Source organism: Pongo abelii, chromosome 1 (genome assembly GCF_028885655.2).
Source record: "Pongo abelii isolate AG06213 chromosome 1, NHGRI_mPonAbe1-v2.0_pri, whole genome shotgun sequence".
NCBI lineage: Eukaryota > Metazoa > Chordata > Mammalia > Primates > Hominidae > Pongo > Pongo abelii.
In genome coordinates, this window is record NC_071985.2 from 81561256 (window position 1) to 81633344 (window position 72089).

A 72089-nucleotide genomic window follows, 5' to 3' on the forward strand; every position below is an offset into this window, starting at 1 on the left:
ATTTGTCCTTCTGTGTCTGGCTTATTTTACTTAGCACAGTGTTCTCTAAGTTCATCTATATTGATGCTTATGTCAAGATTTCGTTCTTTTTTAAGTCTGGATAATATTCTATCGTATGTAAGTGCTACATTTTCTTTATTCATTCATCTGTCAATGGACATTTAGGTTGTTCTCTATCTTGCCTATTGTAAATAATGCTGCAATGAACATGGAAATCCAAGTATCTCTTCAAAATCCTGATTTCAATTCTTTTGGATACATACCCAAATGTGGGATTGCTGAATCATGTGGTATTTCTATTTTTAATTTAAATTTTTAAATTTTTAATTTTTTGAGGAATCTTGTATTGTTTTCCATAACAGCTACACAATTTTACATTTCAACCAACAGTGTACAAGGGTTCCAATTTCTTCACATCCTCGTCAGCACTCATTATCTATTTTTTCTTGGTCATAGACATCCTAACAGGTGTGATAAGATACCTCATTGTGGTTTTTATTTGAATTTCCCCAATGTTAATAATATTGATTGTCTTATTATAGATCTATTAGTAATTTGTATATCTTCCTTTGAGAAATGTCTATCCAAGTCCTTTGCCCACTTCTAATAGCATGAGTTGGGATTTTTGGTTTTTTGAATTTCTTTTAATTTTGCTATTTATGGGACTTCCTCTTCTCTTTATGATCATGATTATTTTTACTTTGGGTCTCGACCAGAGTCTATAGTGATGATGACAGTTGCCACAACTGCATTGACCTCTACTCTCTCAGAGCCCGCCTTTTTTTATGTTCTTGTTCCTTCTCCTTTCTTTTTTGTCTTTTATATTGTTCCTGCTGTAGAAATTTCCTTAATCTTTCTATCCTTATTTCCTATTAGAATCGCCAAGTCCATTAATGTCTGACTTTATTGTAAAAGCCAAAGGTGAAACCATCCTTCAACTGATATAATTAGTTAACAATCCTAACGTTTAACAAAGTCTTTGAATATTTCTCCAGCATCTGTGTTTTTTTCAGAAACAGCCAGCCAAAATAATCTTGTTAAAGGCAACTGCCTTTGTATAACAGACATGAAAGAAGTTTAGTAAATACGTAAACTTTACTGATTTTGTGCTTAAAGTGTTAGTGGGGGAAAATGCTAACTCTTTTAATGAACAGTTCCTAGAAGTAAATGTATCAAAAGCAGTTGGAAAAATTTATAGGTGTACTTAAAGCATTTCTGCAAGAATCCCCACTCCCACCCCCAGAAAAAGTGAACATATAGAAATCAAAGAAAGCAAATAGCAAAATAGAGAAGACCTTAATTCCCTTCCAATGGAAAAAATAAGTTAATTAATCATTAGGCTTTTGTGCCTGTAAAGGAATTAGTTATTGAAAAATATTAATGTAGAGTTTTTTTTTCTCTTTCTACATTAGTGTCTATAGTGGACATTTGCCACAATAGTGACAGTCTGGCTTCCGATGTGTATGGAAGTTCCCATATGATAGCCCTTTTCGTCAAAGTAGAATCCAGAACTCCATTTTCAACTTACCCTTGGCATATGACGTAGACTGAACCAATTAAACCACCTCTACAAGCTTGGATTTGGAAGACATCAAAGAGAAAGAAGACTCCACATGGAATTCATTTTTGGGGAAAGCTATATGGTTGTTGACAAGAGTCATGGAGTTTGTTTGCTTGCTTGGTTTTTAACTAATAGACTTTATCTTTAAGAGCAGTTTAGGTCCACAGCAAAATTGAGCAAAGTACAGAGATTTCCCATATACCCATTCAGCTCATACACACTCATAGCCTTACTCACTATCAGCATCCCTTACCAGAGTGGTGCATTTGTTACAAATGACTAAATGACATTGACACATTATTGTAACTCAATGCCCTAGTTTACATTAGGGCTCACTCTTTGGGCTGTAGATTCTGTGGGTTTTGACAAATGTATAATGACATGTATTACCCTCTTAGTATTGGTACAGAATGGTTTCACTACCCTAAAAATCACCTGCACCTCACCTACTCCTCCTCCCTCTCTCCCACCAAGCCTCCAGTAACCACTGATCTTTTTACTGCCTCCATAGTTTTGCCTATTCTGATTGCTTCTTTCACTTAGTAATATACCTTTAAGGTTCTTCCATGTTTTTTCATGGCTTGTCTCTTTTTGGCATTGAATAATATTCAGTTGTGTGAATATACCACAGTTTATATATTTACCTATTGAAGAACATCTTGGTTGCTTCCAAATTTTGGCAATTATGAACAAAGCTGCTATAAATGTATGTATGTAGGTTTTTGTGTGGAGACAAGTTTTTCTGTGGACATAACTCTTTTGGGTAAATACCAAGGAACACAATTTATGAATCATATGACAAGACCATGTTTAGCTTTATGAGAAACTGCCAGACTGTCTTCCAAAGTGGCTGTGCCATTTTACATCCCCAGCAACAATGAAAGAAAGTTCATGTTGCCCTACATTCTCATCAGCATTTAGTGTTGTCAGTGTTTTAGATGTTATCCATTCTAATAGGTGTGGAGTGGTGGTTATTTTAATTTGCAATTCCCTAATGAGGTATAATGTAGACTATCTTTTCGTATGCTTATTTGTCATGTGTATCTCTTCTTTGGTTAGGTGTCTATTCAGATTTTTTGCCCTGGTTGTTTAATCAGGTTGTTTGTTTTCTTATTGCTGAGCTTTAAGAGTTTCTTCTATATTGGGGGTAACAAGTCCTTTTTCAGATATATCTTTTGAAAATATTTCTCCCACTCTGTAGCTTATTTCTCATTCTCTTGACAGTGTCTTTCACAGAACAAAAATATTTAATTTTAATGAAGCCCAATGTATCAACTTTTTTTCATGTATACAGTGCATTTGGTGTCATATCTAAAGAACCATCTCCAAACCCAAACACATCTAGATTTTTTCCTATGTTATCTTCTAGGTGTTTAATAGTTTTGTATTTTACATTTAGGCCTGTGATGCATTTTGAGTTCATTTTTGTAAGAGGTAAAAAATCTGTTTCTAAATTTATTTTATGTTGATGTCTAGTTGTTTCAGAACCATTTGTTGAAAAGACTATTGAATTGCCTTTACTTCTTTGTCAAAGACCAGTTGACCATATTTGTGTGGGTCAATTTCTGAGCTCTCTGTTTTGTTCGACCAATCTATTTGTCTGTTGTTTCGCCAACACAGCACTGTCTTGATTGCTGTAGTCACTGAGTTTTCAGAAGTCAGGGGTCCTAGTGAGTATGACCCATGCAGTATCTAAAATTCAAGCTTGTGCCTCTGATGAGTGCTGTGAGGATACACCTGTAGACAAAATATGATTTGAGAATTATTCCTGTTTAAAGCCTGTTTCATTGTTTGCAACTAAAAACTCAGACTGAAAGAATGATCTCTATAGACAGCATAGATATGCTTCTGATAGGAAGTTGCCAAATGTATTAAGTTCTTTATTACTCCTCTTGAAGCATTATGGAAATGAGAAAATAAATGGTAACTAAAGTCAAAAGACCTAGGTCTAAGTCTTGGCTTTGCCAATGGCTAACTCTATAATGCTAGCAGTCAACCAGCTTTCCCAAATCTATATTTATTCTTCTGAAAATGGGGATAATTTCTGTCTCATTGGGTTATTTTGTAAAAATAAGTGATATTAATCAAAAGAATTTAACAGATTATAGTGGGTTCTCAATTAATGCTTTTTACATTTGCTATCTGCTAAACATGAGTTGATCTTTTTATTCCAAAGTGCCTAAAAGACAAGGTAAGGCTCTCTATCTAACTGGATGTACCAGCTTAGGAACAATGGTTAACAATAGGGAAAATAATTAAATATTTTCAGGCAACACGGGGGTTTTAAGCATGAGTGAGCCAAATTTTTGAATAGTAGCAGCTCTATGACTTAAAAATAATAATTGTGTATAGTATCATATCCAAACAAAAGAAGAAATCATTATATCTTGTGGCCAAAGTGGATCCATAGAAGCTATATGTTTGAACTACATATTGTTGAATTTCTTTTATCTGTTTCAGTTACTTGCAGATAGTTTCACTGAGGAAGTGGTATTACTAGAAACAAAGACAATTATTGGTCTATTTATTTCTGTGAAAAATAATTTTACTTTTTCCTCATTATATAAGCAATTTAATGATTATTAATTACATAAAAATATTTGAAAAACAGATAATCAAAAATGAAGTTGAAATCATCTATAATTCTACTGTACAGAGATCATTATTGCCAGCATTTTGGTATTTACCTTTCCAGAATACTTCCTACCCATTTAGTTACAGATGGATAGATGTCAAAAATAAGAATGAACTATATACACTGTTACTTAGCCTATTTTCTTTTTACATAAAAACATGAGCATATTCCAGGTCTGAAAATTGAACTATATCATTTTTAATGGCCACAAAGAATTATCTTAAAAGCATGTAACAAAGTTTATTTAACTATACACCTATTGATAAACAGGTAATTTCCACAGTGGAAAGAAGGTATGAAAAAGACTACAAAGAATATCCTTTCCCATACATCTTTTGCACTTCTCCAATCATTTATTTAGACAGATTCCAAGAAGTACAACTTCTGGGTTAAATAAATGGTATCTATTGGTTTTCATGAATGAGTAACATTATATAAACAGAATACATCTCAATAAAAAAGACTGAAAACAAGTCTGGGGTTGCTTTGTATAAAGTACCACAAAATCATGGTCGAAATGACCCTACTAACAGCACTGGTACTATTGCTGAAGACTGGCTTATCCTAAGAGAACAGCAGGGATGCTGTAGACAGAGTATGTGGAAGACAAATTCTACCGCTGCTGTTTTTTTTTTGTTTTTTTTTTTACCAGTTTCCATTCTCTCTCTCTCTCTTTCTCTCTGTCTTTCTCCCTCTCTCTCTCTTTCTTTCTCTCTTTCTCCCTCTCTCTCTTTCTCTCTCTTTCTCTCTGTCATGTATGATCACATAGACATACACACACACACACACACACACACACACACACACTACCCTTAATGCATGGTCTTGCTGGTATGTACTGTGCTGAATGTTAGCTACATCACATTAAGGGAAGCCACAGTGAGTCTACGTGGTTTATTGAAAGTAACCAAAACTGCAGTGAAATTTCATCACCAATGGTGATGAATACTTTCAAAACCATTAGTCTTTACACTCCGACCACCATCAGACATTCCTCAGAGGCTAATCTTAGTCACATGTACCAAACTTTCTCCAGTCACTGCTTGTCCTCGGTAACATCAGTGATCAGGTAAGCCAGGTTCCTTGTCTTAGTTTATCTGCTCCCTCACGTGTTTCCATAAGTTCTGATGCTAGGCTATGCAAGTAGAAGTTCAAAATGTCTGTTCAGTTTAAAGGTTTGCCTTTCAAAGGGGAAATTGGGAAAGACAAACAGGGAAAGAATTTAGGGATACACCCTCATCTGGCATGCAGAAGATAAACATGGGGATTTAATGATTTGCTTTCACTATAGAGCCCTATACTTAAACTCTTTAAAACTGTAGCAGGCTTAAAATATAAAAGAAAATATTTTTACCATTTTTACTGTTCATTGCCAATAATTGCTATGGAAAAGACCATGCACTTAGAATCACCGTGGGAAATTACAAGGACAGAATTTCCTTTCCAAAGGCCCACGAAGAAGGATTTTTTTCGGTATCCCGTAAAAAGCTATATTTTTTATTTGAACATAGACTAAAGTTTTATGATAAGAAAATTTCTACAGACAGGTTTATGCCCAAGGAGATAATATCCATGCACAATCACAGAACTCAAACATGATTGGATTATTCCTGATAGCTCAAAGCAATGGTTGAAAAAGCTGAAAGTGTTTGGACCAAGGCAAAGAGCACCCCAGGAAGGCAGACTGCTCTTCAACTACTGGAAAGTGATTACTTGTCATTTATATGATCTACCAGATCAGTCTAGGATGAATGGGAGAAAACTACAGAGAAGAATGATCTAGCCAACAGACTAATCTCCTTTAGTAACTTCTCACACTAGGTGTTACGTGGAAGCTAATGGCTTGCAGGAGAGGCCATGATGTGCAGCCATTTACCCAAGCAGTTAAAATCAGGAACTCTATGAAAGTTGTAGAACCAGACATGCAGTTTCAGACCCCAGAACACTCAATGTAAACTCTTTTAATTTGATGTGATTTTGTTTATGTGTGGAATATCTATCTCTAAGAGTAATCTGTCGTGGTTTGGAGCCCTGGCTCTGGAACCAAACTGCCATGTTCATTTCCATTTGATCACTTAGTGTGTGACCTCCAGCAAGCCACTTCATGCATTTAACCTGTCTGTGCCTCAGTTTCCTTATATATATAAAATGGAAATAATAATAAACCAGATGAGGCTGCTGCAAAAATCAAATTAGTTAGCACATGCAAAATACTTAGAAGAGTTCCTGGCATGTATTAAGCACTCAATATTTATTGGTTCATGTTATTAATATAGTGTTAATATTATGCAAAATATTATGTATGTGAGAATGAAAGTTCTTAAAAGAATACTTTAGAGTAATGTTACTTGAGGAAAATTAGTAACTTAATTCAGTAAAGGGAGAACAAAACAATTTCTTTTGCTTAAATAACTGGACACCTGAATGGGAGTTTTTCCTGATTTACCAGGAAACTTAAAACTTTTCATCTTTTGCATTTGAGGTTTGGTTTTTGAAAACAAAATCCTAGCCAGGAAGAGTCTGTTCCTATACGATTTGTTTCTATTTGAATAGGGAATGTGCAAGTGGAGTGTGGGACAGGAACCAGATCTGCAAAGCACATTTCTGTATCAAAATTGTATTGAATTCCTTTGAGGTCTCCTCCAACCAGGGTCTCCAGATAAAATACTGGATACCCTGGATTATCAAAAGGAAGTTCATAAATGCCATGGACAGAGATGCACCCAGGTCCAGAGAACAATCTGAATGCAGGGTTGGAGCCTTTCAGAGACCCCAGGGGGCCTCACTCTCCATCTTACGTTCCCTCACGGCAGGATAGCTTTCTTTACCTCACAACAGAACATATGGGGCATCACGGCCACCCTGGTTTCCATGTTCTCTGTTCAAAGTCCCAGCCAGACTGAAACTGGAATCTCTCAAGCCCCACTCAACATTCCTGGGGGACAGAGGTAAACATTTGTATAGGATGGTAGAAGGGGTAGTTTTCAGAAAATTGGAAGGAGGACCAAGCGGACAAACAATAGATGTCCAATAAAAGTAACTTATCAAAGGCCAAACAAACGCACAAGCAAAAACGAAAACAAAACAAGGAGGACCAAGAGGGCACATTCTGAAACTCAAATTGAGATCATCAGATTCAGCAAGTAACAGACAGCCACTGTTAAAGCAAACTCCCCCTTTCCTTCTGTCAATAAAATTGAGGCAATCTGGAGATTTGTTTATTCCAGAAAGAATCAAAAATGACGATATCTTTTCTGTAGTGTTTTGAAGGGTGAGAGCAAGGAAGGGTGCAGGGGCAGAGTGGAGGTGGCCTCAAAAGCTTTAACCCTAAACCCAAGCTCTGATTTGCAGATACTTCACCCTAAAAGTTAATCCATGATTCCATCAAACTAGGTGAATGGAAATAATTACTACATTTCTCACTTTGCTTAGAACTTCTAGTACTACTGGCTAAGTTTTATTGCTTCTTCCTCATTTATTAAGTCACTTCTAAGACACTGCTTTGTCATACTTCAGGGTCTTCTCATACGCTGCTTCCTCTGTCTGAATCACCCTTCCCCCAAGTCAAACCGTGGTTAGGATGGTCTACTCCATCCTGTGAGTGCAGTTGCCCTGCCCGTGGGTAATAAATGAGACTATTACTCAGTACCCAAGCCAGCAGCCCTTGAACAAGTTGCCCCCTAGCCAAGTTAAGTCTTAATCATGACTTAAAATAGCTTGTCCCTAGCGCTAAATGGCATCTACAAAGCAGTTAGACATTGTCTCATGCTGCAAGCTCCTTGTTGTTATTTACAGGAGATAATTGAGCATTCCTGCTTCTTCTTTGACCCCTTAGAAAAAAATACAAAAAGAAAATTATCTCCTCTCTGCTCCCCTGAGCTAACAAGCACCCAGTTACCTTCTGGGGAATAATCCCATCTCCCCTCTTTCCTTTATTCAATGATGTAATCATCATTTTTGAATGACCACTGGATGCCAGGGATTATGCCAGTGGCAGGCTCAGAGGTATAGAAGACAATTCATTCCCATATTCAAAGATCTCCCAAGCTAAGTTTCCAGATGTTCAATGTCTTTTTTCCCCTGCTTACATTCAGACCCACAAGAGACAAGAGGCAATGTGTCTTTTCCAGAGCTCCCTTGTCACCCTCATTGCTTCCTCACTCTGGCCAGCCAAAGATCAAAATGATTTTAGGGGGTGGTGGGACCTGGCCCAGACTGAATCTTCCTCTGCTTGATGCCTGGCATCAGAAAGGTTGGTGATTTCTCTGCTGTCAGTCAGGACAGAATGTCTGTGGTAGACCACCCTGAAGCTGAGGTTGGGAGCAGGCAGTGGAGCAGGTGAGAAATAATTTCTATTTTGAGAGCACTGAGGGGAGGAGAGCTAAAGACAGAGGAGGAAGTCTCTGACCTGCCTCTTGGCCCCCAAGTTTCTCACCCTTTGCTGCTTTCTGACTTAAAATCTTACTCATTAAACTTTCCATGGGTGACTAAGGTTCTGAGCTGGAGATTCCCCTGGGTGTAGGACCACCAGTGCACCCACCTAACCAGCAGCCTGGAGAGGGGCCCATCTGCTTGGGATAGGCCATGCGAGAGAAATCAGTGGTCTGAGTGAGCTACTGTATGAGTGGAAAAGCTGACCTTTGCTCCATTCGCCACCATATACGGCTCACATTTTTACTCTCTCTTCATGAAACTTCCCCATCTGAGGCAGGGTTCCAGTGTTTTAATTCAGTGTGTGCTCTGTGTACTGTATTCTGTGGGGTACATGTGTCAAAAGCAAACTATTCCCTCTGACACCCACGTACTCACAATAGCTGCTGTTTCACATAGCTTTTGTGTGACACTGCTGTGGACACATGTCATAGCTCCATTCTACGAGAGAGGGTTCTTGTCACATTCTTGGTGTCAGGCTAGCTGACTTAAACCCTATCAAGTCCAAAGGTCAGAAGGGACATAAGAGCCAAACTGAGAGTTGAGGTCATGCGTCTGAATATTCATTGTATGCTGAGTTTCATCTTTTATATCATAGGCTGTGTAGGCAATTAAAATTGCTTTGCCACAAAAAAATTAGCCAGGCATGGTGCTGTGTGCCTATAATTCCTGCTACTTGGGAGGCTAAGGCACGAGAATCACTTGAACCTGAAAGGCGGAGGTTGCAGTGAGCCAAAATCGCGCCAATGCACTCCAGCCTGGGTGACAGAGAGAGACTCCATCTCAAAAAATAAGAATGCATAATAAAAAATAAAATAAAATTGCTTTGCCAATCATTGCTTCATATTTGACAACATTTACTCATATTTCATTCATTCATCCAAAAGATGCCTTATTGAGCATCTAACGATTCCATACCCAGTGACAGCACTGGGGATGGAGGGTGAGTCAAGAAAGCAGCTACAACATAAACTAATAATGTGGTATGTGAAAAAAGCAAAGAGTTTTGTGGGACCACAGAGAAGGGGCATCTCTCCCAGTGGGTAAGGGCAGGATGGAAAAGAAGGAATTACAGAGGATTGGTGACTCAGACAAGTCTTAAAGGATGAGTAGAGATCAGCCAGATAAAGGAGGAAGAAAGGGTGCCTCAGTATTCCCGGCAAAGGCAAAGTCTAATGACGTCGAGAGGATGAAGAAATCAAGTGCCTGGATAATAATGGGAAAAGCTGATTTGGTGTGAGCTCTAAGACAGCAAAGGTAGGAAGAAGCCAGACAGCAAAGGACTTCACCTTGTAAACCAACACATGTAGACTTTAACCTCAATGTGTCTGGGGGAGCTGAAGTCTGCTGGGGAGCTTAAGCAGAGTAGTAATGAATTTAAACAGTAGGTAAGAGAATTAGATGAGGCTGTTAGCCATTCAACTAAAATTAGAGCTCCAATCTGGCCTGTCTCCCTTTAGGGTCAGGCACATAACAGACACTTGAAGAGGAATTGTTGATCTGTTATTTTCTATTTCAAGGCTCTGCTTCTTCTTTGGACACTCATAAAGCATGGACATTCTGTCATCCTACCAGGTACCTAAGAGGATGTCAAAAAAGAGCTCAGACTTCTGTGTCGTTTTCTGCATTTCTCCATTGGCCTCAGAGGACCTCTCCAAAATAATGAAGAGGGTGTTTTGGAGGATATGAAGTCTTGAACTCTGGCCAAAAACACCAACATTTCAATGAGTAGATGCCAGTAAAGTGAATTGTAGTTAGACTCTCACCCAGCTGACAGAATTACTAATATAGGAGCATCAGATACTCCAAAGAGGGTTATTCAAGGAATCAGAAATAAAGTCTTAGCTGCACCACTGACCCACTGCATCATCTCAGAAAAGTCACTTAAATGAGGACTCCATTTCCCCTCTAAAAAATGGAAGAGAGCATATAAATCCTGCCTACCAAATATGATTTCAAAATGAAATAAGACATAAGAAAGTGCTTTGTAGGCAGTAAAATATTGTAAAGGGTAAATTATTATTGTTGTTAGTGGCTCTGCAAGTATGTAGAGTCAGTTAAGGCTTCTGCTGCATGTTAAAGTAATATGCCTCTGTTCTAATCGTCCCTTACAAGTACACTCCTTTCTCTACCCACTCAGCAGGCAATAATGGGCAGCAATATCTGTAATGTTTGCAAAAGCATATGTGGTAAAACTTATGTTAATACCAGAAAAATTATTCTTTCTAATGAAGTTGTTTTTCTTTTGGTGAAAGTATGCATAGACTGAAGTTTCATACAGCTTTCAACAACTGGGAGGGGTGTGTGTTTTTGTCTCTATTTAAGAAGGAAAAAACTGAGGCCCAGAGATTTAGTGATTGCACGGGGTCATCACACAGTTGGTAAATAAGAGAGCTGCTTGTTTCCAAATATCTCCATTCCAGTAACAATTCAGCAAATACCCAGTTCTAGGAACAAAATGGGTACTCAATAAGTGACTGATTAAAATACGGTACGGTTAGGTAACGCTAATGCTGTCATTTGTCAATATTTGAAAATTCTGGTGACTAAAGATTACAACAGTGCTGTGGCTAAGAATGATAAAAATTATTCCACTCGAAAGGATGAAAGAATTCTTTTTAAATGTATGTTTAGAAAGAACAATGGTAGGATAGAGTTCTAAGAAATCATTTATCTTTGTCTACATTTAGTTTAATTCATTTATGAAACAAATATTTATTGAGATCTACAACATGTCAGCCATTATTTCTAAGAACCAGGGCTACAAGAGTGAACAAAACAATCTAAATCTTTGAATTCATGGAGCAAACATTCTGATGGAAAGGAAAGTTAATCAACAGGATTATATAAGCAAAATGTATTATACTTACGCAAGTATATTATAAACCAGGATGTCATTACGTATTAAGGAGAAAAAAATAAAGGATGGAGGGGGAGGATGAGATATTGGGGAGGGGTAATTGAGATTTTAGATGGGGTAGCTGGAAAACAGGCATCACTGAGAAGATGACTTTAGAGAAAAGAACTAGAGAGAACGGGGGAGTTAGCCACACAGCTATCTAGAGGAGGAGCACTCCAGGAATGCAAAGGAAACAGCAAGTTCAAAGGCCTTGAGGCAACAATGTGCCAGATGTATTCAAGAAATCGTCAACATGTCCAAAGTAGGTGGTTTGAGAAATCAAAGGAGAGGAATGGTAAAAAATGAAGTCAGAGAGATGATGGGGAGCAAGGCCATTCTAGCTCTTATAGATTGTTGATAAGACTTTGGTTTTACTCTGAGTGAGAAATGAAGACATTGGGAACATGTGTGAGGAGGTGTAATACAATCTGACCTATGCTTCAACGGGTTTACCTGGCTGCTGTGCTAATAGTAGATTGCAGAGGGCTAAGATAGACACAGGAAGACCACTTAGGAGGGCATTACCTCCTATTGAACCAGAGAGCTCAATAGGAAGTCTCAAACGGTGGTTTATTTTGGAGGTAAAACTGACATGATTTGCTGACAATCTGGGTGTAGAATGTTAGAAAATGAGGAGAGACCAAGGCTAGGATGAGATCAAGGCTTGGATGAGACCAAGGCTTTTGATGTGAGCACCTGGAAGAAAGGTGTTGCTATTTTTTTTTTAATTACACTTTTAGTTCTAGGGTACATGTGCATAATGTGCAGGTTTGTTATATATGTATACATGTGCCATGTTGGTGTGCTGCACCATTAACTCATCATTTACATTAGGTATATTTCCTAATGCTATCCCTCCCTCCTACCCCCACCACATGACAGGCCCTAGTGTGTGATGTTCCCCACCCTGTGTCCAAGTGTTCTCATTGTTCAATTCCCACCTATGAGTGAGAACATGCAGTGTTTGGTTTTCTGTCCTCGCGATAGTTTGCTGAGAATGATGGTTTCCACTTTCATCCATGTCCCTACAAAGGACATGAATTCATCATTTTTTATGGCTGCATAGTATTCCATGGTGTATATGTGCCACATTTTCTTAATCCAGTCTATCATTGATGGACATTTGGGTTGGTTCCAAGTCTTTGCTATTGTGAATAATGCCACAATAAACATACGTGTGCATGTGTCTTTATAGCACAATGATTTATAATCCTTTGGGTATATATGCAGTAACGAGATGGCTGGGTCAAATGGTATTTCTAGTTCTAGATCCTTGAGGAATTGCCACACTGTCTTCCACAATGGTTGAACTAGTTTACAGTCCCACCAACGTGTAAAAGTGTTCTTATTTCTCCACATCCTCTCCAACACCTGCTGTTTCCTGACTTCTTAACGATTGCCATTCTAACTGGTGTGAGATGGTATCTCATTGTGGTTTTGATTTGCATTTCTCTGATGGCCAGTGATGATGAGCATTTTTTCATGTGTCTGTTGGCTGCATTAATGTCTTCTTTTGAGAAGTGTCTGTTCATACCCTTTGCCCACTTTTTGATGGGGCTGCTTGATTTTTTCTTGTAAATTTGTTTAAGTTCTTTGTAGATTCTGGATATTAGCCCTTTGTCAGATGGGTAGATTTTAAAAATTTTCTCCCATTCTGTAGGATGCCTGTTCACCCTGATGGTTCTTTTGCTGTGCAGAAGCTCTTTAGATTAGTTACATCCCATTTGTCTATTTTGGCTTTTGTTGCCATTGCTTTTGGTGTTTTAGTCATGAAGTCCTTGCCCATGCCTATGTCCTGAATGGTATTGCCTAGGTTTTCTTCTAGGGTTTTTATGGTTTTAGGTCTAACATTTAAGTCTTTAATCCAACTTGAATTAATTTTTGTATAAGGTGGAAGGAAGGGATCCAGCTTCAGCTTTCTACATATGGCTAGCCAGTTTTCCCAGCACCATTTATTAAATAGGGAATCCTTTCCCCATTTTTTGTTTTTTTCAGGTTTGTCAAAGATCAGATGGTTGTAGATGTGTGGTATTATTTCTGAGGGTTCTGTTCTGTTCCACTGGTCTATATCTCTGTTTTGGTACCAGTGCCATGCTGTTTTGGTTACCGTAGCCTTGTAGTATAGTTTGAAGTCAGGTAGTGTGATGCCTCCAGCTTTGTTCTTTTGGCTTAGGATTGTCTTGGCAATGCGGGCTGTTTTTTGGTTCCATATGAATTTTAAAGTAGTTTTTTCCAATTTTGTGAAGAAAGTCATTGGTAGCTTGATGGGGATGGCATTGAATTTATAAATTACCTTAAGTAGTATGGCCATTTTCATGATATTGATTCTTCCTATCCATGAGCATGGAATGTTCTTCCATTTGTTTGTGTCCTCTTTTATTTCACTGAGCACTGGTTTGTAGTTCTCCTGGAAGAGGTCCTTCACATCCCTTGTAAGTTGGATTCCTAGGTATTTTATTCTCTTTGAAGCAATTATGAATGAGAGTTCACTCATGATTTGGTTTTCTGTTTGTCTGTTATTGGTGTAGAGGAATGCTTGTGATTTTTTGCACATTGATTTTGTATCCTGAGACTTTGCTGAAGTTGCTTATCAGCTTAAGGAGATTTTGGGCTGAGATGATGGGGTTTTCTAGATATACAATCATGTCATCTGCAAACAGGGACCATTTGACTTCCTCTTTTCCTAATTGAATACCCTTTATTTCTTTCTCCAGCCTGATTGCCCTGGCCAGAACTTCCGACACTATGTTGAATAGGAGTGGTGAGAGAGGGCATCCCTGTCTTGTGCCAGTTTTCAAAGGGAATGCTTCCAGTTTTTACCCATTCAGGATGATATCAGCTGTGGGTTTGTCATAAATAGCTCTCATTATTTTGAGATACGTCCCATCAATACCTAGTTTATTGAGAGTTTTCAGCATGAAGGGCTGTTGAATTTTATCGAAGGCCTTTTCTGCATCTATTGAGATAATCATGTGGTTTTTTTCTTTGGTTCTCTTTATATGATGGATTACTTTTATTGATTTGCGTGTGTTGAGCCAGACTTGCATCCCAGGGATGAAACCAATTTGATTGTGGTGGATAAGCTTTTTGATGTGCTGCTAGATTCAGTTTGCCAGTATTTTGTTGAGGATTTTTGCATCGATGTTCATCAGGGATATTGGTCTAAAATTCTCCTTTTTTGTTGTGTCTGTGCCAGACTTTGGTATCAGGATGATGCTGGCCTCATAAAACGAGTTAGGAAGGATTCCCTCTTTTTTCTATTGATTGAAATAGTTTCAGAAGGAATGGTACCAGCTCCTCCTTGTACCTCTGGTAGAATTCGGCTGTGAATCTGTCTGGTCCTGGACTTTTTTTGATTGGTAGGCTATTGATTATTGCCTCAATTTCAGAGCCTATTATTGGTCTATTCAGGGATTCAACTTCTCCTGGTTTAGTCTTGAGAGGGTGTATGTGTCCAAGAATTTATCCATTTCTTCTAGATTTTCTAGTTTATTTGCATAGAGGTGTTTATAGTATTACCTGATGGTAGTTTGTATTTCTGTGGGATCAGTGGTGGTATCCCCTTTATCATTTTTTATTGCATCTATTTGATTCTTCTCTCTTTTCTTCTTTATTGGTCTTGCTAGCAGTCTATCAGTTTTGTTGATCTTTTCAAAAAAACAGCTCCTGGATTCATTGATTTTTGAAGGGTTTTTTATGTCTCTATCTCCTTCAGTTCTGCTCTGATCTTGTTATTTAGCCTTCTGTTAGCATTTGAATGTGTTTTCTCTTGCTTCTCTAGTTCTTTTAATTGTGATGTTAGGGGGTCCATTTAGATCTTTCCTGCTTTCTCTTGTGGGCATTTAGTGCTATCAATTTCCCTCTACGCACTGCTTTAAATGTGTCCCAGAGATTCTGGTATGTTGTGTCTTTGTTCTCATAGGTTTCAAAGAACATCTTTATTTCTGCCTTCATTTCGTTATGTACTCAGTAGTCATTCAGGAGCAGGTTGCTCAGTTTCCATGTAGTTGAGCGGTTTTGAGTGAGTTTCTTAATCCTGAGTTCTAGTTTGATTGCACTGTGGTCTGAGAGAGAGTTTGTTATAATTTCTGTTCTTTTAAATTTGCTGAGGAGTGCTTTACTTCCAACTATGTGGTCAGTTTTGGAATAAGTGCAATGTGGTGCTGAGAGGAATGTATATTCTGTTGATTTGGGGTGGAGGGTTCTGTAGATGTCTATTAGGTCTGCTTGGTGCAGAGCTGAGTTCAATTCCTGGATATCCTTATTAACTTTCTGTCTCGTTGATCTGTCTAATGTTGACAGTGGGGTGTTAAAGTCTCCCATTATTATTGTGTGGGAGCCTGAATCTCCTTGTAGGTCTCTGAGGACTTGTTTTATGAATCTGGGTGCTCCTGGATTGGGTGCATATATATTTAGGGTAGTTAGCTCTTCTTGTTGAATTGATCCCTTTACCATTATGTAATGGCCTTCTTTGTCTCTCTTGATGTTTGTAGGTTTAAAGTCTGTTTTATCAGAGACTAGGATTGCAACCCATGCTTTTTTTTGTTTTCCATTTGCTTGTTAGATCTTCCTCCATCCTTTATTTTGATCCTATGTGTGTCTCTGCATGTGAGATGGGTCTCTTGAATACAGCACACTGATGGGTCTTGACTCTTTGTCCAATTTGCCAGTTGGTGTCTTTTAATTGGAGCATTCTGCCATTTACATTTAAGGTTAATATTGTTATGTGTGAATTTGATCCTGTCATTATGTTAGCTGGTTATTTTGCTTGATAGTTGATGCAGTTTCTTCCTAGCATCAGTGGTCTTTATAACTTGGCATGTTTTTACACTCTTTTGCCCATTTTTAAATTGTGTTGTTTTCTGGCTAATGAGTTCCTTGAGTTCTTTATATATTTTGCATATTAATTCCTTATCAGATATATAGTTTGTAAATATTTTCTCCCATTTTATAAGCGGTCTTCTACCTCTGTTGATTATTTCTTTTGCTGTGCAGGAGCTTTTTAGTTAGATGTAGTTCTATATGTCTGTTTTTGCCTTTTTTTCCTATATTTGCTTAGACCAATGTCATGAAGCATGGCTTTATGTTTTTAGATGGTCATCTTTCACTTAATGCACAATCATTGTAATTTTGGCATTTTAAAAAAAATTCATTTATTTAAAAACTAATTGTTGAGCAATTGTTACATACCAGGCTTTCTGCAAGTGCCAGGGATCCAGAGATAACAAGGGAATCTCCTACTCTCAAAGAGCCTGCCATCTAGTGGGAGACGCAAGAATGTAATTGAGTAAGAGGACACAATGAGATTAGTTGCAGAATAGCCATGAGAACAGAACAAAGTTCTAAGAGAGCATCGAGGGGTGGCACAACTTAATTTTATCAAAAAAAATTCAGGAAAACTTATACAGAGAGGAGGAGTTTACAAGTAACTATGTAGGGAGCTGTCATGGGTATTCCAGTTAAAGGAAACATGTGAGGAGCATAAAAGAGGCTGGCCCATTGGGTTGACTGTACATGTATGTGTTTGTTAAGGTTTGGGAGTGTGTGAGTGAATGGTGGAAGGTGAGTCTGAAAGAAAAGGCAGTACTAGATCTTGAGCATTCTTATATATCACAATGAAAGATTTGAAATACATCCTGTAGGCATTGGAAGTTAGCAAAGAGGTTCTCAGTAGGGAAACGGCATGATTAGATTGAGGCTTTACAGTGATTACCCTGGCAAGCTGCAGAACAGACTGAGAGGAGGCCCTGGTCTGGGAAACCAGTTAGTCCACTGCAATTGGCCTAACATTTGAGCAGTGTGGGAAGAAAGGAGGACACATCTCAAAGAACTACTTAGAAGGTACACTTAGTCCAGTTTGGTTGAGATTGACATGTAGGTGGATAGCAATGAGTCTAAGATGATCACTATATATCAGTATTTGGAAATTAGATGGAAGAGAACACATTGCTCCATGCTAAGGACTAATATGAGGAGAAGCAGTTTGAATAGAAGATGTGTCCAGTGTTCAAGGAGTGATTGTGCAGTAACGTAGAGATCATTAAAGAGCCAATTTGAAGGTTAGAATGAAGTCTGGGTGAAAAATCAAATGCAATTAGTGGGAAGTCTCTTTGAGACGTTAACCTATAATTTTTATGAAAATATAGGAATTTATTTTCATATTCCTAATAGCAAAAGACCTTTAACTACACATATATTTAATAAATATATTTTATAGATACCTATGTAAAATAAAGAACAACTACCACACAACAAACTCAGTAGCAGAAAAGTTCCAGTGCAATCAGTATATTTAAATTCTACTGGGAGCATTGCAAATTAAAATTACATTTTGGGAGACTATATGGCAATATATAATAAGAGCTGTAAAGATGATCATATCGTTTTACCCAGTAATCCTACTCCTGGTTATTAAAGGGAAGTAATTCAGTGTACATTAATGAAATTGACCTTATAGTTCTGATCTTTATAATAAGTTATAAGAAAATGGTTTAGTGTGTATGTGTATATATTTACTTGAAGTAGAAATCTGAAGGCTAAAAAAATGGGAAGATATTTAAATTGGTGTTAAAACGGCATTTAAAATTACCACAGTTATGAGAATACATGTATGCCAATACAGATTCACTGGAAAAATATTGAAAATGAAAGCTGTCAGATGGTAAGATTACAATTTTCTGTCTTTTTTAATTTGAAATAAGTTGGTACAGCACAGCTTTTCAAAAGCTTTTATAAATGTGTATGTTAAGTTGTAATAAAGCAAACATATGCATGTAGACATGCTTAAACAGTTATTTAATTGTTTCTTGGGTACCTGGGGAGATTGGGGTGAAGAAAGGGGGATAACTTGAATAAAGGTGGAGGAGAAAAATGAGAAAAAAGAAAGCAAAGGATCGAGAAGCTCAGTGTGGCAGCAGCCTCTCTTCCCCTCCTGAGAGAGTCAAAGGGTGGCACCAGGGACTCATGATCCTTGCTTGTGGAAGCCTCATGTCACACTGGATGTCACATGAGGGGATGGAACGCAGTGACCACCCCACCTCATTTCCTTTACAGTTTCCATGCTGGGCCATGGCAGTGAACAGCCTTCAGGCATGTCTACAGCGGAAGATCTGAATTCAGGCTGGTGGCAGAAGACAACACAACCATGTTTTCTTTTATGCATGCATTTGGTTTAATTGACACATTAACCACAGACAAAGGGGTAAAGGCCACAAGGTGTTAGGTTAGTATGAACAGGGAAAAGGACTTTTTTTTTTTTTAAGAAAAATAAAAGCATCAGTATTACAAAGACTTTCCATGATCCTACACCCACCTCGAAAGCCCCCTCTCACCACAGGAAGTGCACTGACCATTGGAGGCATAAAAGAGGTCCTCAAAGAGCCTGATCCTCACTCTCCCTGCACAGCTCAGCAGGACCTCAGCCATGAGACTTCTCATCCTGGCCCTCCTTGGCATCTGCTGTCTCACTGCATACATTGTGGAAGGTAAGTCAAGAAGCTGTCTGTGAGATAAAGAACAGGGAGGCAAGGCAGGTGGGCACACATTTTGAGTTTGACTCAGGTTTTGAATGGACTAAACTGCTTTCTCCAGGGGAGCCTTAAACTTCTCATGTGCAAAAAAGGAATGATGATTTTGACTGTAGGGGGCTTCGTAAACTTCCAGAACAGGGAGAATTTGGTTAGTATCTGGGCTCCTACTTTTCCTAATTGGGTAATTTCAGGTAAATTCCTTAACCACTCAGGACCTATGCTTATTTATGTATAAACTGAATAGAATAACAGACATGATCACCAGAGATTAAGATTAAATAAATATTATGGTTTATTTAATAACATCAGATTTCCTTACAAACTAATTTTTTGATTAATGTTAGCTATGGATTAGAGGTGATGATTATAAATGCATTTGTAGGTTTTGCCCATTTAATATAGTTTGATAAATTATCAAAATCTTAGAGAGTTCAGTTACAATGTGGGGATGCACCAGAGGATGTGTGTTCTGGAGCAAATCAATGTTTTCAATACAAAACCTGTGTGAAGGCGACAGTAGTGCTTGCTGTGGACTGGATGTCCCAGTCTTGCCTTCCTTCCCCTTGATAATGCATTAAGGGACCCCCATTTTAGGACACAGGACAGGCAGAAAGATAACCAGCTTGATGGACTCCACACCATGTGCAATCACTACCAGCTGAGACTTCTTGTTTTCCAGCAAGTTGGTGATGGTGTTAAACCCTGCTCAAAGAACAGGTGATTTCCTAGTGGGGACAACCCCTTTGCTAGCAGCTTTCTTCTCAGCCCGAGCCAACAGTCTCTGCTTCTTCTCTTGCTCTGTCTCTGCTTCTTCTCTTGCTTTGTCTCTGGTCAGTACTTGTGGATCAGCTTAAGTGGCTGAGTAGCTGTTTGGGGGTCTAAGGCCTGGGTGAACTGGTTAATGGCAGAAGGCACTTTCAGCTGCTTATAGAGGATAGCTCTTCGCAGCTGGAACCAGATATAGCGGGGCCATTTCACAAAGCAGTGGAGGTCCCTTTTGGGCTGGATGTCCTGTCCAATGCCTGCCTAAGAAAACTCTTAGGCCTTTTCTCACACAGCGGTTTCATCACTTTCTTAGCCTCCTGCTTCCTCATGACTGCAGGGACTGGGCCACCTTCTTTCCTTTGGCCTTCTTTCTTTTCAGCATCTTAGGAAGCTGACAGAGAGAGACATTTGACCATTTAAAAAGGAGAGCACCTTTATTTACTCAGTCAAAAGCATGCTTCCTTCCCTCACTGAATGTTGCCTTGCCTAGAGTACTCTTCACACATTACTCTGTCATCTCACTTATGGTACTGTAACATGTTACACTATTTGAAATGATCTTTTCTGTTTACCTGTCTGTTGCCTGGCTCCCTCATTAGAAGACATGCTCCATGAAAAGAGGGATAACATCTGTCTTAATAAAACATGTGGGACAGAACAGGCACCATTGTATAAATGAATGAATGAGTGTCACTGGAGCATTTACTAGCCGTCCCAAATGTCTAAGTGAAAATGTACACAGAGATGGGATAACATCTTGTTATTTTCTCTCAGCATGAAATTCCTGAAACAATTCTATTGATTGAGTTTTTAAATTAGTCAAATATTTACTAAGAATCTATGATGGGCAAGAGATTCAGAATGCCTATCAGTCATTTCTTCCCCCAAAAAGCAAATGGCCTTATATTCTTACAACATTCTCAGAGTAATTTAACAGATGATTGTTCCTATGATCTTGAGAACTGCTTTATTTTTAATTGTCTGTTTTTTTTCCTCACCAGGTGTAGGGAGTGAAGTCTCAGATAAGAGGACCTGTGTGAGCCTCACTACCCAGCGACTGCCAGTTAGCAGAATCAAGACCTACACCATCACGGAAGGCTCCTTGAGAGCAGTAATGTGAGTTTGCCTCCTCAGAAGTTGGGCTGGGTGGATATCTAGAGGTATAGAAATACAGTCTATAGAAATGCTGCCCTCCTCAGGAACAGTAGGTCAACATGGAGGAACACCTCAACTTAACCGATAACCTCTTTATTTTTCCTTATCAATCATGTCTTTCTGCAGCCCAACCGAATAGCGATTATTGCAAAAATTAGGCTGCCAAAGAAAGAATAGAAGTCCTCCTCTATTTACTTAGTGGAAGAGTCTGTTGAATACTGTGCACAGCTCTGAGGTCTGGGTTTAGAGATGGCTGGCCCATGTCAGGGTTTCCCTGCAAGCCTCACTGGAGTTGGAGGATCTTAGGGTTGAGTTAGGCAGAGTCTCATGCTTTATCAGTTGCCATATTTCAAGAAAATGAGTCAATGCACAACCTATATGGTCCCTTTCTTCTACCAGAATCTCATTTTTAGAAGTAATAACTCTTCCCAACACATAATTGCAAGCTTTGCTCTAAAGAATGAAAATGTAAAAACCACCTTTTCTTTAAAAAATAAGATGAGTATTTTCAAATTTGAAAAGGAAGAGGGTATGTAATAATGGAACTAGATGTTCTAAAATGTCTTTTTGTTACAACATTTGGTGACATGGATGAGAAAAGGAACCTGTGAATTATGGTGAACAAAGAGGCTGGATACTACTTGCAGATATTTCTCCTTTATGTTAAAATAAATGGCAGAAGAAGGGTGCTCATTTATGATCTCATGGCTCTGAAAGACTATTTCTTGCAGTAATTTCTGCACAGGATCTCTTCATGTCTGCTCTGATCTTAACTCCTGACCCTGAGGCTTTGAGAATGTGGCTAACTTCGTCTGTCTTTTCCTTGCATTACAGTTTTATTACCAAACGTGGCCTAAAAGTCTGTGCTGATCCACAAGCCAGGTGGGTGAAAGACGTGGTCAGAAGCATGGACAGCAAATCCAACACCAGAAATAACATGATCCAGACCAAGCCAACAGGAACCCAGCAATCGACCAATACAGCTGTGACCCTGACTGGGTAGTAGCCTCTGGCACCCTGTCCCTCTCCAGCCAGCCAGCTCATTTCACTTTACACGCTCATGGACTGAGTTTATACTCACTTTTTATGAAAGCACTTCATGAATAAAATTATTCCTTTGTATTTTTACTTTTAAATGTCTTCTGTATTCACTTATATGTTCTAATTAATAAATTATTTATTATTAAGAATAGTTCCCTAGTCTATTCATTATATGTAGGGAAAGGTAGTATATCATTGGTGTTTGATTTCTGTCCTTGTACCTCTCTTTGATGGTAACCATAATGGAAGAGATTCTGGCTAGTGTTTACCAGAGGTGAAAGCTATATCGATCACTCTTAGAGTCCAGCTTGCGATGGTTCTTTACACATGAGTCACAAGTTACAGCTGTGACAATGGCAACAATTCGAGATGTATTTCAACTTGTCTCTATAATAGAATTCTATTTATAGAATAAGGGAGAAAATAATCCAGTCTGCATAAATGTCTTCTTTTGAGAAGTACCTGTTCATAACCTTTGCCAAATTTTGATGGGGTTGTTTGATTTTTTCTTGTAAATTTGTTTCAGTTCTTTGTAGATTCTGGATATTAGCCCTTTTTCAGATGAGTAGATTGTAAAAATATTCTCCCATTCTGTAGGTTGCCTGTTCACTCTGATGGTAGTTTCTTTTGCTGTGCAGAAGCTCTTTAGTTTAATTAGATCCCATTTGTCTATTTTGGCTTTTGTTGCCATTGCTTTTGGTGTTTTAGTCATGAAGTCCTTGCCCATGCCTATGTCCTGAATGGTATTGCCTAGGTTTTCTTCTAGGGTTTTTATGGTTTTAGGTCTAACATTTAATTCTTTAATCCACCTTGAATTAATTTTTGTATAAGGTGTAAGAAAGGGATCCAGTTTCAGCTTTCTACATATGGCTAGCCAGTTTTCCCAGCACCATTTATTAAATAGGGAATCCTTTCCCCATTTTTTGTTTTTTTCAGGTTTGTCAAAGATCAGATAGTTGTAGATGTGTGGTATTATTTCTGAGGGCTCTGTTCTGTTCCATTGGTCTATATCTCTGTTTTGGTACCAGTGCCATGCTGTTTTGGTTACTGTAGCCTTGTAGTATAGTTTGAAGTCAGGTAGCTTCAACTACCTGATGCCTCCAGCTTTGTTCTTTTGTCTTAGGATTGTCTTGGCAATGCAGACTCTTTTTTGGCAGATCTGAAGGAGATACAGACACAAAAAAAAATCCTTCAAAAAAAATCAATGAATTCAGGAGCTGGTTTTTTGAAAAGATCAACAAAATTGATAGACTGCTAGCAAGACTAATAAAGAAAAAAAGAGAGAAGAATCAAATAGATGCAATAAAAAATGATAAAATGGATACCATCACTGATCTCACAGAAATACAAACTACCATCAGGTAATACTATAAACACCTCTATGCAAATAAACTAGAAAATCTAGAAGAAATGGATAAATTCCTGGACACATACACCCTCCCAAGACTAAACCAGGAAGAAGTTGAATCTCTGAATAGACCAATAACAGGCTCTGAAATGGAGGCAATAATTAATAGCCTACCAACCAAAAAAAGTCCAGGACCAGACAGATTCACAGCCGAATTCTACCAGAGGTACAAAGAGGAGTTGGTACCACTCCTTCTGAAACTATTCCAATCAATAGAAAAAGAGGGAATCCTCCCCAACTCATTTTATGAGGCCAGCATCATCCTGATACCAAAGCCTGGCACAGACACAACAAAAAAAGAGAATTTTAGACCAATATCCTTGATGAACATCGATGCAAAAATCCTCAATGAAATACTGGCACACCGAATCCAGCAGCACATCAAAAAGCTTATCCACCACGATCAAGTGGGCTTCATGCCTGGGATGCAAGGCTGGTTCAACATATGCAAATCAATAAAAGTAATCCATCATATAAAGAGAACCAAAGAAACAAACGACATGATTATCTCAATAGATAAGGCCTTTGACAAAATTCAACAGCCCTTTGTGCTAAAAACTCTCAATAAACTAGGTATTGATGCGACATATCTCAAAATAATGAGAGCTATTTATGACAAACCCACAGCCAATATAATCCTGAATGGGCAAAAACTGGAAGCATTCCCTTTGAAAACTGGCACAAGATAGGGATGCCCTCTCTCACCACTCCTATTCAACATAGTGTCAGAAGTTCTGGCCAGGGCAATCAGGCCAGAGAAAGAAATAAAGGGTATTCAATTAGGAAAAGAGGAAGTCAAATTGTCCCTGTTTGCAGATGACATGATTGTATATCTAGAAAACCCCATCGTCTCAGCCCAAAATCTCCTCAGTCTGATAAGCAACTTCAGCAAAGTCTCAGGATAGAAAATCAATGGGCAAAAATCACAAGCATTCCTCTACAACAAAAACAGACTAACAGAGAACCAAATCATGAGTGAACTCCCATTCACAATTGCTTCAAAGAGAACAAAATACCTAGGAATCCAACTTACAAGGGATGTGAAGGACCTCTTCAAAGAGAACTACAAACCACTGCTCAACGAAATAAAAGAAGACACAAACAAATGGAAGAACATTCCATGCTCATGGATAGGAAGAATCAATATCATGAAAATGGCCATACTGCCCAAGGTAATTTATAGATTCAATGCCATCCCCATCAAGCTACCAATGACTTTCTTCACAAAATTGGAAAAAACCACTTTAAAGTTCATATGGAACCAAAAAACAGCCCGCATTGCCAAGACAATCCTAAGCCAAAAGAACAAAGCTAAATGCTCCAATTAAAAGACACAGACTGGCAAATTGGATAAAGAGTCAAGACCCATCAGTGTGCTGTATTCAGGAGATCCATCTCACATGCAAAGACACACATAGGATCAAAAGAAAGGGATGGAGGAAGATCTACCAAGCAAATGGAAAACACAAAATACAGGGGTTGCAATCCTAGTCTCTGATAAAATAGACTTTAAACCAACAAAGATCAAAAGAGACAAAGAAGGCCATTACATAATGGTAAACGGATCAATTCAACAAGAAGAGCTAACTATCCTAAATATATATGCACCCAATCCAGGAGCACCCAGATTCATAAAGCAAGTCCTTAGAGACCTACAAAGAGACTTAGACTGCCACACAATAATAATGGGAGACTTTAACACCCCACTATTCAATGCAATTCCAGTTAAAATTTCCATAGAGTCTAATGTCAACATTAGACAGATCAATGAGACAGAAAGTTAACAAGGATATCCAGGAATTGAACTCAGCTCTGCACCAAGCAGACCTAATAGACATCTACAGAACTCTCCACCCCAAATCAACAGAATATACATTCTTCTCAGCACCACATCGCACTTATTCCAAAATTGACCACATGTTGGAAGTAAAGCACTCCTCAGCAAATTTAAAAGAATAGAAATTATAACAAACTGTCCCTCAGACCACAGTGCAATCAAACTAGAACTCAGGATTAAGAAACTCACTCAAAACCGCTTGACTACATGGAAACTGAACAACCTGCCCCGAATGACTACTGGGTACATAACGAAATGAAGGCAGAAATAAAGATGTTCTTTGAAACCAATGAGAATGAAGACACAACATACCAGAATCTCTGGGACACATTTAAAGCAGTGTGTAGATGGAAATTTATAACACTAAATGCCCACAAGAGAAAGCAGGAAAGATCTAAAATTGACCCCCTAACATCACAATTAAAAGAACTAGAGAAGCAAGAGCAAACACATTCAAAAGCTAGCAGAATGTGTTGCTATTAACTGAGGTGGGAAAATGCAGTAGTTGCTGGTTTTAGGGAGAATATTAGGGGCTCTGTTTTGGTCATGTTAAGTTTAGGTGCTTAGTAGACATCTGCTTAGTAGACATCCATATGAAAATGTCAAGTAGTCAGATAGCTAGATCAGGAATCCAGAGGACGTGTCTAAGCTGGAAATAATAATTTTGGAGTCATCAGCTTATATGTGGCACTTAAAGCCTTGATAATGGGCAAAGCATGTAGGTAGAGTTGATCAAAATATAAGATGTTCAAGGACTGAGACTTGGATACAGATTGGGAAGATGAGGAGGAACCAGGAAGGAAAACTGGGAAGAAGTCAGAAAGATATGAGGAAACCCAATCTTGTTTGGTATCCTGGAAATCAAGGCAGGAGGGTGTTTGTAGGAATAGAGTGAGCAACTTTGCCAAATGCTATAAATAAGTCAGAAATTAGGACTTAAAAATAGTTGGATTTCACAGCATGGCTGTCACAGAATGACTGTAAGGGAAAAGGCATCAGTGGATTGGTAAGAGCAGAAACTTTTGAAGAACGGTTGAGAAGGCCTGGGAGAAGAATTAATGACAACTCTTTAAAGAGAATAATTTTAGACTACAGTTGTCTCATAAGCATCACTATAGAGGCTTGGAGAGAAAAAGAAGCTTGGAGAGAAAAAGAACTATAGCTGAAGTGGAAGTGGAGTCAAGAGAGGGTGTTTTGTTTGTTTATTTTGATTTTTACATGAGAGAAAAAATATCAAGTTTGTACACTAACGGGAATGACTCAGTGGAAAGTTTAACACTTAGTATAATATCTAGTGTATCAACTATACATATATTTGCTATTTTCTTAATAATTTGAATTCATAAATGCATGCCCCTAGAAACTGGTTATATACTCCTGATTCTTTACATTTTCAATTTCATTATTTCCACTAGGCACTAATCGTATTAGCAATTTGATCTACAGTTAAACTGTTTTCTGGTATGGATAAGAGAAAGAAATAATAAATAATACCTTGTTAGAGCCCATCATAATTATACAGTTTTGATAAAAATATTATTTCATTAAGAGTTTTATAAACAGCCACTAGACACAAATTAACTGCCCTTACATTGTAACAGTTTTAAAAAATAACTGTTGATTTCAAAATTAAAATGAAACCTCCTCAGGCATAGACTGAGTCTTCCTCTTCTTTCAACTACTACTGATTAGTAATTTATTTAACCCTGGATGTTTATTCAAAGTTCCAGTGGCAGTAAAGTTGATTTATCCTAAAAGTCTGTTATCTCTGGACCCTGATCCCCCCTAATGGGAGTGGTACATCAACTTTTTAGGTAATTCAAGAAGTAGCTCCTGCATTGGCAGTCCCTTTCACTGACTTCAGTATTATCACTTGCTCTTGGTGTTACCTAAACAGTTCCTTCAAGAGAATGTCTTCAACGTTGTGGTTTCCTGCCCAACTGCAGCTTAACTTTATAATAAAACACCCTTCAACCCTTCCTTCCTGTTGCTTCTGCCCTTGCCCCAAGCGAAGAGTAGTGAAAACTCTGCTAAGTAATAACTATAGGATTTCTCTCTTAGCCTCTTGGTCTCTACTTTCATTCTGGATATAATAACTTAGGCCACAAAATCATTCACAATTCCCACTGCAAAGCTTTTTATCTCTTTTCTACTAAAAACTTAATATTGTATAAGCTTCTCTGCTACCGGATGCCTCAATTTTACTCTTTTGTAGTCTGTTTTAGTTTTTTGCTTATTGAGATTAACCTCACACATTTGATTTTTTTTTAATAGTTACACATTTTGAAGAGAACAAGGAATAGCTTTAGACTGCAGTTGCCTCACAAAGCTTATTTAATGTTTGATAGGGCAAATATTTCTTCTCTGTTTTTTTATTGACAGATACAGTCACACGCCCATGTGTTAGAGCATAACAAGTATAGCTTAAAATTGCTTATAATAGTCACTAACATTTGCTGAGCACTTACCCCATCTCCAGCACTCTTCTAAACATTTGGCACACATTATCTTACTTGATTCTGTATTTTGCTACTGACAAAACTAAGAATTTGGGAAGGTTAAAACATTTGTCCAGGGTTACACAGCTAATAAATAGTTGATTAGGGATTTGAATACAACTGATCTGACTCCAGTAGCCACCTACTTAACCACTCAGGAGAGAGTTTGCTTGCAGGATGATGTATAAGGGCAAAACTTGTCCAGCCAAGTCTCAAGGGCAGAGGAGAGAGATCTCTCCTAAAGAAAAGAAAGTCTTTGTAGGAAGGAGTTATAATACACTGGAAGTGTAACAGTCCCTTGAAGTTCCATTATTTATCTTAAAATTTGTGATGATTTTGCATTCTGCTTCATAATATATTTATATTGCTTTAATATAAAAGAAATATTTGGCTCTATTAAAGGACAAAAAAGTTGTAAATATTTACGAACCAGATGACAAACATTGTGAGGATATTAGTTTTCCCCAAATCAATCTACTATTCAATGCAATTCCAGTCAAAATTTCCATAGAGTTTTTGGGCAAAACTTTCTAATACAATTTTTAAATTTATATGACACAAAGACATTCACAGATAGCTAAAACAAGTTAGGAAAAGAAAAACCAAGAGTAAACGTTTCCCCTATCAAATATTAAGACATAGATAAAGCTGTGATAATAAAAAACACAGTAGTGTTAATTTAGAGATTAACAGTGAGAACAATAGAAAGCTCAGAATCGTGTTTATAAATTATGCATCTATATACACACACATACATATGTGTGTATGTGTGTGTATATATAAACTATGATCAGATGAGAATAAGGTATATTATTCACAATATGTTGCTGGAAGCTTTTGCTTATTTTACAGAGAAAAATAAAATAAGTTTCCTGCCTCACATCATGTATAAAAATAGGCTTCTGATACATTAAATGCAAGAAGGAAGAAAAGAAGGGAAGGGGGAAGGGAGAAAGAAGGAAAGAGGAAGGAAAGGAAGGCAGAAGGGGAAAGAAGGAAGGAGGGAAGGAAAGAAGGAAGGAAGGGAAACAAGGAAGACATAAGAGAATATCTTTATTACACATGGGTGAGGGAAAGATTCCATAACTATATTCCCAAAGAATAACTCACAAAGAAAAATAATCTGATATATTTTCTTATTTCAAACTTACAGATAAACACAGAGTTGCTGTCTATCTCATTGCCTTATTCATTTTCTTCATAGTGTTTATCGCTTTATGATACTGACTAGTTTACTCATTTGATTTGGGGTCTTGTGCTCATTTAAAGGTATGCTTCAGGAGGGCAGGTACTTTGCCTATTGTGTTCATCACTGTAGACACAGTGCCAGAACTGTGTCTGGCATAATATGTGGGCAATAAATGGGTCCTTTGTACATTGTCTTAAGGATTTTTTAAATATTCCTGAATTTTGTAGATCCCACTGCTATCTGGGATTCCCTTTCCTTACCATTTTGCAGGTTCTACTGAAACTTCCTCTAACATAACTCATAAAGGATATCTACAAGACTGCTTATTAGAGAAATTTCAGTTTCTACCATGCCTGAAACTCTGATTGAATCCCTATAGGCAACAGTAGGACTATTATGACAATGTCTCTTGAATGCATCATGTAGGGTTGATCCTTTTAGAGAGACAATACCTTTAGGATTTAACTAAAACCAAAAAAATTGAAAATAAAAGAAAGCATATTTCAGCATAACTCTATAAATTATTTTATCCCATTGCAATTGTCCAGAAAGGAAGCGAGTTGACTTGAGAAGCAGTAAATTATGCATCACTGAATGTGTTTGGGCAGAGTCTGGAGGACCACTTACCAGAAGAAGAGAGAAAAGGTGAGAAGAAATGCTCTTCAAGGTTCCTTCCATCCTCGAGCTCTAAAATCCTTAACCAGTTTTTTCTTATATCCACCTCCTCTCCACAGGACTCTTCCCTTCCCCCTATCAGGAATATTGAAGCAGCATGATGCCAAAAGCAGTTATAAACACTATAAATATTACTCTCAACACTTGATGAGTGACACCAAAAATTAAAGGAAGTTTGCATCGTAAAGCAAGCACACTGCAGGATATTTATTTTTTGGCTCTGGAATACAAAGACACATAGTCAGAGACACACATTCATCTTCCATTCTTCGTGTCCCATGCCCGCCCCCACTAAGGGAGAAGCTCAGGTGAACATCACGTAAATACTCCATGGTGTGGGCTGAAATTCATAGACAGAAGGGTCAGCACAGAATAAGGCATGCAGCTTCCCCTGTCTTGAAATTCCGTGGAGATGCTTGGTCACGCACAACTGAACACATTAAGAGTTTTGCTCTAGTTTTACTCTGTCTATAAGAGAGGTCCTACTCCCTGTTGCTCTTCTTTTTTAAAAAATAAGGATCCCATGAGAGTGGCCTTAGAAGTAGGAGGCAAAAGTTCTGAGAATGGGTACCAGATGCTCAGGAGTTGCATTCCCATACTGATAGCACCTAGGGATTTTGTGGGAAGCTGCGGCTGCATCTGGGGCCTCTCCACCTGGCAGGAATCCCCCAATCCCATCCCTCTACTCCGCACCTCCCACCCTCCCTCCCCAACCCTGGCTCGAGAGCTCATTGCCAGGAATCCCCAAGAGGGCCTCAGGACCCTGTGATAGACAATCCCACTCATCTCCCCACCCTGCTGTCTCCCTCCCCACCCCAGTCAGCTCTCTGACTTACGCTATAAAGCCTAGTGATGCTTTATATACACTATACACTATACACTATAGAACTCTCTGGCACTATGAGCACTTGCACATCCCTTACCTTATTTGATCCTCCTAAGAGCCTTGTAAGGGAAAACAGCAGGTATGATCATGTCCATTATATTCATGAACAGACTGAGATGCAGACAGGATAAAGTGATTTGCCTAAGTCATCCAACTATGTGGCAAAGCCAGGACTTGAGGTAGGTCATCAGAACCCACATCTCACGCATTCACCTCCAAAATATATACCTCATCAGGTTGCCGGACAATGATGCCATCCATGTCAGACAGAGCAACTGTAAAAGGAATGGTTATCCATGCCTCATTAGCTCTGGAAAGAAGGGCAGCATGCCAGAATTCTCTGAAACCTGAAGAAGTAAGAACACGTTCCCACCAGAGAGCAACTCCCACCAGAACAGCTCTCCTTGAGATGTGTCACCTTCACACATAAGCTCTGCCTAAGACCAATTATTGGCCATCTGGGGAAATAACACACAACAGGTGCAGAGTAAGACTGAGATAATTAGATTACCCCCTCCGCTTTCCCTAGATTACAGGGTAATGAGTATATCAGAAGAGAAAGTGATTTTTCTCAATCTTTGCTGGTGGATTACATGTGAAAGTACAATCACAGCAACCACAGTTCCTGCACCTAACTCAGAAGTGGGACAGGATATAGAGACATCAGAGAGAAGAGAGAATGACTACTTAAGTGGAGCTCTTCAGAGGTGACACAGGCGAAATATGCCCTGGTTGCCCAATATTCTCCTTGCTTCACAAGGAGAAGGTAAGATTAGCCATCCAGTCTTAGTGGCAGAGCCTGAGATGCCTGTGTTTGAATTAGGAAACTGTCTTGATATTACTTGACTTGTATCAATTGCCTGGGGCCTGCACTCATTCTGCCACTAACGCTGTGTGGTGATAAATATAGTAAAATCAAAAGGACACTGGATTAGGAGTTAGGAGACCTGGGTGACTGTGACCCCTGGAAAAGTTGCTGCTCCTCTCAGGGCACTGATTTCTTCATCTATGAAATGAGGGAGTTAAACGTGATGATCTCCAACTTCCCTTTAAGTTCTGAAATTCAAAGTCATTTTCTACACATGGAAAATTAGATGGCTAAACTTGTTTTCTACAAAATCCTTTTTGGTCTTAACATTTTAAAGTTTCATAAATATATTTTCTGAGTCATTTCTTTCTTGGGATAAACATGTGGTCCCTAGTATTCCAAATGATACCTCTGCAGTAAACACATGCTCTGTGGATTGTACTGAATTAGGAAATCGTTGTGGTCAGTAGGGCCACCCACTAGTTCATATGCCATCTTCCTGCAAATTATAAAAAGGCATCCCCTCTGGCCAGACAGCTTGGAAAAGTGTGTCTTTCTGTGCAGAAGTAGTCACTTAGAGGGCTAAAAGAGCAGTGCTTAGGCTGAATTTCAGCTTCCTCCTGCCTCCTCAGCTGGATACCCTTATACAATGTACAAACTGCTCAACTAAATACAGCAGCCCTAATAGAGTATAAAATACTGAAGACTTCTGTTTCAAGCCATACTCAGACTTTCTGAGGAAAATGATGAAAAGTTATAGCTGGCAGCATTCTATGTTATCTGAGCTGGGCAGAGACTGTGCTGAGGACTGAATGGTTGCAATGCTGATTTTACTATTGATGCCCTAAAGGATGAACAGAGCACCATCAATAATCACTCTGGCAAAAAGAAAAATCAGAATGCAATCTCCAATGGTCCATGATTAAAACATTAATCTGATTAACCTACAGAAGAAATAAGTTACTCCATACACTAAGCTTCCTTTCAAATAGATTTTAAGCTCCTTGGAACAGTGGTTTCTTGTTCACTTTTATACCTCCAGAATAGACTACAGTGCCAGGCATGAAATAGGTGTTCAATAAACAACTACTGACTGAACTCACCATATGAAGTTGATTGATTCAAATACCCCAAGAATGGATATTTGTGTCACACAAATGAAACATGATGAAGTTAAAGTAGAATTAGGAAAAGTCAGCCTAGAGCACTGGTTCTCAATCATTTTTTTTAAAAATCACCAGGTGATCCTGACACATGTCTCCCTACTCTGCACCCCCCTCCTCCACAACTTGAGAACCCTTAAAGGGTTAAGATTTTCTACACACCAATTCTGAAGGTCCTCCTTGCAGCTTACACAAACCTAAACAGAGTACAGAGGAATGATTCTTCTCAACCTTCAGGGACAAGTTTCCTTGTTAGATTTACGCCCCATCCCCCGACCCCCCACCACTCTGATTGAGGACTTTGATGACAACATGTACAGCAATAAGGCCTTTTGGGGATTTGTATTGTCACCAATGGTTATTTATTGGTTCATGTCATCAGTTGAGGAAAAAGTAACTTTGATAATAGTGTCTTTCTTTACATATTTTTTTAAAACAGAGAAAATGTTTTCAATTTGAAGAAAAGTACAGAGAATAAAATAGCAAATATCAATGTACTTTCTACTCAGAATTAACAAATAACACTGTGCCTTATTTGCTTCAGATATTTTGTAAAGTAATACAAGATCTACATCCTTTAGGATCTACATCCCCCATCCTATTTCCTGTCCTCCCTGGGCAGAGGCAAGCACTATCCAGCAGTTAATGGATGTTTTTATTGTTTGTGTTTTATGTTTTGCTCCTAATGGCATGATATCAGAATTCTTATTTCCCCCGTCCTCCCAAAACTTGATGTTGCTAGTCTTATGTTTTTGCCAATCTGATCATTGTGAAATAGTATCTCATTGTTTTCACTTGCATTTCTCTAATTACTAGGAAGTTTGAGCATTTTTCATATATTTGGGTTGGCCGTTCAAACTTCCTTTTCAGTGAATGGACCTTTCATATGTTTTGTCCATTTTCCCACTAGGTTGTTAGATTTTTCTTATTGATGTTTAATAATTCTTTAATATTCTGGATACAAATCCTATAAATGTTTTTTGTTTTTTTGGTTTTTTTTGAGACGGAGTCTCACTCTATTACCCAGGCTGGAGTGCAGTGACTCGATCTCGGCTCACTGCAACTTCTGCCTCCTGGGTTCAAATAATTCTCCTGCCTCAGCCTCCTGACTAGCTGGGACTACAGGCACATGCCACCTCACCCAGCTAATTTTTGTATTTTTAGTAGAGACAGGGTTTCACCATGTTGGCCAGGCTGGTCTCAAACTTCTGACCTCAGATTATCCTCCTACCTCAGCCTTTCAAACTGCTGGGATTACAGGCATGAGCCACCAAGCCCGGCCTATTTTCTTAGTTATATGGAAGTAATGGAGAAGTTTTAAATTGAAGTTTTCAAACTATTTGATGTTTTTCTTTGTCATTTATCATTGTGTAACATAAAAACCATAGTATAACATCAAAGTATTATATTTTGATTGAAAGGTTTTTCATATTTAGCCACTTTATCTGGAATTTTTTTTGAAGTATAGTATGAGGTAAGGATCTATTTTTATATTTTTCAGTATGGAAAGGTAGTTTTCTCTATACATTTATAGCTAATCCAGTATTTTTCAGACTCTATATTTGTAATATATTAATGGGACTTTTTTTAAATTAGAGGATTCTAACTACCGTTTTTCAAAAAACTAAATTATATAGAAAATATTAGACTACATTTCATATAGTAAAGGTAAACAGTGTTTACAGAACACATACACACATATGCTTTGGTTGAGTACTGAAACATAAAATAAAATATATTTTTTTCTGTGGGTTATGACTGAAAATGTTTAGAGTACACTAAAAAATGTCAATTATTTCTCCCATTTATTTGTTACACCATTTCTATGATATATCATGGTCTTATATGTTATTAGGTTTGTTTCTATCTATTCAATTCTGTAGACTTTATTTAATATAGTGCTAATATCGTGTTATTTTATTTGTATGGCCTGTTAACATCTTCTTCATGTTATCCTTTAAACTAGTCTTGATTTCTTGACTATCTTTCCATGTGAATTTTAGATACTCTGTGCCTAAGTAAAACAAAACTTTTATATTTTGATTAAAGCTGCTTTGAATATATTCATTAGCTTGGGGAGAATAGACATATTTATAATATTAAATTTTGGTCTAGCTTTCCTTGATTTGGGTTTATTTTTATATCCTCCAATATTTTCTGTGTAGGTTTTGTTCACTTTATGTATATATTTAACAAACATTTGTATGTACCAAGCCACTATTCTAAGCACCTCATAAATCATTAATTCATTTAAGACTCACAACAATCTTATGAAATATAACTATTATTTTCCCCCATTCTATTGTCATGTTACAAATGAGGAAACTTAAGCACAGAGAGGTTAGCTAATTTTCTTAAGGTCACACATCTTGAAAGTATAACAGTCAGAATTTGAATCCAGGCAACTTGGTCCCAGAGTTCTTGTGCTAATCCAATATGCCATGCCGTCTCTCCAAACATTTTGTCAGATTTATTTCTAAGTGCCTCATTGCTTTAATGAAAACAGTAGCCAAATTGATTGGGATGTTTATCTCTGTGGTCAATTTTTATAATAATTCTATAAATAAATATTTCTTATGTGTTGAGTGTAAATTTTAATATATGAGATCAAGGTTGTTACTTGCACTGATATATCTTATACATGTATTTCTTTGCAATGTTTTATCTGTGTGATCTGGAAGAGATGTGTTGAAATTCCTTACTATGATTCTGGATTTGTCAATTTCTCCATATAATGCTCGTGTGTGTGTGTGTGTGTGTGTGTGTGCACGTGCACACGCGTGCACCAATTTTATTAGATGCATATGGATGCACACGCGTGCACCAATTTTTTTAGATGCATATGGGTTCACAGTTGTTACATGTTTAGACACTTTTCCCACCACTTTTCATCCAGTAAAATCACTTTGTATACCTTTAACTATTTCTTTCCTCAAATTCAGTTTTGTTTGATAGTCAAAATACAATGATGTTTTAAAATGTGGGCTTTGAAGACAAATGGCGTGGCTTGGATTCCAGCTTGGCACTTGCCAACTACATGACCTTAGCCCTAACCACAGTGCCTGGCTCTAGAAATGTTGGTTGTTGCTAGATTGCTATTGCCTTCTAGACTTTTATTTGCTAGGTTACTGGCACATCTTTTCCAATCTTTGTCTTTCAACTTATTTTTATCATTGTGTTTTTAAAAGTGTGTTTGTAAGTAGCAAATAGCTGAATTTTTAATCTACTCTTTTAGTAGATAGGGTTACTCCATTTATATTGTGATTATTGACAAGCATTTTTAATATCAAGAGCTGACAAATTATGGCCCATGGGAAAAATATAGCCCAGCATGTACTGTTGCATATAATATTTTAGTGAAACATAGCCACTCTCAGCCATCTAGGATGGTTGCTTTCAACCTTCAACCAGTAAAGCTGAATCGCTGCAATAAGGATATTACCTGCAAAGCCAAAATAATTTATTATTTGTCCTTTTACAAAAAAGCTTGCTGACCCCAGATTTATACCATCTTATTTTTTCTTTTAGACATGATTTCTTCTATTTTTCCCCCTTGTCCCATATTCATTGGGTGAATCAAGTCGTATTTACTGTCTTAGTTTCCCTCTACTAATTTAAAAGTTATACATTCTATTTCTAGTCTTTTAGTGGTCATTCTTACATTTTAACATGAATATTTTTGTTTTTAAAATTACTTTATTGAGATGTAACATACAATAACTTGAACATAAAGTGTACAATTTGATAGGTTTTGACATATATATATACATCCATGAAGTTAAAATCAAGAAAATAAACATATCCATCACTCCCAAAAGTTTCCTCATGCATAACCCTCCTTCTCATCCTTCCCTGCCCCCACGTCCCCAAACTACAAATGATTTGCTTTCTGCAAGTATAGATTAGTTTGCATTTCCTAGAGTTTAGTATAAATTGACTCATACATTATACACTCTTGTTTCTGACTTTTTTCACTCCTTTTTTTTTTTTTTTTTTTTTGAGATGGAATCTCGCTTTGTCGCCCAGGCTGGAGTGCAGTGGCGCGATCTTGGCTCACTGCAAGCTCCACCTCCCAGGTTCACGCCATTCTCCCGCCTCAGCCTCCCGAGTAGCTGGGACTACAGGTGCCCACCACCACGCCTGGCTAATTTTTTTTTTTTTTTTTTTGTATTTTTAGCAGAGACGGGGTTTCACCATGTTAGCCAGGATGGTCTCTATCTCCTGACCTCGTGATCTGCCCACCTTGGCCTCCCAAATTGCTGGGATTACAGGCATGAGCCATCACGCTGGGCCCACTTGATATTATTATGAGCATGGAATTGTTGCATGTATTTGTAGTTCATTTCTTCTTTTATTTTAGTATATATTGCCATAAAAAATAAGGACATTTTCACCCAACCACAATACTATTGTTACGCATAACAAAATTAATAGTAATTTCTTAACATTATTGAATGCAAAAGTCTTTATTCAAATTCCCCTATTAGTAATCAAAATGTTTCTGCAGCTTGTTTTTCTTTTTTTTTTTTATTTTTTAAATTTCACTTTAAGTTCTGGGATACATGTGCTGAACGCGAAGGTTCATTACGTAGTATACATGTGCCATGGTTTGCTGCACCTATCAACACTTCATCTAGGTTTCAAGCTACGCATGCATTAGGTATTTGTCCTAATGCTCTCCGTCTCCTTTACCCCCACTTCCCAACAGACCCTGGTGTGTGATGTTCCCCTCCCTGTGTCCATGTTTTCTCATTGTTAGTTCATTTCTTTTTATTGCTTAGTAATATTCTGTTGTATGGATAAACCACAATTATTTAACCACTCATCTGTTGATGGAAATCTGTGTATTTTCCACTTTGAGACTACTAAAAATAAAGCTGCTATAAATATACAGGTATTGATATTGACATATTTTCTTTTTCTCTTGGGCAAAAACCTAGAAGTGGAATCACTGAATTATATTGTGGGTGCATGTTTAATTTTTTAAAAATTGTCGAACTGTTTTCCGAAGTCGTACCATTTATATTACCACCTTCAATGTGTCGGAGTTCCAGTTTTTCTACATTCCTGTCAAGACTTGATGTGGTCAGGCTTTTTAATTTTAGCTACTTATTAGGTAGGTAGTGGTATTTCATTGTGGTATCAATTTGCATTTTCTTAATAGCTACTGATCACACCCCTTTTCATGTGCTTATTTGTCATCCTTATATCTTCCTTAGTGAAGTAGCTGTTTAAATCTTTTACCCATTGAGGGAGAAAGAGACTTGTTTTGTTTATTTGTTTTATTCAACATGCATATTGGCTTAAGAAAATCTACATATTAGTGAATCCTCTATAGTCCTCCCTGCTAAGACAAGAATTTTAGAACTTTTACTTCTAGTCTTAAAAGTTCCATCTTCTGTGCCATCACAGTATACTATTTTAGTTCTACCTAGTTTTTAACCATGTCTTAAAAATAATTAATCCCTTTTGTACATCTATACTTAATTTGGAATTACCAGCATAACACCAGTCTTTTAGCCTCAGTTGTTCCTCACATCCCAATCCCTCCTTCTGGTTTAATTTTTTTTCTCCAGGAGTAATATTTATTAGTTCTTTCACTGAAGTAACTAGGAAATTAAGTTTTTGTATCTCTGAAAATGTCACTATTTGCCTCACATTTGTATGCTTATGTAACCGTGTGACTTCAGGTTGACATAAATGTTTTATTCTCATTTTGAAGACATCTTTTTATAATATCAATATAGTTTGGATGTTTGTACCTGCCCAAATCTCAGTTGAATTGTAATCCCCAGTGCTAAAGGTGGGCCTGGCGGGAGATGTTTGGATCATGGGGGCAGATCCCTCATGGCTTGGTGCTGTCTTCATGATAGTGAATTCTGGTGAGATCTCGTTGTTTAAATGTGTGTGACACCTCTCCCCACAAACACTCTCTCACAAACTCTCTCTCTCTCTCTCCATTCTTGCCACATTATGTGCCTGCTCCCCCTTTGCCTTCTGCCATGATTGGAAGCTTTCTGAGGCCCCCCTTAGAAGCAGATGCCACTGTGCTTCCTGAACAGCCTGCCAATTAGATCTCTTTTCTTATAAATTTCCCAGCCTCAGGTATTTCTTTATAGTACTTCAAGAATTACCTAATACAGATAACAACTAGTGTTTATTGTTTTTATAAAAAAATCGTTGCTTGTGAAATTTTTTGTTATTTTCTAAGAAATGTATCTTTTCTTTCTAGTAGCTTTTAAGAATTTTCCCTCTGTCTTTGATGTCTTCCACTTCTACTACCATATGTCTGGGTGTAGAAATTTTTAAATTCATTCTGCTTGGAACTGAATGCATTTCTTCAATCTGAAAACTCCTCTCTCATCAGTTTTGTTAAACTCTCAGCCATCATCATTTCTTTTTTTTTTTAATTAATTTATTTATTTATTATTATTATACTTTAGATTTTAGGGTACATGTGCGCAATGTGCAGGTTAGTTACATATGTATACATGTGCCATGCTGGTGCGCTGCACCCACTAACTCATCAACTAGCATTAGGTATATTTCCCAGTACTATCCCTCCCCACTCCCCTCACCCCACAACAGTCCCCAGAGTGTGACGTTCCCTTTCCTGTGTCCATGTGTTCTCATTGTTCAATTCCCACCTATGAGTGAGAATATGCGGTTTTTGGTTTTTTGTTCTTGCGATAGTTTACCGAGAATGATGATTGCCAATTTCATCCATGTCCCTACAAAGGACATGAACTCATCATTTTTTATGGCTGCATAGTATTCCATGGTGTATATGTGCCACATTTTCTTAATCCAGTCTATCATTGTTGGACATTTGGGTTGGTTCCAAGTCTTTGCTATTGTGAATAATGCCGCAATAAACATACGTGTGCATGTGTCTTTATAGCACCATGATTTACAGTCCTTTGAGTATATACCCAGTAATGGGATGGCTGGGTCAAATGGAATTTCTAGTTCTAGACCCCTGAGGAATTGCCACACTGACTTCCACAAGGGTTGAACTAGTTTACAGTCCCACCAACAGTGTAAAAGTGTTCCTATTTCTCCACATCCTCTCCAGCACCTGTTGTTTCCTGACTTTTTAATGATTGCCATTCTAACTGGTGTGAGATGGTATCTCATTGTGGTTTTGATTTGCATTTCTCTGATGGCCAGTGATGGTGAGCATTTTTTCATGTGTTTTTTGGCTGCATAAATGTCTTCTTTTGAGAAGCGTCTGTTCATGTCCTTCGCCCACTTTTTGATGGGGTTGTTTGTTTTTTTCTTGTAAATTTGTTTGAGTTCATTGTAGATTCTGGATACTAGCCCTTTGTCAGATGAGTAGGTTGCAAAAATTTTCTCCCATTTTGTAGGTTGCCTGTTCACTCTGATGGTAGTTTCTTTTGCTGTGCAGAAGCTCTTGAGTTTAATTAGATCCCATTTGTCAATTTTGGCTTTTGTTGCCATTGCTTTTGGTGTTTTAGACATGAAGTCCTTGCTCATGCCTATGTCCTGAATGGTAATGCCTAGGTTTTCTTCTAGGGTTTTTATGGTTTTAGGTCTAACGTTTAAGTCTTTAATCCATCTTGAATTGATTTTTGTATAAGGTGTAAGGAAGGGATCCAGTTTCAGCTTTCTACATATGGCTAGCAAGTTTTCCCAGCACCATTTATTAAATAGGGAATCCTTTCCCCATTGCTTGTTTTTGTCAGGTTTGTCAAAGATCAGATAGTTGTAGATATGTGGCGTTACTTCTGAGGGCTCTGTTCTGTTCCATTGATCTATATCTCTGTTTTGGTACCAGTACCATGCTGTTTTGGTTACTGTGGCTTTGTAGTATAGTTTGAAGTCAGGTAGTGTGATGCCTCCAGCTTTGTTCTTTTGGCTTAGGATTGACTTGGCAATGCAGGCTCTTTTTTGGTTCCATATGAACTTTAAAGTAGTTTTTTCCAATTCTGTGAGGAAAGTCATTGGTAGCTTGATGGGGATGGCATTGAATCTGTAAATTACCTTGGGCAGTATGGCCATTTTCACGATATTGATTCTTCCTATCCATGAGCATGGAATGTTCTTCCATTTCTTTGTATCCTCTTTTATTTCCTTGAGCAGTGGTTTGTAGTTCTCCTTGAAGAGGTCCTTCACATCCCTTGTAAGTTGGATTCCTAGGTATTTTATTCTCTTTGAAGCAATAGTGAATGGGAGTTCACTCATGATTTGGCTCTCTGTTTGTCTGTTGTTGGTGTATAAGAATGCTTGTGATTTTTGCACATTGATTTTGTATCCTGAGACTTTGCTGAAGTTGCTTATCAGCTTAAGGAGATTTTGGGCTGAGACAATGGGGTTTTCTGGATATACAATCATGTCGTCTGCAAACAGGGACAATTTGACTTCCTCTTTTCCTAATTGAATACCCTTTATTTCCTTCTCCTGCCTAATTGCCCTGGCCAGAACTTCCAACACTATGTTGAATAGGAGTGGTGAGAGAGGGCATCCCTGTCTTGTGCCAGTTTTCAAAGGGAATGCTTCCAGTTTTTGCCCATTCAGTATGATATTGACTGTGGGTTTGTCATAGACAGCTCTTATTATTTTGAGATGTGTCCCATCAATACCTAATTTATTGAGAGTTTTTAGCATGAAGGGTTGTTGAATTTTGTCAAAGGCCTTTTCTGCATCTACTGAGATAATCATGTGGTTTTTGTCTTTGGTTCTGTTTATATGCTGGATTACATTTATTGGTTTGCGTATATTGAACCAGCCTTGCATCCCAGGGATGAAGCCCACTTCATCATGGTGGATAAGCTTTTTGATGTGCTGCTGGATTCGGTTTGCTAGTATTTTACTGAGGATTTTTGCATCAATGTTCATCAAGGATATTGGTCTAAAATTCTCTTTTTTGGTTGTGTCTCTGCCCGGCTTTGGTATCAGGATGATGCTGGCCTCATAAAATGAGTTAGGGAGGATTCCCTCTTTTTCTATTGATTGGAATAGTTTCAGAAGGAATGGTATCAGTTCTTCCTTGTACCTCTGGTAGAATTCAGCTGTGAATCCATCTGGTCCTGGACTCTTTTTGGTTGGTAAGCTATTGATTATTGCCACAATTTCAGCTCCTGTTATTGGTCTTTTCAGAGATTCAACTTCTTCCTGGTTTAGTCTTGGGAGAGTGTATGTGTCGAGGAATTTATCCATTTCTTCTAGATTTTCTACTTTATTTGCGTAGAGGTGTTTGTAGTATTCTCTGATGGTAGTCTGCATTTCTGTGGGATCAGTGGTGATATCCCCTTTATCATTTTTTATTGCATCTATTTGATTCTTCTCTCTTTTTTTCTTTATTAATCTTGCTAGCGGTCTATCAATTTTGTTGATCCTTTCAAAAAACCAGCTCCTGGATTCATTAATTTTTTGAAGGGTTTTTTGTGTCACTATTTCCTTCAGTTCTGCTCTGATTTTAGTTATTTCTTGCCTTCTGCTAGCTTTTGAATGTGTTTGCTCTTGCTTTTCTAGTTCTTTTAATTGTGATGTTAGGGTGTCAATTTTGGATATTTCCTGCTTTCTCTTATGGGCATTTAGTGCTATCAATTTCCCTCTACACACTGCTTTGAATGCATCCCAGAGATTCTGGTATGTTGTGTCTTGGTTCTCATTGGTTTCAAAGAACATCTTTATTTCTGCCTTCATTTTGTTATGTACCCAGTAGTCATTCAGGAGCATGTTGTTCAGTTTCCATGTAGTTGAGTGGTTTTGAGTGAGATTCTTAATCCTGAGGTCTAGCTTGATTGCACTGTGATCTGAGAGATAGTTTGTTATAATTTCTGTTCTTTTACATTTACTGAGGAGAGCTTTACTTCCAACTATATGGTCAATTTTGGAATAGGTGTGGTGTGGTGCTGAAAAAAATGTATATTCTGTTGATTTGGGGTGGACAGTTCTGTAGATGTCTATTAGGTCCACTTGGTGCAGAGCTGAGTTCAATTCCTGGGTATCCTTGTTGACTTTCTGTCTCGTTGATCTGTCTAATGTTGACAGTGGGGTGTTAAAGTCTCCCATTATTAATGTGTGGGAGTCTAAGTCTCTTTGTAGGTCACTCAGGACTTGCTTTATGAATCTGGGTGCTCCTGTATTGGGTGCATATATATTTAGGATATTTAGTTCTTCTTGTTGAATTGATCCCTTTACCATTATGTAATGGCCTTCTTTGTCTCTTTTGATCTTTGTTGGTTTAAAGTCTGTTTTATCAGAGACTAGGATTGCAACCCCTGCCTTTTTTTGTTTTCCATTTGCTTGGTAGATCTTCCTCCATCCTTTTATTTTGAGCCTATGTGTGTCTCTGCATGTGAGATGGGTTTCCTGAATACAGCACACTAATGGGTCTTGACTCTTTATCCAATTTGCCAGTCTGTGTCTTTTAATTGGAGCATTTAGTCCATTTACATTTAAAGTTAATATTGTTATGTGTGAATTTGATCCTGTCATGATGATGTTAGCTGGTTATTTTGCTCATTAGTTGATGCAGTCTCTTCCTAGTCTCAATGGTCTTTACATTTTGGCATGATTTTGCAGCGGCTGGTACCGGTTGTGCCTTTCCATGTTTAGCGCTTCCTTCAGGAGCTGTTTTAGGGCAGGCCTGGTGGTGACAAAATCTCTCAGCATTTGCTTGTCTGTAAAGTATTTTATTTCTCCTTCACTTATGAAGCTTAGTTTGGCTGGATATGAAATTCTGGGTTGAAAATTCTTTTCTTTAAGAATGTTGAATATTGGCCCCCACTCTCTTCTGGCTTGTAGAGTTTCTGCCGAGAGATCCGCTGTTAGTCTGATGGGCCTCCCTTTGAGGGTAACCCGACCTTTCTCTCTGGCTGCCCTTAACATTTTTTCCTTCATTTCAACTTTGGTGAATCTACAATTATGTGTCTTGGAGTTGCTCTTCTTGAGGAGTATCTTTGTGGAATCCTCTGTATTTCCTGAATCTGAATGTTGGCCTGCCTTGCTAGATTGGGGAAGTTCTCCTGGATAATATCCTGCAGAGTGTTTTCCAACTTGGTTCCATTCTCCCCGTCACTTTCAGGTACACCAATCAGACATAGATTTCATCTTTTCACATAGTCCCATATTTCTTGGAGGCTTTGCTCGTTTCTTTTTATTGTTTTTTGTCTAACCTTCCCTTCTCGCTTCATTTCATTCATTTCATCTTCCATCGCTGATACCCTTTCTTCCATTTGATCGCATCGGCTCCTGAGGCTTCTGCATTCTTCACGTAGTTCTCGAGCCTTGGTTTTCAGCTCCATCAGCTCCTTTAAGCACTTCTCTGTATTGGTTATTCTAGTTATACATTCTTCTAAATTTTTTTCAAAGTTTTCAACTTCTTTGCCTTTGGTTTGAATATCCTCCTGTAGCTCAGAGTAATTTGATTGTCTGAAGCCTTCTTCTCTCAGCTCGTCAAAGTCATTCTCCGTCCAGCTTTGTCCATTGCTGGTGAGGAACTGCGTTCCTTTGGAGGAGGAGAGGCGCTCTGCTTTTTAGAGTTTCCAGTTTTTCTGCTCTGTTTTTTCCCCATCTTTGTGGTTTTATCTACTTTTGGTCTTTGATGATGGTGATGTACAGATGGGTTTTTGGTGTGGATTTCTTTCTGTTTGTTAGTTTTCCTTCTAACAGACAGGACCCTCAGCTGCAGGTCTGTTGGAGTATCCGGCTGTGTGAGGTGTCAGTCTGCCCCTGCTGGGGGGTGCCTCCCAGTTAGGCTGCTTAGGGGTCAGGCGTCAGGGACCCACTTGAGGAGGCAGTCTGCCCGTTCTCAGATCTCCAGCTGCATGCTGGGAGAACCACTGCTCTCTTCAAAGCTCAGATGGAAATGCAGAAAACACCCGTCTTCTGTGTCGCTCACGCTAGGAGCTGTAGACCGGAGCTATTCCTATTCGGCCATCCACCATCATCATTTCTTCTCCTTTATTGCATCTAGTCTCTCTGTCTGGAGCTCCTATTAGAAATATGTTGGACCTTCTCATTCTATCTTCCATCTTTCTTAACCTCTCTTCTACATTTTCCACATTTTCCTTACCTGTTCTGTATTCTAACTAATTTCTTCAGAGCTAAATTCCTATTTGCCTATTTTCTTTTCAAATATGTCTAGTTAATGTTTAATCTGTCTGTTGAGCTTTCTTTAAATTATCATTCTCAATATGTTTGTTTAGCTCTTTCTAAATTTTTTCTTTATATCCTTTACTTCATTTAATTTTTTTAATTTTTTTATTATTTTTTTTTTTAGACAGTGTCTTGCTCTGCCATTCAGGCTGGAGCGCATTGGTGCAATCTTGGCTCACTGCAACCTCCACCTCCCAGGCTCAAGTGATTCTCCTGCTTCAGCCTTCTGAGTAGCTGAGACTAAAGGGGCACACCACCATGCCCAGCTAATTTTTTGTATTTTTAGTAGAGACGGGGTTTCACCATGTTGGCCAGGCTGGTCTCAAACTCCTGACATCAGGTGATCTGCCCACCTCGACCTCCCAAAGTGCTGGGATTACAGGCATGAGTCACCATGCCCAGCCCATTTACTTTAATATTTTAACTGTTGTTATTTTAAAAATAACTCCCTGGAGACTTCTTTATTTTCTATGTTCTGTATTTCCTCGCTTTTTGTTTTCTCATTTACTGTGTTTGTCATCCTTCCTCTCTCTCTCTCTCTCTCTCTCTGTTTCTCTCTCCCTGTTGGCCATGCAGTTCTATCTATATTGTGTACTGTATGTAAGTAAGTGAACTTTCTGACTTATGCTTTCTTCTGAAGGAGCGCCCTCTCTTGCTGTCTGTGGTAAAGAGGTCCTCATGGAACAGTGTCACATTGGCCTTTGCTGGTATCACACTAGTTTCACTATTTTTTGATTTGTGGATATTTTTTGTTGTTGTTACTGTTGGTTTCTTTGCTTACAGTTTCAACACCATACAGGTAGTATAAATTAGGGTTGTATACCTTCTCCCAACAGAGGTTTAACATTTTGATTTTTCTTAGGTCACCCTTTTTCAATACACTTCCCAAAATATGTGACCCACTGGTACGCTTGTTCCAGACTGTCAAACAGATATTTTCCAGTCTATTTTATGGATGGGGCATTTGCCCTGCCTGGCTTTGTGCAAAGAGGTCATTTTCAACTTCTCACTTTATAGGAGGCTGAGACCTCCTGCTGTCTCTCCACCCATGAAAATCACAGCCCTCACCCCACTTGTAAGGTCTACACCTGCTTCTCTGGGTGCTGTGCCCTATTCAGCTCCAGCTCCTGAACACTGTTCAGTCTTTAAGTTCACTCTCAATTCTAGCACCTCCAGATTTCCTTTCCCTGGTTTTGAATCCAGAAATTAATTACTTCACATTATATTGTATTATCTTATATTTTACTCAGCACTTCCATGTACTTGAAATGGAGGGCATCTGTATACATCAGTTTCATCTGCTGTATTGACTGGAAGTGATCTACACATTGGTTCTTAAATTTAATGTATACATAAATCCTTAACTTTATTATTATTATTTTTGTTATTTAAAAATGGTCTTATAAAATGGATAGAATTAATAATGTTAGTCCATGTCTACAAAATAACTATGTGAATATTGCTTATGATGTGGGTTCTCTCTCTGATTACCAGATTAGAGTCACCTGCTCTTTCAAGTTATTAATAGATGAGTTTAATTTTTTTCATACTTTGTTTCTTATGAAATCTCTTCAAAAACTAAGAATTTAAAGATCCAGATTCAGAGTATTTGTTAATTCCAAACATTTTCTCAAGGTTAGAGTTAACTTATGGCACATATAAAATGTGATTCAATTTATATAATATTCAAAATTAAATTTGCACATAGACTTCTCTCATAAGTAGAGAGTACCTTGATTTGTTGAAGGCCACTGGTTCTGGTTTCAAGAGACAAGACCTTGGCTTGTGTATAGATTCACTGCTACACACTTACTTACAAGGTTTTGTGTGGTCAAGGAACTCCTTGAGTCCTAGAGCCTGAAAGGATTAAACACCCAGTATTTGTCTAGCACATATAAGCACTGACAATGCAAATTGTCCAAAGTTTCAGTACAACAGTAAGCAAGCAAAAAGAGTTGGCAGAAAAGGGAGATAGGCCTAATCAAGCTGCTGTGAAGTAGCTAAATTGTATTCCACCAGATTAGAGGCTTTGCAGTTCTTTATGATAACCAAATCACCTTCCTCCTGCAACCTCGTGGCCATAACCTGTCCCTCTGACCTCCAGGTTTAGGTTAAAGCCTCAAATTCCACGGCCTTTGTAAAGTCAAAACTCTGGTTTCTGCAACTCTCTAGTTTCTGCACCTCTCTAGTTTCTGCAAATTCCTCTCTAGTTTCTGCAAATTCTAGTTTCTGCAAGCTCTCTAGTTTCTGCAAATTCTTAGAGACTCCTCCTTTCTTGTCATATTTTCTGCCTCCATCTCCTACCTCTAAATATACTGTTTCTGTTTCAACTCCATATCTGTGCTGACAAGCCACACTCAGCTCCTCAGATTTCTTCAAATATATATATATATCATTCCCATCAAGAACTTGGAAGATCAGTAACTTTTCTGATTTTCAGGGAAGTAGGGGATGAAAGGATGGTATCACATCATACAGCCCACAGTCTTCCATCAAGTCACTCTTGGTCCCTTTTTTCTCTCTTAGCACCCCTCCTTTTCAAAGCAAAATGCATTCTACTCTTTATCTCACCCTTACGAGTTAGAAGAGCAAGTGTTATTGCTTGCACATGCCCTGGAATCTCACAATTCGGCTCAAGCAATTTATCAAAGTATTTCTTCCAATCAAATAAATATAGTATTTACTCTAAAAGGAATCAGTCTGAATATTTTTCTTCACCTCATTGTACCCATATTTGGGATTGATACTGGGACAGAGTCTAAGTGCACATTGGAAGAGTTCTCAATGGAGAGTGATGAACTCAACCATGTGCACTCCGCCTCATGTAAATTTGCTTTTACTTCCATCTACTTCCCCTTTTCAGGTATTAGCATGAAAGACAGAACCAAAAAAAGGGAGATTTTTCCATGTCATTTGGTATGGTAAGTTAGGAAGTAGAATATTTTGTGACGCAACATGTTTCTTTTAGGCAAATATGCTGGACTTGAGCAATGTGGTTTTCAGCCCTCCTGAACATGAAGCGAGGAGGCATCCTGCATCATTCATCCAGCCCCCTTAAATTAAAGCCCTCCTCATAGAAAGTCTTAAAAAGTCACAGAATAGAATGAGGGGGAGGCAGGAAAGAACGTAGTGACATTTGCAAGGGGCCCAAGGGCTGGGACAATTATAGATTAAAATAGAAGAGCTGGGTTGGGTGAGAGGAAAACCCACCACAGTGATAGTAGAGCATTATTGTTCTTTTCCCCCATGATGACATATACTAACATGCACAAGTACCCATTCACTTGGTCACACCCACAACTGACTGCAGAGAAAGCCACAGTCTTTAACTGTCGCTCCCCACTGCCTACTAAAGGACGGATCTCAGCAGTGAGAAAAGAGTAGGAGGAGCTGTGACCCGGACCCCCTGCTCCCAGGCAAGCACGTGAGGCATGTGAAGGAGAGGAACTGCACGAGAGGGTAGGTGCTGGAGGGCAGGGGGCACCTGCGGGGTCTCACACAGGTGAGGTTTATTTCTGTCTCTAAAGGCTCGGCTCATCCTGTACCCTTTCCAAGGATATTCATGTCTCCCAGCCCCAAGGCCTGCTGCGTAATCACCAAACCTATTTTGTCCAAGAAGCAGAGAATAGAAATGAGCAGCCACAGGAAGTTGCAGCTTTAAAGTGTATTCCTGCATCTACACTTTCAGTCTGAAAGTTTTGAATTCATTTCACAGATCATCTGAGATATTACATGTATTGAGACAATGAGCTGATGAGAAAAATAAACCTGAAGAGTAAAGAGAATGATTTAAAAGAAAGGAAAATTCTCTAATCCTAGAAATTATGGAAGACCATTTTCTTTTTCTTTAGTACCTTTTCCATTCATTATGTCTTCTGTGATTTTCAAAACAACTCTGTAAGATAAAGAGTCCTTGAAAAAAGGGAGAGGTGGCACATTCACTTTTGGCTGTATGGCCAGTGACAGATTAAAATACTTTTCTACTTAAAAATAAAGTGTCAGGAGTATACAATTCTACTGAGTTAGATGCAGAGAGGAGAAGGACAGGTCATACCCTAGAAGATAGGTAGAGATTAACACTTGGTTTAAAGGCAGGTAATTAAGACAGTGTGCTCTCAGGAAGAAATAGGCAAACTGACCCATGGAGCAGAGAAAGAGTGTGGACACAGACCCACTTAATCTATAACTGGCCAGGCATTATAGATCAGTGGAGAAAGAACAGACAATTAAATAAGTGCTTCTGGATCTAGTGTTCAACCACATAGAGAGAAATGAAATAAGGTCCCTATCTCACAACAATGAAGACTTAAATGTGGGAAAAAAAATAAAAGACTTGTAGAAGAAAATATGGAAGATCTTTATGACTAACAAAACACACAAAAACTAAAACCCTAAAGAAAAATATTGATAAATTTAATGACATTTAAATTAACAACTTCTGTTCATGTAAAGATGTATAAACAGGGCAAAATACAAGACACCATTAGGAAGCAATATTTGCTACACATATCAGAAAAAAAATATTTATATCCAGAAAAAAATACTTCCTACAATTAGTTTTTTTAAACAAAAGACCAAAAAAATCTTGAAAATGGGCAAAACCTAGGTGTTTCATAGAAAAGGAAACACAAAGAACCCATAAATTAAATGAAAACATGCTTAACTTTAACCTCATTAGTAATTAGGAGAAGATTAAAACTAAATGAAATGCCAAGTCTCTCCTCCAGATTACTAAAAATAAGAAAGTAAAACAATAACAAGTGTTGAAAATATGTAGAGGAAAGGAGAATTCTCATTCCCTGCTTCTAGGTTTATAAATTTGTACAAATACTTTGGAAAGCAGTTTGGCACACCCTCGGGAAAGCTAAACATGCACATATCCAGTGACTCAGAATTTTTCTCCCAGGTTTGTACCTAGAGAAGCTCTTGAACATGTGTTCTAGGAGATATATTAAGAATGCTCATAATGAACATAAACTCTTTATATAATATTCATAATAAAAAAGAAAAATAATACATTTTTCACTTCCATCAAAGGGAGATCAATTTTTTTGGAACTAAATTACTATTATTTGCAAATGTTTTTCTCAATACCAATAAAACTAATACCAATGCCTTTTTATAGCTGTATGTGATCTGTATCCAAATAGGCCTATTAAAGGCTAAACTCTTTTCACATTAATCATCATAATGACCCTAGAAGACTGAGAACCGTTGGATTATAAATGGAAAAAATGAAGCCCAAACAGTAAAATTTGTTCATAAGCTTAAGAAGAATTAGAAGTAGCTCTGAGAAAGAAAAAAAAAACCAACACCCCAGACTTCTTTGGAATGAAAGTAGAGCTCCCCACTGATGTCAGTGGTAATTTTCTCATCAGTGAAGCCTCAACACCAAGTGCATTTGACCACAAAAAGAATCATTTCCTTCTGATTTTTAAAAACTCCTTCCTCAAGCCAGGAAAGCATATGTAGATGGCTCAACATGAGTGTGTGTATGCTGTTTTACTCCTACATTGGGTGGATACACAAGTTGCTTTCTGAGCCCAATGTGTCCTCAAGAACAGGTAAATCTCCTTCCACCAAGATGAAAACTTTTCCAGTAGGAAGGCTTTAGCAGCACCAAGTGAGAAAAAGACAGAATCAGACATATCCAGGTTGATTCTTCACCTCTCTGAGTCTTACATATTTCCGCAAATGAAGTGGAGCTAACAGAGGAAGGGGAAAGAAGTACCTAGAATATGCCATGCACAGTGCCAGGCACATGATAGGGACTCAGCAAGACCTGGCTCTCTCCCATCAGGCTCTTACGCCCACCTGTGACTGGTCCATTCCACTCACTGAAAGAGAGTCTGGCCCATCCAACACTCTGCCCACAATTCTAAACCCAGATGGCAGCCCAGCCAAGGAGGACATACCAAAAACTTATGAAGCTTAAGCTTCAGGCTTTTTCTTGCAGGGGCCCATTTAATGGGCCAAGAGTTTTTGCTGAGAATTGTAGAATATTCTATGTGGAGATGGGAAGGCAGATTACAAGTAGAAAGCATTTCTAGAGAGGACCCCTGGTAAATTGCCTGGAAAACTGCCTCAGAGGGGAGAGGCCCCCATAATCTATTGTGATTTATTTTCTCATTCTACATAGATACCTACCTTCACATATTTTTTAAAAGAATATTTATAGCAGCCTTTGTAATAGCAACCACTGAATATAACCCACATGTCCATCAGAAGTAGAATAGATTAATAAATTGTGGTATGTCCACACAATGGAATATTGTGCAAAAAGTATAAACTCCAGATGCATGGATTGATTTGAAAAAAAAATCTCAATCAATATTATAAGAAATGTACATCAGCAAAATACATCCAGTATAATTCCACTTATGTAAAGCTCAAAATATGCAAAATATCAACAACATATTGTGTAGAAATATGTATGTAAGTGATAACACTATAAATCAAAGCAAAAGAGTGATTAACACAAAATTCAGAAAGGTGGTTATCTCAGGGGTGAGAGATAGTAAGACTGGGGAGACACTCATGAGAACATTTTACTTACTGTAGTCTCTTTGTTAACCTACATGGTGGCTACATACACAGTTGTTCATTTTATTATTCTTTAAATTGTACTCTTATTGTTAAGATTTTTTTCTAATGATCGGTGACAAAGATGAGACTCTCCAATTTACAAGCTAGTTCCCAAGCTGGCTAACGACAGCACAATGCTGCCTATTCTCACTATTACTCTGTCAAATCCTTCTCACCCCAAAATATAAATTTTTAATGGATGACCCTTTTAAACTTGGGTCCCAGCTTAGACGGCTATTCAAAGGAGGAGGGAAATGAGCACATGCATATTCATGATATCTTTACCTGAGATTCTCATGAGTTTAGTCTCCATATTTCCATCACAAGAGTCAGATGGCAAAGAAGAATAGGAATAGAAATTTTAAATTTGACTCCATGGATCTTAAGAGTTAATTTGATTTTTGACTTTCAGATTTTTTGAATAGCGGACCTGTTATGTTTGGTCAACCCTTCCTCTACAATAAATTAAAACTTCAAAAAATACTTTTAGCACTCTCACAAACATTGAGACTTAAACTATTATCTCTAATAATTAAAAGAAGAATGTTGTCACCTTCTTTGCACAAAGAAGAGAAGTTTAATGAAAGATTAAAATAAAGCCTCACAAAATAAGATTAATAATAGTTACTTGTGTACTCTGTATTACTCAGAGATCTACTGAATTAAATATTATTATGTTAACAACCCCCTATTCACTATATAATGGCAACCCAGTGTTAACAACTACTAACCCCAACAAGCTTGTTTTAATGAGTAAAGATAATATTGCTACCAAGAATTTGGAGACTGTGTTTTCTTAGGTCATGGGTTACCAACTCAGCCAGCTGACTTCCAAATGCACAGTGTTAGCCTTAATAGATTCAGGAGAGAATGTGTGGACCTATCAAAATCTTTATCACACTTGTAAAAACTCAAAGAAAACATCTTGTCTCAGTGAATTTAGAATGCCATCACTTTTAAAATATATATAAGAAGTTATTTTTTCTGATGATAAAACAAAAAATATGTGTGATGAAAATTGTGGAAAAGGTAGAAAAAAATAAAGACTATTTAAATTTCCTACAGTTCTACCATCTAGAAATTACCCCTATTCATGTTTTGGAGCATTTTCTTCCATGGTTTTTCTTCCCAAGGACACATTCATATGTTTACATATTTGAGACTCTACAGTTGGTTTTCTCTTTTCGTTTTTGTGTTAGCATCATATTATAAGCACTTGCTAATGCCATTAAGTGTTATTTATTGATTATTCCTATGGTTATATAATATTCTCCATATGGGTATAATATAATTTAAATAAAATTCTCTGGGGACATTTTGGTTGTCTCCTTTTTATATCAAAAAGACCTCTTAGTTCCTCCAGTGATTAATGCACTTCACTACAATGCAATCTATCAGTGTAGCAAAATGGCACTTGTACCCCATGAATATATACAAATAACATAAGTGAGTGTGTCAAATTATTCTCAAAATAGCTGGAAAACAAAGAGCCTTTGCACTTTTGGGGTTTTTTTCATATCTTATGTGTATCTCTTGTGGTACACTTTTTAAATTTTTCAAAAATGTGTCATTGATCTCATTTTTAAGGCTAGAAATCTATTTGTACATTCCTTCATTTAACAAATATTTATCATGTGCCTATTACATGCCATGAACTGTTTTAGGTGCTAGGGATAAAGCCTAGAACAAAATAAAGTCCCTGTCTTCACGAGCTTATCTTACAGCAGAAGAGACAGAAAGAATATGTCATGGGGTGTTAACTATAACAGAGAAAAATTAAGAGGGATAAGGGGAAACAGAGAGTCTTTGTGAGGAGGTAATGGTGGTAATAGTCTTACTGTATATAAAGAGGGCTATCTGGAAAGGTGATAAGCTGGAATTTGAACAGACATGATGAAGTGAGACACAGGGAAACCCAGAAGAGAATTTCAGAAGAGGGAACAGCAAATGCAAAGATACTGAGATGGAATACGAATATTCTTGGTGTGCTTGAAGAACAAAGAGGCTGGTGTGGCTGGAGTTGAGAAGGTGAGTAGTAGAGGGCAGAGAGGTAGATGACCAGGCCAGGTCAGGGAGAGCCTCAAGAATCATCCTGGCTGTTGTGTAACCAATAGACTCTAGGTGGAGTGAGGGGCAAGCTGGGGGCAGAAGGACCAGTTAGCAGGTGACCAAATAAAGTAGGTAAAAATGACAGTAGCCTGGACTACAGGAATATTGGAGAAGATGGAAAAAAAATAATGCTATTGTGGTTATATTTTGAATTTAAAGATGTCATATTTGCTAATGAATTATATGGGGCTGTGAGAGAAAGAGATGAGGCAAAGATGGTTCCAGGACTTGGGCCCGAGGAAGTTAAAAAAAAAGAGTTGTCATTTACTGAGCTATAAGTGGCCATATAATAATCTATTGCCTAAATCAGAACATTTTTCAGAGTGAAGAAAGAAGCTCTTGATAATTAAAACATGACAGGACAACATGCGTAAAGCCAGAACTGATCCGAATAGAGTAAGACAAATCACCACCCTAATCACTGGTGACCTTGACAAAAGCAGGTGGGATTTCTGTTTTGTTTTGGTTTTTCAGTGATGAAAGAAAAAGAAACTTAACAAAAAAAGGAAAAAGTAACTTGACTGTAATGTGTTCAAAAGAAAAGGTAAGAAAAGGAAGTGGAGACAGCTAGTACTGATAACCCTTTTGAGGAGTTCAGCTTATGGCTCAAAAGGGGAGCAGAGAAATGGGTTAATAGATCAAGGAACATGTACATTCAAGACAGATTTAATTTGAGATGGGACAACATTGCATATTTATATGCTGATTGGAAAATCCAGGGTGGGAGAGATGCCAGAGAGCAGAAACACAGCTGGAGTGATGCCCTTGATGGGCAGGAGGACATGGGGTCCAGGGCCCTGGAGGAAGGTTTGGCTTGGGTAGGAACAGAGATGTTTCATTCGTTGGAGGAAAAGTAGATTGAAAGAAGTGGGGACGGAAGCAGGTGGAAGTTCTCTTCTGCTTGTTTGTATTCTCTTGATGACTCTAGGAAGCCAAGTCAAAGATCCAGTCAAATAGAAAGCAGACTTCTTTATCAGGGACTCAGAACAAGACAAGCTGAGTCATTGTTTCCACTCTGACTTTTTTGACTCCTTTGGGACAAGTGTCCCCGTCTCCCCATAACACCAACAGAGTCACTGGCAATGAGGTTCACCTGCCCATCACACCAGGGACAGAGGGGTGGTGGGGAGAAGACTCCCTCTGCAGTCCCTCCCATCAGGGCATGGTAGGACAGTGGAACGCATTGGGATAGAATGTGCAGTGGCCACTGAAGACAAACTTTGTGGAAACGGGATCATTTATCTGCCACAAAAAGAGAAGAAACAATAAGGAGTGGTATCCTTGATGAGGCAAGCGGGGGATGGACACAGTGCTCCAGAAGGAGACTTCTTTATTCAAAAGAGAATTCTCCGGCACGCTGTGCTATGCCCTGGAGATTCTGAGTGAGACACAGGCCCTGGCCTTCAGAAGCCCACAGGCAGTGAGGGAAATAGAAAGCAAGGAGGCAGTAAATTGATTTTTGTTTGTTTGTTTGTCTGTTTGTTTTGTAAATGGATAGGATTTGGTTACATGACGTGCTGGAAGTGCCCTGCACAAACGTCAGGGTTCTGAGGCGAACAAATCTGTATCCAGCCCTCCCTCACATCAGGGAGTGGATGCCACGATGCTCTCCCCTCTCCCTGTACATTATGAACATCAAACTGGCTTCCATGCTGCACACGCTGCGGTCAATCTCTCTCTAAACTCTCATATGCACAACAGGAAGTGGCAGATTCCCCCAAGTACACTTCTTTGTGACTTTGAAGTCCCTTAGCATTTGGCAGCACTTTTATTTTTAACATAAGTAAGTGCAGCACCGTCTGCTTGCAACAGCTATCACAAAACGCATCTATTTTTGACTGAAGCCAGACCCACCTCAACAGTCCAGCCTGTCAAAGCCAGTACTCCACCTCAGGCTAAGTGGACACTGCTGGCATGCAAAACGTCATGGGCTTTCTGTGACACCTCAAAGCCCGAGGCAGCACAAGAACCTTGGAGGGTGCTGGGAGCCCTTATCTGGTGCCTTAGCTCCTGTGTCGGTGATCTTTAGTTTCTTCCTTGACATTTAACCTTTCATGACATTTGCCCTCCCTCCGTCCCTCCTTTTCAGGTTTCCCCAGAAAACTTTTGGACATAGGAAATGACTGCTAAATGATGCTGAAACATCAAAGGGCCTGTGTGCACTTTAGTAAAATGCCAGTCCATCAGGTGACATCAGCAAACAGCACAGGAGCCTTCGGATGGATCATTGGAACTGAATCCCAGAAATCTGCAACTCTGCCAAAGGAGAATCTGACAGGAGGCAATATTTAACAGAAGTAACAGCTGGAAGACAGGTTGAACCTGAGGATAAGTGACATGAGGTTTAGCAGATGTCTAAGATGCGGTGGCAGGATTTCTCACACTTTTCTAAGTTTCTTAAACTAGACCAGAAAAATTCCCTGAAAGCAAAGAATGCCACAGTTTCCCATGGCAGGTGTAGAAGCGGAGTAATATCAAAAACTTGCTGACCTAATAGGCTATTTCCATTTCTTAGTAATGTCTCTGATGATCAACCATACTAAAACTTTCCATGACTCGTCCTGAACTCTGGACGCATGGGGTAGTTAAAAGAGTGGACAGCCTACCTGGGTTCACATCTTGGATCCACCATTTGCTGGCTTTGTAACTCTCCGCAAATGTCCTCACCTCTCTGTGGCTCCCTTTCCTCATCTATAAAATGGAGTGAAAGCAGAATGTCCTCCACATGGGGGTTGAAGGGTCACACAAGGTAACCTGTATGCCCTGGGCTTGGTGCTGGGGCAGCACAAGATACATGTTCAGTAATATGATTATCACTAATAAGTACTAACGTTTATTTCATGTTATTTACCTCAAACTCAGTGTGCTCAAAACTCACCTTGGGTTTGCCATTAGCCCCAATAAATCCACAACTTAGTGAATTGGCTTTACGTGGAATTATGTTTAAGTATTCTCTCATGAAATAAAAATCCTTTAAGTTAATAGAGTTCCTGATATCAGCGGAATGATGACACAGAGTTATTATTAGGAAGGAGAGCCTTCTCCACATCCTTAAAATTACACCAAGTCTTTAATGTAGTAGAAAAGAGCTTCCCTGCCTTTCAACTCTGTAGACACCAGTTCCAACTCTGCTGTTAGCGTCTCACTGTGATGCTTTCCTTGAGTCCCAGCAACAGCTTCCAAAACTATTTCTAAGGACTTGAAAAGACCATAACGAAGAGCTCAGGCTTTGGATCATTTAAGACACAGGATTAAATCCTAGATTTCCTGGTCAGTAGCACAGCAAATTTAAATTTCCTAATCTCCTAAGGCTCAATTTCCTCTACTAGAGACAATTCCAGAATCCACTACATAGGATGCTATAGGAATGCTGTGAAGTAGACATGAGCAAAGGCCTGCTCCCAGCTAATCCCTCTAACATTAACCAGCCCTGAGCCTGTGGACAGGGTAACTTCATCTCTCTGGGTCTGTTTCTGCATCTATAAAATAAAGGACTTGGATTAAATGATCTAAATTTCCTCTGGCCCTAATGAACTTGATGCTGTGATTCCCAGATCCTAGAATTTTCAACATCTGTGATTTTACTAATATTGTTCCCTCCTTCTTGAATGCTTTCTCTCCGTTCCTTCCATCAATTTCTGATTGTCAATCTTCTCTCACAGTATAAGACAACAAAAAAGAATTCTCAATCTTCAAGATCTGTCTCAAAAAGAATGAGAAATTGGTGTACTAGGGAAAAACTTAACACCACCACTCTGGGCAAATCTCAGACCACCTCTGATCCTTGACTTCCCCTCTGAAAAAGAAATAATAATGTCCACCCTGCATTCCCCACAGTCTCATTGTAAGGATTGATTGATTATTTCATTCATAGTCTTTGCAACTGGTAATTACAAACAGGGCATTACTAGCTGCCGTCTTCTCCGTGAGCCCCTTTGCTCCTCTCCGATGGCTGGTTCTGTGCTTTGCCTTGTGTTGTTGTGTGTGTGACTCTACCACAGCCCTGCAAGCCATGCAGTGAAGAAGGTCTGTCACCGACTCCTCATGCCATCTCCTCAAAGCAGTCACCTCAGAGCTGGCACACAGTTGGGGCTCAGTGAACATTTTTTTTGTGAATTCATGCATTCAACAAAAAATTATTAAACCATGCTGGGTTTTGAAATACAATGATAAATGAGACACAAACACTTCCTGCATTTGTGAAACATAATGGTCTAGAGGGTGAAAGACATTAAACAGATGAATGTAGAATCGATTAATTATACCAATAAGTGCTAAGAAGGAAAATTACAGCTGTTAATAGTGTAGATATGTCTGTGATACTTAATTTAATGTGAGGCATCAGGGAAAATCCCTTGAAGAAGTAACAGTGAGGCTGGGATCTAAATAATCATATGACTTTGTGTTCATCAGAACTAAAGTCTAGAGCAAAAGTCAATACATTTAACTCTCCCCCTATAGGGTTCTCCAGGTCAGATGAGTATATTCAGCTGGTTACATCAGTCAATCCCACATGTGCGGTTCCTCCATGATCTTGCCGTGCATCAGACATCTTCAACAAATAATAACAGGTCGTCATGTGCTCCTCACCCAGCTCAAACCACATCATCCAGCCCAGCTTCCTCCTCTCTTCCCACCACCCAGCACCACTGCAAAGAGATGGAAAGTCACCTTCCTCCCCAGCAAATCATCTCTTACCCCCAGATAACACTCCCCCTTCGGTTCCGCCAGCCCAGATCTCTGTCCTCCCATTTCCTCAGCCTCAGCCCCCACACTTCTCACATCACCTTCTTGACAGTGAGTTTGGACTTTCACCCCATCCACTTTTTAGCCACCCACGACATGCCTCAGTCCTGTTCTCAACCCTATGCAGACGCCTCATGAAAGAAGTGTCCTTTCATTCCATTGCAGTGGTTTCTCCCTCTGGGCGCTATCAGGGGTTGTGTATTTCCTAAGCACTCCCACCCCAGTTCTGTCTCATTACAGATTTTGGAAATGTGTCTCTTTCTTTGTCAGCAAGACGGAAGGCAGACCTGGGAACCAGGACTCAGCAGGCCATGTAGGGTCACACAGCAGGCCCTGTCATCCAGCCCAGCTCTCTCACAAACTCTGCAGAGACAGTGCAGCCCTCTGACGTTCAGGAGCAGCTCTGAAAGGAGTTGTGGCATTTACCTTTCTTCTGACCACAATAATATCCGAGATGTGGACTTTCCCCTGCAGTGACTTGACTACACTACACACTGCTTGTGGGGACATTGGGCTATTTTAAGCATTCAAGTCAGCCTATTCTGGGTTCTGAGCAATGTAAAACGAATGAGATTGTCCTTCAAAGACCAAAAAAAAAGCTTGGGGCTAAGTATCACATAGTGGAAATGAGCATTTAAATTATACTCACTCAACACAATATGTTCCTGATTAGATCAAATATAAAGTAGGAATGAAAATATGATGAAAACTTCAATATTGGGCAGAATATAATCATTCACAGCACTAATACATGATCACAAAAATGTAGTGGATTCTCAACAAGTTTCTGCTAATTGGTGACTTAAAAGGAAGTTTCTATGGAAAAAAATACCATTCAAGAGCACTTCTCTGAGGAAGAGAGACCTAGGAAAATGGCAATTGGTTGACTTGAGAGTCTTCAGACATACATCTATCCACCTGAGACTATGGGCATACACATCTTCAAATGGCTTTGCTAGCATAGAGCCCAGAGGAAGGAAGATTCCAGAGTAAGGGGTCAGTGTGGGCTCTCTCTCAGTGACGCAAAGAAGAAAGCAAAGGGGAAGTGACTACTGAGCCCCAGTCTTGGGAATAAAGATAGAAGGCAGAATTCCAGAAGGGCCACCAGGTAACACATCAGAGAGGAGTAAGCAATCATTGACTAAGAATTTAGTGAGATTCCTGAAGTAACTCACTCCAGTGATAAAGGTACATGGTCTGTACAAGGTAATCAGTTTCTTGAAAGGATAAAACAAAATGGCCTGGAGATGAAACAGACTGAAGCATGCACAGCTTGACTGACCACTGTTTCACAGCTGAGACATAAACATAGATCAGAAATTAGCTCTGCCCTAAGACTCCTCTCGATGCTACATATGTAGCATGTGCAGGAAGGTATTATGTGAACATCTGGCATCAGAATCTCCTTAGAGATTGAGTCATCTTTAGGGAATCACTGGGGAGGAAGGTGAAACCCCAAGTATATGAGTAGATCGAGTAAACAGGCCAAAAAATAAGCAGGAAGGAGAGGAAGAGGATGGCCAAGTAACAGAGTAGACTGTCCAAAGGTCCTTTATTAACAAAAGTATTTCATAATAAATTTGAAATTTTTAAGTTGCTTGATTGCTTGAAGTAAATGCCACACTTCTTTGCCTTTTCTTCCAACCTTCAGTCCTTTGGTAAAGTCTGCTAGACCCACAATGAAAATGACACGTGTGTGTCTGTGTGTGTGTAATCAAACACCAGGGCTGAGTTTCCTAGCCACACTGACCAGTGCAGAACAACAATTACACACACACAAAAAAAAATGGTCTAGAAGCTAAATTATTCAATGGCCACACAGGCTCAGAACTAACAATAATTATGAAACGTAAGCCCCTTTGTGAAACTGCAGAAATCTAAGAAAAGGTATTGAGCTTCCAAGTAAAATTATTTTCAGTTGAGTCAAATCTGAACCTTAAAAGGCAAACAATCATAGCAAACATCTGGGTTGCATATATGAGCATGCTGAGAAGCCATCTATTCCTATGCCCTGGGAGCAGCCACTGGCCAATTTCTTTAAGGCACCCACCTGAAAACTCTTTTGTATCTCTTAAGATTTAAAGAGCAAACAATAACTATGATATCTTCATGGGAAGTGTTTTCCCATCCAGCATTACAAGAAGACTGCATCCCCCCAGACCCTTTAGCCCCATGATCCCCAAAGCCAATGTACACAGTGCTGTTTGAGTCTTCTATGGGTACCTGTAAGGGATCACGTAAGAGCTCTAGTGACATGGGAACCTGTTACAAATCAGCCCTAACATCCTCACAGTCCACTTTGTCCCTTCTGGTGCTACCCATCTGTGACAGTGCCAGGGTGGCCTAGTTGTCATACTTCCTTCTTGGAGGAAACATAAACAAGATTTCCTGGAGTTACCTGGGGAGAGAATTCAGGGTGGCACAAATCTGTGTCACCTGCATAGCTTTCCTCTCCAGCAACCTCTATGCCCTAAAATTAAAGCCAGCAATCGCTAGTTCTTTCACCACATATCCAAGTTGGCCACAACTTCTTTGTGAGGGAGGGAAAGAGAGGATGGCCAAGTACCAGAGCAGACCAACAGTAACAGAGCAGCCACTTGACCCCAAGAGTGGAGGAACTTTTAGCCACAAATGACTCTAAGGCCTCATGGTCTGTATGTCTGTTCCAACCTACTCATATGCTGTCTTATTCCTGTTTTATAAGAAGTTGTTATTGCATATAGACTAATTTTCACATAGACGATTACTCATAAACTAATTCATCTCCACTGACTAATTGCCAGAGTCTTCATAATAAAGATTCAGTATTACTAATGCAGCAGAGGAGGTTGCCCAAGAGCACAGCTTTGGAGTCCTATTAGATGTCTGAATTCACTTTTTAATACTTTGGCCTCCCCAAGAACTAGGAAACAAGAGAGACTAGGCAGCAGTAATAAGAACCATCCAGGCCTCTGGCATCTCTGTCTGGAATAAGTTGCCAACATTGAACTGTCTGCCTGGGAAGCCTGTTGCTGTAAGGCCACCTGCTCAGGCAAGAATGTGGAAGTCCAAGCTGATAGAGCCCTCACTTCACCTGCTCAGTTTGCTGAAACAAATGTGAGTGATCAAAGGCAAGAATGGCAACAACTCAGGACTTCCAACTACTGGCCAACACGCCAAGCCTTCATCTGGACTTGAGTCCGGACTCAGCCTCTTCCCTGAGCCAGAGATATTCAGTATAAACAAAGAATCACAGGGCTTTGCAGCTGGAAAGGATCATAGAGTTAATCTCATTCAATCCTTTTGTTCTGAAGATTAGGGAACTGAGGTGAAGCCCTCTTGGGTGAAGAGCTCAAGATTATAGTCTAATAAAGACAGAATCAGAACTAATACCTTGCTAGGTCTTTGTATTCGAGTCTAATGATGGTCATTCCATAACATCACACTGCAGCAAACTAGCAAAGCAGGGAAAGTTCTCCAAAATCCCAATTAACATATTTAACAACAACAAAAAATGTATTTCAAATGAACTTTCCTCAGGAAAGAAGAGAATGCTTTTGGTTGTCACTATTATCTCTGGTAGGAATAACCAGCTAGCGATTATGAGCACTTTTCCAATGTGCCAGGTACTGAGCCTTTTCTTTATTCATGATTTGCTTGGTTTCCTGGGATGTTCAACATCTAAAATTTCAGCCCTCTAAACTGGGTCAGAGTCACTGTGCAAGGGAGTTCTGCAATCCTGTCAAGCATCCAGCTCAAGACTCGGGTGAGGTTTAGGAGATTGTAGAGTCTTGAAACCTCTGTCCCAGTGTGCTTCCGAGCTTCTGTTTGGGATTCTGTTTGGGATTCAGGGCACACCAAGGAGCAGGATGAAGCATCTGCTCCCCTCCCACTCTCCCTCCTGTATTCTGCCACTGGGAGCTTTAAGGACAAAGATGTGAGCAATCCTAACTGCTCTCTTACAGTACACATGAGAGATCAGAAAGAAAAAGGGGGAGAAACACCAACCAGGCCTTTGTAAGACTTGATGATGGGATAGGGTCAGAGATATAGCGGAAATGTTGGTGTGTACATTGCTTGGTTTAAAGTGCATTAGTTTACTTTAGTGTCTGATAAAGACATAATTATCAAAATGTCATTATCTACTGGGGCATCTAGGGAGATCTGTTTCAGTCAATCAGATGCTAGTTCTTGTAGGGGTCCATCTTCAGATCTGCCTTACGTCTCAGAAGAAGTAATTACTTTGTGACCCACATGTATTTAGTAATGCCAGAACTATCTCCAAAAGCAGAGAAAGTCTGTAAGTACACAATTAGAAAGATGAAAAGGCTCAAACTACGGAGATCAGCTTCTTTCCAGATACAAAATTTGTTTGGAGCAGGGAGAAGAGGAAGGAGAGAGAGTGAAGGCAATGGGCTCATGAAGCTGGAATAGGGGTGGGGACACAATACCCTTAGAAGAGATGTGAGACTCCAGTAACTAACTTCACTGATAATTCAGTATTGCCTAGGATTTTCCCATGGTACAGGACAGATAGAGGACTTTGGATTGGCAGAGGTGGGAGTTAGTGGGAGGGAAAGTGGATATACACTGTAAGTAACATGGTGTTATTTTCATTTTGGGCACCAAAAAAATAAAACATTTTCATTCTCTGCTTTCTGCCAGGCTCTTCCCTTGCTCAGCATCATTTAGCCTTCATGCCAGCCTTGGGAGAGAGGTCCTTTAAGAGCTGCCTTGAATGATTTTTACAGAATGTACCAGCCAAGGGAGCAAGTAAAGGCTAAAAATCCAACTCACACCCAGCTTGCCACATGAAGTGTCCACAGGCCACTGCAGATTCCCTTTTCTAATTCACACAGAGATGCTATTTGGGCTATCAGCAGCAGCTCTGGACATTATTGCCCCATTTTGCAAGACTCAGAGATGGTGAACCACTTGCCCATGGTCAGGGCAGTAAGTAAATTGAAAAATGAGTATTCCAAGCCCAGTCTGTCTAGTCCCAACTTCACTTTTTGTTTCACTCTGCTAGACTAACTTGGTATTTACAGAGTGGAGAAAGGTCAAGGGAATCCCTCAGCACCAATGAAATGAACAATCTCAATGTAAGGGTCTAATGAGGAATCTGTGAGATAGATAGTAGAAAGTTCTGGAACCATAGTAATATATAAAAAGGCAGAAAGGAAGACAGGCAGTCACATTCAATTCAACAGTCATTTATTAGACATCAGCCAAGTTCCAGGCAAGGATCTAGGCATTCAACAAAGAAAGAAATAAGGTAACAACCACAGTTCTCATGAAGGTCACTGTTAATACTTAGAGTAAGGTGAAAAACTGAAAATCAAGCAGAACTAAGGGGAATTAATTAAAGAGACTGGCCATTATTTGTGTTGCAAAGGACAATAAAACTCTACAGAGCCAGCATGGAACTTGAACTTGACCTTGAGGCTTAAGAAAAGTCCATTGGCAGGAGTTCCTTAAGTAGTAAAACCTGTAGAGGTAAACTTACAGCCAAAGACCTTGTGACCTCTAGTCACGGTGCTGAGCAGTACAGTCTAAGCCAGGGTGGAAATGACTGTGCCCTGCTTTGGTCTCTGCTGTGCTTCCTAGAGGCAAACACCCATGTCACAGGTCTCCTGCCCACAATCTCTCTGCAAAGGCTGAAGGTGTCACAGAAGAGAAAGAAAAATAGTCCTGAAAGCATAAAAGAGACTTTTATACTGTGACTTAACATATCTGGATTCTCCAGATACTGCAGCTCACTTTCCTGAAAGTCTTAGTTTTGAAAAAAAAAAACCAAGCCACTCTTTTTCTACAGTGACTTGGGCATAGCTGTGGTGGGGCGATAAGGAGCCAGAGTCAACTTCCAGCTGGGTGACGTCTCAAAAGGTCATTTCTGCAAAGGCAACCCAACTGCACTCCCAAAGCTGAGCATGGGTCTTGAAGAGCATGTATCAACACCTTCTCTAGGTCCTTCCATGCCCCTGTCCTGGGGAGAAGAGAAAAATGGAAGTGAGTGGAGAGTATATTACTCCATACATTTCCTCATTCTGTCTTTGTGGCATCATATTGAAGAAGGGTTTGTTTACCCTGTTTAAAGGATAATGAACTGAGGCTTGGGCAGTTTCTACAACATGACTGAGGTCACATATGTCTTAAGGAAAAAAGCCAGCAACTTAACCCAACTTTCAAAGCTGAAATTCTTTTTATTTAATCAAGGCAGTTTAGTGAGGTGGTAAAGAGTACAGACTTGGGCATCTGGTTACCAGGGTTTGAAGCTCTCAGATCTGCGACAAACTAGCTGGAGACTCTGGAAAGTTCATTAAACGTCTCTTTGCTTCAGCTTTCTCACACTTACAATGATGGTAATAGTAGTGAGGATGATGTGTGTTAATAGGCATAATGCTCATAGAATTATATCTGGCACATAGGAATGGTTGTTCAACCAAGATGATGTTTCCATGTAGGAGAAGAAGTAAAAAGGCATTCTGAAAGCTGGGAAAGGACGAAGGGAGTAGGAAAGACTGGAGGGGGAGGGGTGTTAGGAAAGAGAGGAGAAGGGAGAAGGAAGCAACATTAGAAAAATCATCATTTTGTATTTTAGCCACGCCCGGGACTTTCAACCTTATTTATACTTCCTTTCCCACTATAAGAAACAGGCCACAGCCACAATCAGCCTTTAAGGCTGATGAACGTTTGTCAATAGATGAAAGACAGATAGACAGACAGACACATAAATAGATTAGATGAATAGATTGGATACACACATGGTAAATGTATAGATAGATAGCTGGCCAATAACAAATGCTCTTATCATAAGTGGAAATTACAGAAAAAAAGGACACTAAAATTGAGGATTTGTGACTCCTTTGATCCACTCATCCTCATGGTTCAACAAAGAGGGTAGCTCTGGCTTGTGCCTCACCTCCAAAGTCTGCAGAGCTGTTTGTACCTGTCATACAATGGACCTCCTGATCGGGGGCTGCCAACCCCACACTCACAGCATCAGTGGGCCACAGCCCAGAGGAGGAAGATCTCTTACTAACCACCAGGAACAGTGATCATGGTTCCCAAAGGAACATTTAGCTCAGATCCAGCTACTCAAAAAGTTTGAAAGATATAATGACAATTATGATGTGAAATTGGCCTTCCTGTAGGGAATCTATCATGGTGATAGAGACTGAGACTTGGGGTCAGACCTCCAGGATTGGTATTCTGGCTCCATTATTATTGAGCCTTGTGACACTGAACAAGTCACTTTGCCTTCCTCAGTGCCATCTGAAAATGAGGGTAATAATTTTCTTTCCCAATGTTATATAATAAAGAATATGCCTTGTCTTTTTCCCAGGTTTCTGGAAAAATGTGTCCTATACCCCTTGAATTTCCCAAGGAACAAGTGTGTCTTTGTTACTTATGGTGGGCCCCTGGACCACACCTTACCTTACACCAGAGAGACAACTTACAATGGGGGCCGGTCATGCCAGAAAGGCCAACCGTGTGATTACAAGGTTAAGGGTTTGAACCAGATGTTAACAATCTAAACTCCTGACCCCTGGAGAGGGGAGGGAACTGGAGCTTGAACTTAATTACGTGGCCAATGAGTTAACCAATCACACCTACCTAAGGAAACCTCAATAAAAACTCGAAACAGTGAGATTCAGGGGAGCTTCCTGCTTGGGGAATACACATCACTGTACCTAGAGATATGCATCCTGACAACATGGTAGGGATTAATGGAAGCTCTACATTTGGAATCTTACCAGGCCTCACCCTGTTAGTCTCTTCGCTTAGCAGGTCCTCAATGGTATCCTTTATAATTATAACTGTAATTATAACACTTCCATCAGTTCTGCGAGTCATTCTAGCAAATATCAAACCTGAGCAGATGATGGAAATCTCCAAATTCATAGCCAGTTCATCATAGCAGGTGGCCTGGAGACCCCTGAATTTGTGTCTGTCATCTAAAATGAGGGTAGTCTTGTGGGGGACTGCATCCTTAAGTTGTGGAGTCTGCATTAACTTCAGGTGATTAATGTCATCATTATATTGGAGTATAGGCATACCTCATTTTATTGAGCTTCACTTTATTGCACTTCACCGGTATTGCATTTTTTACAAATTGAAGGTTTGTGGTAAGCCAATGTTAAGCAAGTCTATCAGCATCATTTTTCCAACAGGATGTACTCACTTCATGTCTCTGTGTCACATTTTGGTAATTCTCACAATATTTCCAACTTTTTCATTATTACTCTATCTGCTATGATTATCTCTGATCGGTGATCTTTGATATTACTATTATAATTGTTTTGGGCCACGCCCATACGACAGAGCAAACTTAATAAACGTTGTATGTGTTCCAACTGCTCCAACTGACCATTCCCTCATCTCTTTCTCTCTCCTTAAGCCTCCCTATTCCCTGAGACACAACAATTTTTAAATTATGCCAGTTAATAATCCTGCAATGGCTTCTAAGTGCTCAAGTGAAAAGAATGTTTGCACATCTCTCACTTTAAATAAAAAGCTAGAAATAACTAAGCTTAGTGACAAAGGCATGTCAAAAGCTGAGACAGGCTGAAAGCTAGGCCTTTTGTTCCAGACAGTTAACCAAGGTGTAAATGCAAAGCAAAAGTTCTTGAAGGAAATGAGAAGTACTACACCAGTGAACACATGAATGATAAAAAAGCAAAACAGACTTATTGCTAATGCAGAGAAAGTTCGAGTGGTCTAGATAGAAGATTAAATCAGCCACAACATTTCCTTAAGCCAAAGCCTAATCCAGAGCAAGACCCTAATTCTCTTCAAATTTATGAAGGCTGACAGAGGTGACGAAGCTGCAAAAGAATCATCTGAAGCTAACAGAAGGTGGTTTATAATTTTTAAGGAACAAATCTATCTCCATAACATAAAAGTGCAAGATGAAGCAGTGAGTGCTGGTGTAGAAGCTGCAGCAAGTTATCCAAAAAATCTAGCTAAAATAATTGATGAAGGTGGATACACTAAATAACAAATTTTCAATGTAAATGAAACAGTCTTCTATTGGAAGCAGATGCCATCTAAGACTTTTGTAGCTAGAGAGGAGAAGTCAATATCTGGCTTCAAAGCTTCAAAAGACAGACAGACTCTCTTGTTAGGGGTTAATGCAGCTGGAGACTGTATGTGGAAGCCAATGCTCACTTACCATTCTGAAAATCTCAGCGCCCTTAAAAATCATACTAAATTTACTCTGCCTGTACTCTATAAATGAAACAACACAGCCTAATGACAGCACATCTGTTTACAGCATAGTTTACTGAATATTTTAAGCCCACTGTCGAACCCTACTGCACATTAAAAAATATTCCTTTCAAAATATTACTGATCATTGACAATGCACGTAGTCACCCAGCACATGTAGCCTATCGCTGATAGAAATATACAGAGATTCATGTTGTTTTCATGCCTGCTAGCATATTCATTCTTCAGCGCATGAATTAAGGAATCAATTCAACTTTCAAGTCTTGTTATTTGAGAAACACATTTTTTTGAAGCTATAGCTGGCATAGATAGTGATTCCTCAGATGGAGCTGGGCAAAGTTATTTGAAAACCTTCTGGAAATGATTCACTATTCTAGATGCCATTAAGAACATTTGTAATTTATGGGAGGAGGTGAAAATATCAACGTTCATGGGAGTTCAGAAGAAGTTGATTCCAACCCTCATGGATGACTTGAGGGGTTTAAGACATCAGTAAAGGAAATAACTGCAGAACTAGAACTAGAAGTGGAACCTGAAGACGTAACTGAATTGCTGCAATTCCTTGATAAAACTTGGATGGATGAGGAATTTCTTCTTATATATGAGCAAGGGAAGTTTCTTGATATGGAATCTACCCCTGGTGAAGATGCTGTGAACATTGTTGAAATGAAAATATTTAGACTATTCTATAAACTTAGTTGAGAAAGTGGCAGCAGGGTTTGAGAGAATTGCCTCCAATTTTGAAAGATGTTCTACTGTTGGTAAAATGCTATCAAACAGCATCACATGCTACAGAAAAATCTTTCATGAAAGGAATTGTCAATCAATGTGATGAACTTCTTCACTGTTGTCTTATTTTAAGAAATTGCCACAGGCATCACAACCTTCAGCCACCACCACCCTGATCAGTCAGCAGCCATCCACATTGAGGCAAGACACTTCACCATCAAAAAGATTACAACTTGCTGAAAGATCAGATGATCATTAGTTTCTTTAAGTAACAAAATCTTTTTTAATTAAGGTATGTACACTATCTTTTAGACGTAATGCTATTGCATACTTAATAGGCTAACGTATAGCATAAACATAACTTTTATATGCACTGGGAAACCAAAACCATTCTGTGACTCATTTCATAGCAATATTTGCTTTACTGGGGAGGTCTGGAACTGAAACTGCAATATCTCCAAGGTATGCCTGTTTATATACCTACAAAGGCTGTTTTAGAAATAAAATGTAATCACATATTTTTAAAAGACCATAAATAATGAAGGGTTAAATAAATATTATGTAATCAAAAAGCTATGGTATTGACGAAAAATCAACAGTAAAATTTCTTGAAGGATTTTTTTTTCAGCAATGCAGATAGATGCTGTTGTTCCAGCAATACTGTCTTGCTTTAACCTCTTTATGACTAATTTATTTATTATTTCAACAAAATTTTATGGAAACAGGCTTCTGTGCCAGCATGTAAGATTCTGTACTAGATATCGAACTAGTGGAGGGAAGTAAGATGAATACCAAGTTGAAACAGAAATCATAATGACCCCCAAGAAACATACAAAGCAGCAGAAGAGATAAGAAAATGAATTCAAAAGCGAAGCAGAAAGGGTGTACAACAAGAGAGGCATGGTTAAACTAAAAAGGAGGGGATTATTTCCGAAGGAATCAAAGAAAACTTGCATGGGAAATGACATTTGAAGCAGGCCTTAAGAGATGCATTGAATATAAAGAGGGAGGGAAAGGAGAAAGGACATTCCACGCTGATGGAAGAATGAACAAAGGCACACGGGCAGACAACACATATGGAAGTGAGTGATATCACAGCAGGGCAGAAAGATAAACTGGATCCAGGCTATAGAGGGCCTTGAATGTTTAGTGAAAGAGTTTATACTATCCTATAGGCAAAAGGGAACTGCGAACTACTTGGCATGCTCTAACATGGCAATTTTACATATATGCTTTTACTTTTTTCTATTGAAGGCAATTTTGTTGAAACTATTGAGAAGTGCTGACCATCTCTCTCATTTTAGAGATGAACAAACAAGGACCTGGAGTTTATGTGATAGCCTAAATTCACACAGACAAACAGTGGTCAAATCAGAGAGAGGGCAGGCTTACAAACTTCTAGCCTAGTAGCATTCCCACAAATACATCATCTCTCACTTAAAGCAACCATTTTTAATTCAAGTCATTAATAATTTAGCATCCTGCCCTTCAGACTGAAGAAGATGCCTCTATCTTCTCTTCTGGGAGATATTTACTCCAGAAGCAACAGCACAGGGGAACAACAGCATAAAAGCATGAAGGCCCTGAGGAAGCTTGAGGGTGCTGCCCATGGGAGAGGGCCCTGCATATCTAGCTACACGCACATTGTAAGTTATTGGCATAAAATCAGCTACCAAGCCCACAATATTGGCCTTATTAACACCAGCCAGCTGGAGAGTTAGATGATGCCTGCAAGAAGATGCAGTGCCTGCACAATATCAACTAAAAATAGCAACAGGACTGTTCAATGGAAAACATAAGTGTATTTTCCCGAAACAGCTGGATCATGTGACAAGTGAAATCAAACACCACATTCATCTGAAGACAAAGAAAGAAAGCTTGAGCAGTTTGCTAAGAAAAACTCAAGTGAACCCACTCCCTGTTTAATGTTGTACCTCTACTGGCTTTTATCTTCTGACAGTCTCTTTACGACACTTGACTAAATTCATCAATCCTACGGCACTGGAAAATTCCTCGAGAGTCTTTGATTTCTCTCAGCCTGTGAAGGACATTAAGAGGTCAAAAGACCCCAGAGTTTACTTTCTTCACCAGCCCCCAGTTTACGAGCTTAAGACTCACAGACAAAAAGGGAATGCTACTCTGGTTTCACTGAGGTGCTAGATTTGACGGTTTCTGGGTTTTATCAACTATGAAAATGACATGAGTTTTTTAAGTTCCAGAAATATATGCAAATTTAGTATTTATCCATAACTGTATGAAAATACAGGAAAGATCCAGTCTTAGAACCCATTTTAAAGTACAGTGGCATGGCCCCAGAATACAAAGAATCACTGAGTTGCCCACCTCATCCTAGGAAAAATAGTGTGCTGGCCTGTGTGCTGAGTCTTGCACCCTTGTGGGGCTGGAGAGTATCCTTCTGAAGGGTATCAATTCCGCCCCCTTGCTCTCAGCTGACATGAGCCCTTCTGCCTTTCCCTCTGAACCACTATTTGTTTTGTAGGTTGTTGTCCTTAGATCCTCTCTAAACCTATATGGACAGATTATCCAATGTATATTGCTGAGGTTATAGGTAACTATTTAACTGGTGGCTTCAACCAGGTATCTTTTGCTGCCTCATCTCAAGTCCTGCTTAAGCAGCCTAGAGAGCAAGTTCGGAATGTTCCCTTATCCCTGCTTGTCTAGAATTTCTCACTCATTCTTAAAAGATGAGTAAGTGTCCATCATAATTCCATTTTCTTGAGAGTTTCTTATCAGAATTTTCCACTTTTTTGTTTATTACTCCCTGGGCATATACTTTATACATCATTCCTTTCTTTATTCAACAAGTATTTATTGTGCCACCTACTATTGCAGATACTAGTGATCTAACAATTACCAAATAAAGCCTTTACCTTTATACAACCTAAATTGAGTGAAAGAGAAAAGCAACTAACAAATTTGAGAACACACACATAAAAATATAAATGGTCAACTAGTAATAAATTCTATGGAGAAAAAATAAAACAGGGTAAGGAAACAGAGAGTATGTCTTGGTATTACTTGATTTAGAGTGGTCAATGGTAGCCTCTCTAAGGGGGTGACATTGAGCTGTAGCCAAATGAAGTAAGAAAGCAAGCCTCCTGTTGTTAGGTGTAGAACTTGTATTTCTCTCTGTAGAACTTGTATCTCCAAGTAGACTGTAAGCAGTTTGAAATAAGACCTGAATCCTTTATTTTAATATAATAACCCTAGCACATGCACTGGGTATCTAGCTAACTGCCCATTGTAAGTACTCAAAAAATATTTATGTGTTTGAAAAATTGTATTATATATCAGATAATGCAATTAATATTATGCCCACCAAACTTCAATAACACAGAATCTTCAATACTCTATTCTTCTAGTGAAACAGATAAACATGATGAAGGTGAAATGCCAAGATGCTCTTGTCTAATTACCTGCCTGCAAACCTAAGCAAGGTTAGTTGAAGACAACATGTGTCTTGGGAGCAGGCTCTGAGACAACCAGTGGATGTGGGGAAGGGAAGCACCATATTAGGAATTACTGTTTCACCCCAGCAAAATGGAAATTTAAATTATTTTGATTAATAAGGACTTAGAGAAACAGATAAAGAAGCAATGTGCTCACAATTGTGTAGCTAGTTAGTAGATGAACAAGAACAGTACCTAGGTGTCTAACCACCATCTCAACAGAGTGTCCTTGCTCTAACAGGGAATAGTATTTCTGACAAAAACCATTGCTTGAAAGAGAGAGACTAAAAGAAATGTTCTCCAGATTTAGTTATATCAGCAGTATCAAGTTACAGCAGCTGGATATAAAACCTTATGGCTGCTGACAATACTCCCTTGCCAGTTCAGTCTTTCTCTCTAGAAGGAGCGTTGTCAGTATCTTTAGGAGACGGCCCTCCAGCCCCGTCTGGTGTCTATAGCCATAAAGCACTCACCTTTTCCCAGAGATGCAGGCTAATTTCAATGTTGGAAAACTTTTCTGATTGGAAAATTTACGAAGTTAAGCTAAACAATTTTCTTAATTGAATTCAAAGACATACACCATGGTGAAATCATATTCTTTTATAACAAATATTGAACAGAAAGAAGAATTTAC

The 72089-nt window shown here is 38.8% G+C and overlaps 1 protein-coding gene across 1 annotated transcript; it reads left to right on the forward strand.

Annotated features, from left to right (window-relative positions):
- The first annotated feature begins 18620 nt into the window (after positions 1–18620).
- On the forward strand, positions 18621–22165 carry LOC100450406 (lymphotactin). The gene is made up of 3 exons (XM_002809823.4): positions 18621–19010; positions 20822–20936; positions 21810–22165. Exons 1-3 carry the CDS (start codon positions 18950–18952, stop codon positions 21976–21978), a joined length of 345 nt encoding a protein of 114 aa, XP_002809869.1. The 5' UTR covers positions 18621–18949; the 3' UTR covers positions 21979–22165.
- The last annotated feature ends 49924 nt before the right edge of the window (positions 22166–72089 follow it).

What these genes read in the sequence shown, in the direction of transcription:
- LOC100450406 (XM_002809823.4), top strand. Translation starts at nt 18,950, where the DNA reads ATGAGACTTCTCATCCTGGCCCTCCTTGGCATCTGCTGTCTCACTGCA. An exon ending in CACTGCATACATTGTGGAAG is followed by an intron (nt 19,011 to 20,821) that starts GTAAGTCAAGAA and finishes TTTCCTCACCAG; the next exon opens with GTGTAGGGAGTGAAGTCTCA. An exon ending in GGCTCCTTGAGAGCAGTAAT is followed by an intron (nt 20,937 to 21,809) that starts GTGAGTTTGCCT and finishes CTTGCATTACAG; the next exon opens with TTTTATTACCAAACGTGGCC.